This window comes from Bidens hawaiensis, unplaced genomic scaffold (assembly GCF_021521415.1).
Source record: "Bidens hawaiensis isolate Kalapana, Puna unplaced genomic scaffold, B.hawaiensis_p1.1 tig00040745_1, whole genome shotgun sequence".
NCBI lineage: Eukaryota > Viridiplantae > Streptophyta > Magnoliopsida > Asterales > Asteraceae > Bidens > Bidens hawaiensis.
This window is the reverse complement of record NW_027505678.1, coordinates 34,730-106,818: the sequence shown is the minus strand read 5'-3', so window position 1 is coordinate 106,818 and position 72,089 is coordinate 34,730. Positions and strand designations below refer to the sequence as shown.

Below are 72,089 nucleotides of genomic sequence, written 5' to 3'. Positions count from 1 at the left end.
AGTGGGACGAACTTATGACTGCGGCAAAGATATATGCCAACACTGAGAAAACTTTGAGGAGTGGTAACCCGAAGCAGAAATTCAAAGTTGAGTTTCAGAATCCAAGACCTAATAGACAGGCGAAAGGCCTTATCTGGTCAAGGCTTCAGCCAAGTGCGGAAGTATCAAAACCATTCGATGCAAGATCCCTAATAGGCAACAAGAACAAAGTGGGACCAGCAAGTTGGGGTCCCAACAATTAGACTCCTCTTTCAAAAACTCCCGCTGAAATTCTCACGACAGAGAATATAAAATTCAGAAAACCACAGCCGCTAACAAGAAGATCGTTCTTAGACGTTACCAAGCACTGTTCGTATCATGATGATATCGATCACAATACGAATGAATGTAGGTCATTGAAAAATGAAATTGAGTCGGCTGTGAAATCTGGAAAGCTCGGACACTTGGTAATAAATGGAAAACCCGATAACGGAAAAGCACCCGTACGAGACATTCAGGGTCCGAGTAAAAAACAAATCAAAGATTCAAATGTCCATCTGATACAAGGTGGATATAACCCAGGAAGAAAGAGGAAAGAGTCCGATGATGAGGATTGGAAGAATGAACCAGTAATTTTTTCACGAATCAAGGGGGGTCCGAACAACAAAACTCCCCTGATCATCACTGCTCTCTTTGGGCACTATCGTTCGCACTATGTTTTCTTCGATACTGGTAGTACGTCAGACATTATGTACGCACAATGTTTTGACCAATTGGACGAGGAGGATAAAGAAAGATTGAAACCCATTCACGCTCCAGTATCTGGGTTCGGAGGGGAAATAATGCACCCTAGGGGGGTAATTTCGTTTCCAATCACTCTAAGTGATGGAATTCATTCTAGAACCGAGGAGGTTGAATTCCTGGTTTTACTAGCAACATCAAGACATGATATTATCCTCGGACGAGAAGCGATTGATGATTTTAACGCCCATCCGTCCACAGTTCATGGTGCAGTGGGAGTCCCAACTCGCACTGGCATCGCAATAATTCATGTTAATAGACATTGCTTTGCAACCGAAAGCTCAAAACCTAGAAAGATTCCAAAACAGTCTCTGAGGACTGAACCAGAAAAGTGGGTTTTGAACAAAAAGTTTCCTGATCAAACTGTAACAATAGGACATGCTATTTCTGAGATAGTGCGGACTCTTTTAAAACAGTTGTTATCAAAGAATATTGATGTCTTCCCATGGCAACCCGCGGACATGACTAGCGTCCCGCGGAACATCGCGGAGCACAAACTACGGGTAAACTCACTATTCACGCCAATTGTTCAAAAACAACGCAAGATGGGCCCGGAACAAACGAAAGCAATGAATGAGCAAGTCCAGGACTTATTACACGCTGGGATCATCCGTCCAATCCGCTATCAGACATGGGTCGCCAACCCAGTCATTGTTCCAAAGAGCAACGGAGCATGGCGGATGTGCATTGATTTTAAAGACCTCAATAAAGCATGTCCTAAAGATTGTTATCCCCTGCCGGAAATTGACCTCAAAGTTGATGTTGTGGCACCATTCAAATTCAAATGCTTCCTGGATGCCTACAAGGGCTATCATCAGATCCGCATGGTTTCGGGCGATGAGGACAAGACAGCATTCCGCACAGACCAGGGCACCTTTTGTTACAAAATGATGCCCTTCGGACTAAAGAATGCGGGAGCCACATATCAACGATTATTGGACATAGCGTTTAAAGGTCAGATTGGCCGAAATTTGGAAGTTTATATGGATGATCTCGTAATCAAAAGTGTTGAGGAAGATCAGATGCTAAGAGATATCGAAGAGACCTTTGAAACTTTGAAAAGCATCAACATGAAGTTAAATCCAGCCAAGTGTTCGTTTGGAATGGAAGAGGGAAAATTTCAGGGAGTAATCGTTACGGACGCGGGTTTCAAGGCAAATCCCGATAAAGTTCAAGCTATAGCCCGCATGCCTTCCCCATCTTCCCTCAAAGAAGTCCAGACACTTAATGGCCGACTGGTTGCTTTAAATCGTTTCTTGGCAAATCATGCAGCCAAGTCCCATCCTTTCATTTCAACACTAAGAAATTGCCTTAAGAAAGCACATTTCAATTGGACTGCAGAAGCAGAACAAGCTTTTTTGGAGGTTAAAAAATGTTTGATGGAGCTGCCCACGTTAACAGCATCCTATGCGGGAGAACCTTTAACATTATACCTATCAGCGTCGGACATTGCCATCGGGGCCGTCCTCCTGACAGATCGAAAGAATGTCCAAACGCCGATCTATTACGTCAGCAGAACACTGTCGGACCCAGAAACAAGATATTACATGCTGGAAAAACTTGTTTTAGCACTGGTCTATGCTGCCCGACGCCTCCGCAGGTACTTTCGGGGGCACCCCATCAACGTGTTAACTGGTTACAAGCTCAAAAACGTTCTTAGTAAGCCAGAATTGTCTGGACGCCTAGCTAAATGGGCCATCGAGTTAGGTGAACATGACATAGAGTATAAACCTAGGCCAGCAATCAAAGGGCAGGTATTGGCGGACTTTGTAACAGAAGTCCCGCAACACAAAGAACAAGAATGTTTGATAGAGCAACAACCCCAAGCACCTCCGGAACAAGGACAAGTTTGGTCATTGTTCACGGATGGAGCATCAAGCAGTGAAGGGTGTGGCACAGGCTTAAGGCTAGTCAACCGAGGGGCACAAATTTACGTATGCCATCAAGTTGGATTTCAAGAGTACCAACAATGAGGCAGAATACGAAGCCTTCCTTGCAGGACTGCGGATAGCAAAGAAGCTTGGGGTAAAGCATTTGGAAGCTCGGGTGGACTCTATGTTAATTGTGGGGCAGATAAATGGAACGTACGAAGCCAAAAACGACACTATGGCTTCTTATTTTTCGCAGGCAAAAGTCTTGATCCGCCAATTCACCTCCTTCAATATTGTCCACATTAAAAGAAGCGAGAACAAATCGGCGGACGCCCTTAGCAAATTAGCTTTAATGAATTTCGAGCATTTTGCTAAAGATATCCGTGTGGAAATCCTGGAACATCCATCCGTTCCACAAAATCAAGTCTTGGTAATCCAAATGGGCGCTGAATCATGGATGAAGCCTATAAAAGCTTACTTATCCTCCGGAGCACTTCCAGCAGGGAAGGCTGAAGCTCGGAAGATCAAGCACAAAGCTTTGAATTACCAACTGACTGATGGTATCCTGTACCAGAGATCATTTCTTGGCCCGCTCCTGCGTTGTGTGGACGCGGAGGACGCAAACTACCTAATTCGAGAAATTCATGAAGGTATTTGCGGATTACACGCGAGACCAAGAATGACAGTGGCAAAAATTATGAATGCAGGGTATTATTGGCCCGGCATGCACGTGGACGCTATGCAAGAAATCAGAAAATGTGATTCCTGTCAACGTCATGCCCCCAACACCTTGCGTCCAAAAAACGAGTTAGTTCCAGTCACTTCAGCTTGGCCGTTCCAGAAATGGGCAATCGACATAATGGGACCTTTCCCTGAAGCCCCCGGACATGTTAAATTCCTGATAGTAGCCATCGACTACTTTACAAAATGGGTGGAGGCCAAACCAGTTGCTTCTATAATAGAAGCGAGTGTTAAAAAATTCTTGTGAGAATTTGACATATGCCGTTTTGGTCTCCCTCTAGAGCTCGTTAGTGACAACGGAACACAATTTGCGGACAGTGGGCTACAAGATTGGCTAAAAGAATTACATGTTTCTCAAACTTTCACCTCAGTAACCCACCCGCAAGCGAATGGTCAGGTGGAAAGAACCAATCGGACCATCAAAGAAGGAATCAAAGCCAGACTGGGTACTAGAAGGACGGGTTGGGTCGATGAATTGCCCCATGTGATATGGGCGTTCCGCACTCAGAAAAATTCCAGTAATTTCGAAACCCCCTTTAGTTTAACTTATGGCACATAGGCCATGATTCTAGCCGAAATCGGAATCCCATCCGCCAGAGTCCTCATGATCGACGATAACGATCAAGAACTTCGGATGAACCTTAACCTCCTTGAGGAAAGGAGGGAGTTGGCATCGATCCGAGAGTATAACTATAAACGCCAGTTGCAAAAATATTATAACTCTCGGATCCAAAGGTGTGAATTTGACGCGGGAGACTACGTCTTCCGCAGTAATGAAGCCTCAGGGCAAGAGCCTCAGGGAAAGTTGGCTCCTACCTGGGAAGGACCCTATAGAATTCAGAAAGTTTTATCTAAGGGTGCCTATAAACTAGAAAAGTTGGATGGGACAGAGGTCCCTAGAACTTGGAATGGGGACCAACTAAGGAAATGTTACATTTAGTAGGTTTGTCTTTTAGCCTGCGCGACCACCTAGATATTAAGAACCTTTGTAATTTCTTTCCGTGTAATTTGGTTTTTGCCTTAGTTATGAAAATTTTCATTTCAGTCATTTGAGACTTGTATTGTTATGTAACCCTTTATTGGCACTTAAAGAAGATCCTTCAAAACACTTATATTATGATAATGATAAAAAAGTGTGCCGGATACAAAATCAAAACTTCTTTTATATACACAAATGGGGTTACAACAAAAGATCAAGTTACAAGAAAAACAAAAAGTCTATCTATGGCGCGGCATCTTCATGTTCCGCATCATCACCGCCCGCATCCTCTTCTTCTTCCTCTTCTTCACCATCAAGCTCAAGAAGAGTTTTCAGTTGCTGGATACGGTCTTCCTTGTCAGCAAGACCAGCTATCTGATGGGTCAAAGGGAATTTCAACAAATCAAAGTCCTTTGATTTTTGCTTAAGGATGCCAACAGTATCTTGACCAGCTAAGACATACTCTTCAGGAAGCATGGAAGTTGAGCCAAACTCATAACCTTCTTTAAAGCCTAGTTGGCGACCAGCCTGCTTCGAAGCTTTGAGGAGGATGGCAACGCAATTCCCAAGCTTGTCACTTGCTCGACATCAGCAATGACCTGTTCAAACAATCATACACAAGTAACTCTAAACACTTAGATTATTTATAGCATGTAAAAGACACATACCTTGGGAATAGCCTCCGCCAATAACCACTTTTGGTCCGCCTTGGCCCGAACAAGCTCCATCTTATGCTTAGCACATTTCAAGGATTGGTTACGGCTCTTGGCATTAAGATCAGATAAACGCTTGTCCTTCGCTGCTGATTCAGCCTGAAGAACTTCCAATAATTTGGCCTGTTCGTCCAATTGTTTTTGAAGAACAGCCTTGGCTTCCTCAGCAGCGGATCGTGCAGTCTTCTCCGCCTCCAAGGCTTGTCTGGCCTCCCTAGCTTCATTCATAGCTTTAAGAGCTTCTTTTTTAGCATCGGAAGCAGAGGCCGCCAGCTCGTCCCATTGTTCGTTCATAGATAACCAGTCTCTGGTTATCTCATGGGTGGTAGAAAGAGAGTTCTCCAAATAATAAGAGTGAGAGTTCAGCAGTTCTTGGCAAACACTGAGGCGACGCCTCTCCTTCTCACCATGTGGGAGACACTCCCCCAAAAATTCAAAGCATGTGTCTACCTCGCGAAATGTTGAATCCCGGCGAAGAGACCAGTTAGGCTGATGCGGGGTGGGATCCTCCCCCTCAGGAGGAGGAGAAGTTGGGGAAGCATAAGGAAAGGTACTTTTTCCCCCCTGATCCCTGAAGTGGTGAACATGTTGAGGAGACGATTCCTCAACACATTTAAAAACCTCAACCCCCTTCTTCTTCAACGGGGAATCGTCCGCCACAACTACCGGATCTTCAATAGTGTTAGAAGACGGTGGTGGCGGACGAACAGGAGAATCCTTCAACCCAGAAATATTATCCGATAAGTTATCCAGGTTTACTGAAAAATATCAACAAACATTTTGAAAAACATTTCAATTCAATACAGTTGAAAGTGAGAAAAACGGTGCATACCCAGCGAAAGGTCCTCCGCATCAAGTTGTTCCAATCGGGCTTCCAAGGCGGAAGGTTTGGTCTTCTTGGACTTCTTCTTCTTCGAAACATCCTTGACAGGATGAATTTTTCGCTTGCCCGCCGCCTTGGAAATGCCCACATCAACGGCCGGACGTTCACCTTCGACAACAGCATCATCAGGTCCAGGACCCTCAACTTCTGCAGTGGTGCCAACGTCATCGTGGCTCGTTGTTTGAGTAGCCGCAGCTCGTTGACGGGTGAGACCTGCAGTCGAGCCCATAGCTTCATTAGCATCAATTGAGTAAACTTCTCCACAAAGTAATGACTCCTCGCTAGACGAAAAGAGTACAACCACCCTCCTGGAAGTAATAGCAGTTATAGGTTTGGGTTTCAAAAGGCCCTCACCTTTTTGCACGCATTCTTCAACATACTTCTCACCTTTGGAATACATTGGTTCAGAAACCAATGGTTCCGGACGAACGGCAGTAGGGAACAAAAAATTGGTACTGGTACGATCCAAAAAGGGTCCGTCCCTGGGATCAATCGGACGACGAACCATCATTCCCTCTTCCTTGTCTAACAAGGTACTGAAGGCGGAACCTTAACCTACACAAAATAAACAAAGTCAGAAAACATTTCGTATTAAAGAAAAGGCAAAAATTATGAGAAAACTTACTCTTGTCGGCTTTCTCATAGTATGGTTCCAGATCTGGGAACGGCCACAGGCGGCTCATCTTCGCACACACCATCGCCCCTTCGTGAATTGGGCGCATAGGAGTAGGTGTGGAGGTCAACGTCCGATACCATGCTTGACCCTCATGAGCGGAGGCCGCAATCACCGGCATGGGTTCTTCCGCCTTGCGTTACGTCATGGTAAACGGAATAACATCCTCTCGGATCCAAAAAAATTTCGGTTTCCAACCATGAAGACTACGGATCCATTATGTACCTATAGTCTTCTTCTTGTCAACAGAGGCAAAACTGTACCATCCATCACGATAGGTCATTTTGTAGAATATAGCAAACATGCCAACAGAAGGTTCAAAATTGTGAGTTTGGCAACAGAATTCGAAGTGTCAAATTCTCAACATCCCGAAGGGATGGATCTGGTAAAGATGAACCTTGTAGGTTGTTAACACCGATTGAACGAATTTAGTAATTGAAAACCGGAAGTTCCCAGTGGTGAAATGATCCACGTACACAGCCATCTTCTTTGGAGGAGGGTTAGTGGCGATGGAACCACTCACAGGCCGCTCCGGCTCCCACTCTTTTGTTAAATCATATACGTTAACAACGTCGTTATAATCCTCTTCTTTAAGACAGGCCTCAACATCACTGATAGTAGGGGTACCTTTCTTCTCTTTAGCCAGTTTAACTACAAAGGATTAAGAATGTCACAGAAAGAAGAAATCAAAGAGAAAATAGAAAAGCTTCAAACGTTTGAAAGATAAGAAATCCGAAAGCGATAAAGGATAAATAGAAGACACAAGGGTCATATTTATACCCATCGCAATTAATGCGACCCATAAAATGGTAGAGGAGAGAGAAATCGCAGACCAACAGATGACCGACACATTAGACGGGAAGTTCAAGATAATGAAGACAGCCTGTCGAAGGCATCACACACGTCGTATCAGTTGTCCCTAACAGATATCTCTTTCCACCACGTCAGCATGGTTACCCAAGATATTCAAAAATTTCAAAAAGTTGAAGATTTCAGAGATATCTCCTAACAGATATTTTCTTTGAAAAAAGGAATATCCACAAAAAAGACAAAGATTTCTTCCATTAATTATCCAAAAAATAATTGCAAAAAGAGAAAAGGAAAAAATTTACAAGTAACGAGACCTATCAATCTAATCTAAGGGTTTGAGGCGGATGGATCTTCCGGAGCTTTCATAGATGTATCCTCCGAGGAATCGTCCTCGGATTCTTCCCCAAGATAGTCCTTCAAAAGCTGAACGCCGTCATATGCGGAAGCATACCTTGTAAAGAAAAAACTAAGGTATCATGCTCCTTAACCCGGTTGACATGGTCTTGTTTAACGTTCACACCGTAGAGCAGATGATCTTTGAATGTACGATTGCTTTGCGCATAGTTCACCCCTTCGTGGAAACCAGCAACACGCCCAAGTGACGAAGAAGCAGCCATCACATTGGCAAAACTGTCAGTTAACTCCTTGCTTCCTTTGATATGGCGGATAACCTGTTAAGATAAGAACATAAGTCCCCAATATTTAAGGACGTGAATAAAACAACAAAGGTTAAGCATAACTTACAGCATCAATTCCCCGAGTAAGGAACCACTGACGGTCCTGTTCCAAACGCTCTGCCTGCGCCCAGAACTCCTTGGCTTCCGCAACAGCTTCCTCTTGAGCTTGGAGGAGAGAATTATAAGCAGTCTGAATCTCAGCAGCATTCTGATCTTTAAGTCTGGCCTGCTCTTTCTGCAACTCCAACTTTGCTTCAAGATTATGAATTCGTGCACCTTGAAGGGCCACTTGATTCTTCAATGAAGAGTTAGCCTCCTGTGCACGAGTCAACTCATCTCTTTCCCTCTGAGTTTTAGCTCGAGCAGCCTCAAGAACAGAATTTTGCTTTTCGCAAGCTTCCTTCCATCGACGTGCAGCCTCAGCGTTGCGATCTTGCTCACCCTTAAGGGCGATTTCCGCATCAGATTGTTTCTATTTAGCGGTTTGGGTGGAAAGACGATGCTCCTCAGCCTCCTTTTTGGCAGCCTCAGCGGCCCGCCGAGCTTCCCCTACTTTCCCGCCTAAGGTACGCCATTCACTTAGGACTTCTAGGCTACCAGCTAAAGCATTGGCCAGGTGATAGGCCACACTGGTATGAAGATCATGGCGGGAAATATCGCGTTGATACGCCATCTCAGCAGGTGGCATACAATGCTCAACAAAATCCATGCAAGCCCCAGGGTGAGAAAACCGGGACCCATTTGTAAGACCCCACGAAGGGACAAACAACTCATGCTTGTCACCTAGGCCCGTATCTCCGAAGTACCGGGAAGTTGAAGGCCTGAAACGGATCAGGGTTGAGGAAGACTGTTGTACAGGAGGACGGAGAGGAGATTCCTCAGTCCGGAAACCTTCCTCATTAACAACAGGATTGCTTTCCTGCTCGCCAACACCACCCCCAGCCTGAAAAAGATAGTCAAAACTAGTATCAGTGTCAGATTGGATATTGGCTTCCCCTGCTGCAGTATCAGATGGCGGAGTCGGTACCCTATCTTCCGCAATAGTCTCAGTTTGAGGAAGGGTTGATGGACCTTCCACATTCAGACCACTCGGGGGAGTAGCCTGCTCAGTTTCAACATCTTCCTTCTGAGGAGGAGATGGTAGTTTTTCAGCTTGAGGAGTTGGTGTAGATAACTTCTCAGAAATATCCTCACTAAAGATCGACGGGTCTACATAACAAAGTCATACTTAGTCAAACACTTATGAAAGAATGCAGTATTTAATGACGGACACATACCTTCAACAGTATCTAAACGGTCAGCAAGGTTGTACTGAGGTTTCTTGGGACGGTGCACTTTTCGTTTCTTCTTCGATGGCCCCGCCTCAGTATCTGCAACCTTCACATTTGTGTGCTTCGTTCGAGAAGCTACAAAAACTCTCTTTTTCTCCAGTTCTGCTAACAAAGATGAGACGGATGAAAGTTCAGAAGCACCTACGTCAGAATCTTCTTCCTCTCCAGAGGCAGAAAAATCAGAAGTTTCACCATCATCATCGCTCGATGATAGAATGGCGATCATTCTGTTGGAAGTAATGACAGAAAGAGAAGGAGGGTTTAGAACATACGCACCTGTTTCAAAGGTGGCGTCCGCAGTAAAAGGTTCAGCCCTGACCTTCTTCAGAAACAAGAATTGGGACTTAATCTTTTCAAGAATAGCCTGTTCCCCTGCTTCACGGATGCTCTTGCGGACGCATCCCCTGTCCTCAAAGAGAGCGTTGATCATAGAACTCCAACCTAAAAAAAGGATGGGAACTTAACTATAAGAACACTCACAAAAAGCAAAGAGACAATGTAAAGTAACTTACTTTCATTTAAATCTACAAAAATGGGCTCCATAAATTCTGTGGGCCACAAGCGACTCATGCCTGCCCACACTAGAGCTTCCTCTGGCAAAGCCCGCATGGGTGTTGGTTCCATCGTGAGTACACGATACCATTCCTGACCTTCATGATTAGCAGTAACAATATCAGGAAGGGCGGAATTCACCGGACGGCAAACCATGTTTAACGGCACCACGTCCTCAGAAATCCAAAAGAATTTATTCCGCCAATCTTTAGACACTTTCTCAACTTCATAACCGATGCTTCGGTCAGAAAATCCCTGACATGTATACCAACCATTACGCATGGCAAGGCGATAAAAAACTGGAAATCGGTCAATATGTGGCACCATACCATGTGCTATGCATACAAATTCATAATGACGAATTCGCATCATAGCACGGGGATGCAATTGAGATAAATGGATTCCATAGGCAGTTAACACCTTTGGAAGGAATCTCGTTATGGGTAAACGGAAGTTCCCATGAACAAAATAATCGGCATACAAAGCCAATTTCCCAGGTGGTGGGAAACTGGCTATAGAACCGATAGAAGGAAACTATGGTTCCCACTCGGATGGAATACCATACGTTTCCAGTAACTTTTCATATTCCGAATAGTCCCAAGCAATCTCTATCTCGTCAACTTCATTTTGAACGTTAGACATTTTAGGAAGATTTAAGGAAGACATATAAGAAAAATTCGATATCTTATCAGAAGGGTATATGAAAAAGTTCAGAGAATAAGAAGATAATCAGAGGAAAAGAGCGATAAAACTTTGAAACAAAGAAGTCTCTCCTTATTTATACCCATCGCAATTAATGCGATGGGATATGAACAGTAGAAAGAGAAATTCAAGATCCAACCATTGATTGCCACGTCATGCGGGAAATTCGAAAAAAGAGAAAAAGTTATACAGTCGGGTACAGTGACAGCCGTCAAAAACGTCCCATCACCTGTCAACGCGCCTGCGAGTGGTCAACTTGTCCTTTTTTCATGATTATCCATACAGCAGAAGATATTTTCTATCTAACCTCTGAACAGCAAAAATCCCCAACATACATTAAGTCCAGAATTTCACCCGCACAAAGACTTCACGCGGAAGAAACACTGGACTGGGGGGACTTGTAGAGGTAGGGTACCAAAAAGACCCGTATACCCTTAAGTATCACCCGCGGGTCACAGAGAATCCTCTTATAAGCTACCCGCGGGACATATGGATCACCCGCATATCACGATTGAGGAAGAACGTCCTCACAATACGTGCGGAAGCATCCGAGCATCCTCAGAAGACGTCCGCAGGACAAGATTTATGTCCGCATAATAACTTGAGGATAGTGCCAGCGGGACAGCTGTCGATAACTAATTGTCTTCTAGAAGACTTCCCAAGATGCTTTCTTGGGCAATACGTGATCCTTCGGCCAATCAGCCAGTGACATCTGGCAAGGTCGTTACAACCCTGCACATGACTAATATTCCCCAATAGGCCAATGATGAGGAGACACGTATCCAGGTTGTTATGCATGCACATGCAACGTATAGCTCAATCTATCATACGATGACACGCGTCCAGGTGGTTACCAGAAATCTTCTAGAAGAGGACAGCTGCCCCAATCATCTTCCATCATCCTTCGGCTATAAATACCTTGTCAAACGGTATGAGGTATTCATTCATTGACAGATATTCTGACTACACTTAGTCTTTATACTTCAGTACTTTCTTCATTACGAACGTTACTGATTCTCACGCCGGAGGGTGGTTACAGGAAGACCCCCCCCCCCTCTTGTCCTTCCTGTAACGAGACTCACGGTGTTTGTTTTGCAGGTTCCGGTCACTGGACTTTGGGAAGTGTTACTCATATTGTGGTAGTAGTTATCATATTGTACCCTGTGGACTCATCGGATCCAGGACCCATATCCGGGGAACGGATCCGTGTTTCTTCGGTATGCAAAATATATAATGACTTCAAATGTATAATTATAAAGGTAGGCGTTTACGGTTTTTTGTCAAAGCATATTTTATCAAATGTACGTGATGTCAAAAGGAACTTTTTTTTTCTTTCAATTAAAGTTTATTTTTTGAAAACACCAAATCATGCATGGAAAATAAGTTTCAAGAATTGATCAAATGTAAAAGTTGACTGCTTCACTTTCAAAGATCCGAAAATATATTTATCTTTCATATATAAATATATATATATATATATATATATATATATATATATATATTTTCATGAACTATAGAGTTTGGTTAATATATATTTCAAGCAATTTATGTTTTAAAGAAGTCAAATTTGTCATATAAGAAAAAAAAGTGATACTATACACACATGATTTGAAAATTCATAATGGCCGTCCAGGTTAATAAAGGTCGGACGCCTGGGTAGGCTGACAGCTATGACATAAGCCCTGCATTTCAGACAACCTTACTTATAAGCGCTAGTTCACTAGACGGTAGTCAAAAGAATTTATACGTGTGTGTCTGTTACACGCAAGTAAGAGTTACGTTTTTCTAACAACGTGTAAGTAAGAGTTGCGTATATGACCTTTTACATTATACGGGTTTCTGATATGTGTTGTAATTGTAAATGGGATAGGATAGGACGTAGAAATAAGACGTCCGGGTAAAATGTGCAACTCTTGACGTGGACGAAACTCGAAAGCTTGGGTAAATGGCGAAAGTAACTACAACAATCCAATTTATAATTTTTGTTCTATCATGGTGATTTGGTTACCCTTTTAAGTATATCTTAACAATATAGGTAGGTTAGAATTTTCCTTGTTTTGATATTATTTTCTTAAAATAATAACGTTTTAATCGAAAAGAAACGTTTGCAAACACCTAAAAGGTTTATCATTATCCATCTTTCGTGGCAGATAGTTTTGAATTGAATTATTATGTAGGGAGAAAAAATACATCCATTAAATTCTTTAAAATATCAGTACCCAAATTCCATTATTCAAATTAAATATATACTATTTAAAAACATATATATACACACAATTATATTGATATAATGATGTCTTACAATCTCTCATGCCCTTCGTGTGGGAGTGTGTGTTGAATGGTTCGGTGCGGTTTTCGGTTAAAACCAAACTGAAAACCAAAGCTTTGGCTTTTGGATTTTTAGAAATCATTCGGTTTTAGTTTTTCGGTTTTCGTTTTAGTTTCGGTTCGGTTTCGCTTTATTAGGTTTTGCCATTTGAGTTTGAAAATTTTATCACAAAAAAAGGTTGACAAAAAATAATTAATTTAAGTATAAACAATTTTTTAATTGTATTATAGATCTGACCACAAATATTTGAGTTAAATATTTATTAAATTCTTATAATTACTTAATATAAAATATAAAAAACAAATAAATTAGGAATTCGGCCCGGTTTGGTTTTTTCGGGTTTTTTGGTTTTCATTACATGCAAAAACAAAACCGAATTGTTAGTTTGGTTCGATTTTTCCGGTTTGATTTTTCGGTTTTGGATCTATTTTTTCGGTTTCTTGCACACCCGTACCTCCATGTAGGAGAAACCTTTCTTTTCATACTTCTTTTGGTAATACTTCCTCGCTTCTTCATTACATCGGTTCTTCTACTAGCCCGTAGATGTCTATATATATATATTTTTAGAAACAAAAACCAACACCTTTTATAAAAATTCTAATAAATAATAACTTAAAATGATGCAGAATCCGTTGAACGTTGAAGTTACTCATCTAGTCATCTTTAAATTTAAATCCTTTCATTTTGAATATACTTTGTGGACGTTTCGGTTGCTTACACCAACAAGTAGTGTTTTGAAATGTTCAAGAACTCACCAACTAGTGTTTACAAAGCCTTACTTGGATTAGATCTATATTGTTACAATATTTATTCATTTACTTATTGTTTATTCTTGAAGGACACTCTCAACGGCCTTGAGACCGCTTCACAATAGGGCGAACCCGAAATCTCTTCCCCTAGTCGATTGTCAATTAATTTGCGACGGTGTAACAGTTTTACAGTAAATACCCAGTCCAGTTTATTACGTCTTTTCACCCTAACATATTGTCTTAATGAGGCCAGTTGCCATTTGATAAAGCGAATGCAATATTTTTAATTGAGTGGTCAGATACGTCTAGAAATACCTAAAACATGTATTTTAAATAATTTATTGATTATTGATTGTTCAATCTATGGTAACCATACAAGAAAAAGAAAACCAAACATATGTTCTCTTACTTTTCAACTAAGATCTAAAGAATGAGACCACAAAGTCCCCTGTTTAATACCTAAAGAGTACATAATTAGCATCACACTTGCCCTGTTTAATACACAAAGTCCCCTGTTTAATACATAAACATATATTTTTTTAAGAAAGATTATTACAATAGCAAACTGAAAAGTAGTGATTATATCGAACAGATTGCAAGCGAGTAATTCCATGCATCTCTCATTATATAAATAAATAAATTAATAATTAAAATGAATAAAGATGATATAAGTTATAACTAATAGCATGTATATATACACTTGAGAACATATGCATGATGAGTTATTAATACTATTTGCTTTGCAACCTCAAGCCCTCATCATCAATTTCCGGTTTGTAGTCGTTTCAACCAAAACCGTTGAATATGATGACAATGGTGGTGGTGGTGGTGGTGCATGGGGCCAATAGCGTCCTGCGAACGCCTTTCCATTAACAGGTGTTATACAATTGTTCCCACCATTAGGAGTTTCGCTACAACCATTTCCAGGAGTGTTGCCAGGAGAGTGGCCTAGAGACGGTAAGATCAACGCGAGCCTAAGGCTAGGTTGGTTCACGTTCATGGTTGCATTGCATGGGTCAACCATGGCTAATAATACAACCATTGATACCAATATTGTTGCCACTTCAAGAACATTAATCCTTTGCTTTTGCATGGTTAATTCTTCTCTTTAATGTTTTATATTATTTTTTGGAATGAAAATGAGGGTGCATGAGTAGTTATATTTATAGCGTGTGTAGTCTGATGTTACAAACTTGTTACCTGGTATTCAAGTCATGGCTTTGAAGTTTGAATGTTGACTTGTAAAATGTGGGTTTGGTCGTAGGAGATGTAAATATTATAAATTAATTTATTTTTTAAGAACTTAGTTTAGTTTCCACGTACGCATGTTTTGAATAATTGTAAATTTATAATTATAAAAGAACATGTGCATACCAAGAAGGTAACATTAAAGGATCCGTTAACCTTAATTGGTGGCTTAAATTTGTCGTATTTTTTTTATAAGTATTATTAAGAAAAGTATGAATTGGGCTCCTATTTCTCATCTAGTATAGTGGTATTGACTATTGAATACAACTTATTTATGACACCAGGCCAAAAAGCTATGATTCCACTACGTAAATTCTTAATACATAAAAATAATAATAATAAGGTATATATTTGGTGTTTCTTTTTTCTCTAATCAAAATCCGTGAATGTTAATTTTAAACAACTTAATTTTGCTGTCTATTAAGAGCTAGTGATACAGATTGTTGTCCGTTTGCATCCTATATTGATGCAAATAGTACTTTTTTTATAATAAGTGACAAAGCCCTTTGTTTTTAAAAGTTTACTTATCATCCAAATGTAATCGTTGTAGATATCTAAAAGGAACTTTTCTACTTTTAACTCAAAGTTTATTGTAAGAAATGTATGGAAATCTGAATTCAATATATAGCAAATAATATTGAAATATTATATTAACGAGGTTATTAGTTCTATTTTTGTATAGCTGTTGATAATAATATAGTTATGACATATGTGCGTTTGTTTTGTATATTGGATCGAGCCGACTTTAATCTGGGCTAAACATAAGTTGTTGATGGGCTGGAAGCTGGTGTTGCGATTGTGGGCTCTCATGGTTTGGACTTAGACTCGTCATGGGTGTATTCAAAGAAAAGAGAGGGAGAGTTGTACGCTTAGAATCCTCATTTGTCTCTACCATCATAATTGTTCATTTGATATCATAATGGCTCTTTGTATCTCTCTTTGTTCTTGTTCATTTCTTAACATTTGTGATTTGGGATTAATAATAAGAGATTTAGTATCCGTTTGTGACATCTAATTCCTAAAAATAGAAAAGCTAGCTAAAAATATTATTTATTAGTTAAAAAGTTTATGTTTGAGATGTACATAAACCGATAAACACATCATATAGACTATAGTTTATGCTTATCCATTTATAACTTCTAAAAGTGAAACATCAAATGATGCATGGAAAATAAGGCACAAGAATAGGCATGTGAAAGTTGACTGAAACATATTTTTTTCACATAACATATTATTTTATCATAGCTTATGAGTTTTTTATATTATTTCTGACTACATTACTGTATAAAGAAGTCAAATATATATAAACATGTGTAGGTAGAATATATTTTGATCCTCACAAGTCAAATTTAGATATATTAGAGTACCAACAACAATAAACCTCTATATCGTCACAACAACACCATCAGATTCGACACTTTTCTCAAAAACTCCTATTGTTACCACTTAAGTTCCCATATGCAAAAGCAGACTTCAATCTCGAACCTCATCTCCACACAAGGAGGTTTGTTTCCTCCTAGTCTGTTGTTGTGCCAGTTCACCCGAACCTCAGGCATTGCACCTCGTTGTAGGTGCTCTTATAAATAGTTTTGGCCTGGAGGCCTTTTCATCCTAATTGTTTTGACTTGACATCCAGTTTGACCCGACTGACCGACCTCTATACCCAACCAACAACCTATATATTTATAGGATATATATATATAATTAAGTTTATATATGTTTGAGATGGTTATGCAATCATGCATGGAAAATGAGGTACAAGAATGGACATGTAAAAGTTGATTGCTTCACTTTTGAAGATATATTATGGTAATTGGTAACCATACAATTGTACAATTAAGAAATAAACAAATATTAAGATCGAAAAACTGAGGCCACAATGTCCTCTAATTTATATCTAAAGAGTGCATAATTAGCATCACATTTGTCCTATACATAAACAATTAAATTAAAAGAGTTAAGTGTCATTTTAGTACATGTGGTTTGTTCAACTACGTAACTTTAGTACTTTTTTTGAATTTATTGCAAATGGCTACTTCATGTTTATAAAACTTGCCATTTTAGTACATTTTTCTAACCCCGTTTGTTTCTGTCTGTTAAGTCAAGGGTAAAGTAGTAATTTAGATAGTTTTATTTATTTCTTTTTTTCTTTATATAACTAAAACCTATAAAAATTAAAAGAAAAAAAAGAGTAAACAATACAACAAGTGACACCAATATTGTAGCCACTTCAAGTACATTAATCATTTGCTTTTGCATGATTAATTAATTCTTCTCTTTTTTATTTTATATTATTTTTTGAATGAAGATGAGGGTGAATGAGTAGTTATATTTATAGGTGTGTTGTCAAGTTAGAGGTTACTTGGTATTCATGTCATGGGTTGTTAAAGTTTGAATGTGGTTAGAGGTTACTAGTAGAATGTGGTTTTGGTCGTAAGAGATCTTAACTTTGTTTTCATGTACACATGTTTTGAATAATTGTAATTATAAAAGAACATGTGCATACCAATGGGATAAAGGAGTCTTTGTCGTATATTTTTTTTATAAATTGGGCTCCTATTTCTCATCTAGTATATTAGTATTGAATATAACTTAAAAATAACACCTAGAGGAGTATAAAACCGGTTTTTTTTACAAACCAAACCGATTTGGTTTTTAAATATTTCAAACTGGTTTGGGTTAAACCGGTTCGGTTTTTAAACCGGTTTAAGCATATAAGTAGTCAAACTTATTCGAACTGGTTCGGCTCGGTTTTAAAACGGTATAAGACAAAACAAAACCGGTTTAATTGAAAAATACCCAAGCCGATACGCGAACCGACGGTTTTGGAAACCTGTTTTAGAAACGAACCAGTTTAGTTTGATTTCCGATTTACCGGTCCAAATCAGCTTTTTTATACTCCGCTAATAACATCAGCCCAATAAGCTATGGTTCCACCATGTAAATTCTAATACATAAAAAATAAGGTATACAGGTGGTGTTCCCTTTTTTCTTTGATCAAAATTTTAAGAATATAATTTTTAAACAAGTTACCTTTGCTATTTAAAAAATAGATAGCGGCGCAGCTTGTTACCCATTAGCCTTCTGTTTGAATGCAGTCAATACTTTTAATAATGAGTGACAAAACCCTTTGTTTATTTTTAAAACTTGCTTTGAAATTATTACTTATCCAAATATGTTCGTTGTAACTATTTTAAAAGGAGCTTTTCTACTTTTAGTTAGTTTTTTCTTCTAAATAAAATAAAAAAAAGCTAGCTAATTAAATACATTTTTTATTAGTTAGAAAGCTTATATTTGAGATGGGCATAAAGCCATAAACGCATCACATATAGTCTATATTTATAACTTCAAAAAGTGAAACGCCAAAAGAGGCATGAACATTAATTAAGGCACACAATTAATTGGCATGTAAAATCTGACTGCTTCACTTTCAACGATATATTAGCAAAAATACGGTGTTGACGGTGCAGAAACATCTTTTTTTCACATAACATACTATTTTCTATGAGCTTATAAGTTTTTATATTATTAATTTCTGACTACATACTGTATAAATAGGTCGAATATGTGTCAAACATATGTAAACATGTGTGGGTAGATTTTACATCATGACTAAGTCAAATTTACGATATATTATAATAAGTGTATAATAAAAAGAATAGTTGTACATCATCACACATGTCATCGTTATAACTTTTGAAATCCCATAGAAGATTTAATAATCTGTAATGAACAGTGGCAGATCCAGGAATTTTTTTCAGGTGATGCACAACTTTTAGATGATTCAATTTCATAGAATTGGGTATAAAAAATTCCGGGTCGGTTAGATGGTTCGGGCAAAGTTCATTACATAATAAAAATACAATAATAAATTCCGGGTCCGTTTGAGGTTCAGGCCGGTTAGAAACCATATTCACACAATTAACCTTACCTCAACAAAAAACATCCACCAACACCACCACTCTTATCTTTCCAACTATTTTAACACCCAACACCAACACCAACAACCATGATTTGAAATATGTTATTCGGGACCACAAGCCATTAAAACTAAATTTAACAAATAACCTAACAATTAAGTAGTTAGCAATCAAGAACAATTAACAAGTCAAGAACAATTAACATTTAACAAATGAATGCAAACTTACCTTCAAAGTGGGAGGATTCGAGCAATCGAGCTTCGAGGAAGAGTAGAAGACAGGAGGAGAGGAAGGCAGGAGGTTGGAGAACGGCCGGAAAAGCTACGGTGGTGGTCGGGGAATGGCCGACGGGGACGAGGGGACAGGGGAGATAGCAGGCGCCATTGTGTTTAGTGTCGGTGTGTTTTATTTTTTGACTAATAAAACCCTAAATGGGTTGTGCAGTAGTTAGTAAAAAGGAAGAGTTCAAGAAAAAAAGTTCAAAAATTATATGGAAATTCGGAATCGAACTTGTTACCTTCAAGTTACAAAACCAGCACCTTACCAGCTGGCCAAGCGTTTCAAATCTTTTTAAGGTGGTTCCTTTCTAATTTATAAGGTGGTTCCTCTAATGTTTTATATATACAAATACACTATTATTTCGAAACTCGGGTGGTTCCGGGGAACCACCCATTTCTACTATAGATCCGCCCCTGGTAATGATGTCTTTTAACCTGAAATGGTTATAACTTTTTGTAGCCATAAGCCCATAAGTGTTTAAGTTGCAATGTTTTCAGGTTTACCGTTTACATTTGATGACTTAATAAAAACAAGGGTTACGTTAAATGTACCCCTTGTGTATTTGTCATACCCTATTTCCTAGATTTTCAATTCTTTCAACAATTTTATTTGATATATTATTATCCTTTAATATTTTTAGTCATTTTAAGTCTCCATTAAAATATCAAATCAAACACTATAAAGTTTATTTTTTTATTTTCTCCATTATCTATCCTTTTGTGTTTTTTGTTCTTTATCATAATAATATTTATTATCATTATAAAATGTACTTAAAAAATAATGATATGGCGCCTTTATAAAAAACGATAAAACGTTATGTTTATATTTTTCTTATAATATGCATCGCACCCGATAAAAAGATCATTTAAATATTTTTTTGGTAGGTTCGAATGCATTAAATTAATGTCACGTGAGAAAAGAACAAACTTGTTGATTAAGTCTTAAGTTGTTTACTCTGTTTTATTAATGAAAAAAATGTGTTTCTTTTAAAAGTAAGTTATCTTTAAAAATTATTTAAAAAAACACACACTAAAAGTACTAAAACATTTAGAGAAAAAAAATGTTTTTTTCTTTTTTATTTAAAAAAGCGTTTTTTTACATAAACAGTTATATATATAATATGCAAAAGAAAAGGAAAATAAAATCTATTTAAATAATAAAAAATAACTTTCTTTTAAATAATAATGATAATAAAAGATGAAAAAATGACAAAGAATGAACATAAAGGTTTAAATCATATTTATGAAAAATTTGAAGGAGGGGGTACGTTTCATAAAAATAAAGGGGAGAGGTACGTTTAGCAACACCCTAAAAATAAATATAGGAGATGAACTCTTTTGACATTTTTTTAGTAAAGAAACTCAATAATTTCAACCTAAACTAAAATTTTACCTTGCCAAAGAAACACCTTTATAAATTATTTTTGGCCAAATTGTTTGTTTCTTTGGCCCAAGTTTTGGTTTATGGTAACGCTAACTGTTTAACCTATTCATACACACCAATATGTAATTGTAATTATCATTGCTTTCAAAATAATAAAAAAAAAATTTGTTTTGCTAATTACAGCATGAATATAAGTAAGCTTAGACCGAACTACATAAATCATCAACTTTGGTAACGTCATAACCGGCCAGCCGATCTGGCAACCATCATATCGCCATTCAATTAGAGCATTCTCAACTCATTCTCTAAAGTTGTCAAACCCATATAATATAGGGTAAATTTTAAAAAAACCATCAAAATCACAACTCCAATTCATTCCCTATTATATGGATGAGTTATATGGCAACTAAAGTAAATCTCTAAATATAGGGACTCATTTTTTATCCATACCATATAATATATCACATATCTCCCAATCACCATTTACTATATAACAAGACAAAAGAGGAAAAAATAATAAAGAATTAATTTATGGATATGAATAGGGAATAGAATGTGAAATAATTTTGAAAAATGATATATAAATTTATGGAATGGTGTTTTCAGCTAAATTATAAAGAAAAATATATGGAACAGGCTATGAATGCTCTTAGCAGATCATCTCATCTTGGATGCGGACCTCAATAAATTACAAGTATATATGTGTAATTTACCAAAAGTAATTACAAAAGTGTTTATTTATGAAGAGGTGTATCTTTATATTTTTATTGTAATTTCTTCTATACCTTTTGTTGTATGTAACTTGAAAAATATACACGGTATTTTATAAATATATTCACTTTTTAGATTTGAAAGTTTTGCTTCTGTAAGAGTGTGTATGGCATTGTTTTAACACAGTACGTACACATAGTAATATTATTAACAAATACTGTGTTTATATTTGTTGTTACGATACAACAATATACAAACGAAAAGTCAGAAATCTAAATCTAAATCCAAAAAATGAATAAACACAAAAAAACTAATTTATACACAACATTACTTATAAACATTAGTGATCACTTAATGATATAAAAAATAATACAGGAACGACACGGTATTAAAAACTAATGCACCGTTACAACAAACAAACGATCTTCAATGATAATTTACATTTTTTTCTGTATAGTAGTAGAAATCGGAAATGCAAAATTTGTAAGTTCTAGTGGCTTAAGAACCAATTACTATACGTGTAACTTTTTTCGTGTCTTAGCATCTTGGTTCAATGGTTTGTCTTTACATAATTCTGCCTTCAAACAAAATAGAAAATACATGCACTCGTGAAATTAAAAATTGCATACAAAAACATGTTTTTTTGGACCATTAACACTATCATAAATACTTGGCAGAAGTTGTAACGATGGATGACCATCAAACAAAATAATAAAAAATGAAACTAACTAATTTTCACGTTACAAACATGAAATTGTGTACTAGAATTGGCAAATGTTTTATCTGCGTTGGAAGTTGACTTTTAGTGTTCAAAACATGGACAACTTTACCGTGTGTAGAATGCTTCAGTGTTTTTGAATTTTATATAGTTTGACCAATTAACCTATATTTTTTCAAAAAGAAAACACAAAGATAATGATTATAATAAACCTTGCATTTCAACATATTATAAGTCAAAAGTGTATATCCTAATGTGTAAAGAGGGATCATGTAATAACTCTACTTTGTTAGAGAACAAGAAATCTTTATACTACATATATATACGTACGGTATATAATATAATGCAAACTGTTAATTATAGTGCTTGATTGATTGCATTTCGCACACAATATTAACAACAATATTTGTAAGTGAGGTTTGTGTTTTCTTTTTTCTTTTATTTTTGAACGACCAATAAAATATATTATTTTAGTAACCACCGAAATAACACTAGCAAGTACGTAGCTATCGTACTTCTTATACATGTTGGTTTCCTTTCGAAAAACTATGAGTTTCTCGTTCTTCAAATGCACCATATTGTTGTTAAGCATAGCGTTTGTGTTTGGGTATTAATTCTTTATGGTAATCATAGATTAATCTCCTTAAAAAATGAAAAATTATAATATCCGTCGATAATCAACAACGGCTACTTAACCCACAAACGTGACAATTGCCGTCGGATAACTTGCCAACATTGATTATGGTAAAAAAACATTGGTAATCAATTATGGGGGTTGTTTAGAAACAGATTATAACAAGCATATAAGACAATTAGTAAACCTATTATTTGATTCGATAGTTCATTTTTCATTCTTTTGGATATTAACTAGAAACAAAAACAATAGAATATTTTGGAGAGGATGGCTTCAAAACCCTTTGTTATTTTTTATGTAATTTTGATGTGCTGATTTTGGTTAGCTTTTTTTAACCTTCATATCTTTTTATTAAATTTGGCTGTTCAAAAAAGAGAAAAGAAAATATATTCTTTTTTTAAAGGCAAACTTTTAAATAAAATCACTCTGGTTAGAAATTTCTAACCATAAAAAAAACAAAATTACATACTAAGTAACAGGTTTTTAAGCCACGTCACCCAGTTCATACGATATTTAAAGTTACGAGACGAATACCACAAAAAAGAAACAAAAACAATAGAATCAAAGAGGCTTTCTCTGTATTTGATACTCGAACCAAAATTCACTTCGTTCCGAGCACTCCAAATAATCCACCAAGTTGTAAAAATAATCGATAATCTAAGTAATAAACAAGTATAATATATTGTTGATTCACGAAATTTGTGATTTATCCCAGTCGAATGGTTTATAATACATGCAAAAAAATGTTTTTTAAAAAAATGAAGATTTTATTTTGATTGAACCTACAAAAATAGATCTATAGCACCAAAACAAGAAAAACGTTCTCTTATTTTTCAACTATATAAGATTCATACAAGACTAGAAAATTCCCCAAATTATTCCTAATGAATACATAAATATGAATAAAGACCTATAGTACACATACATATGAATAGATTAAATTAAAGACAATAGCATAATTAGTAGTTCACTTGAGATCATTGATGCATGAGTTATTATTTAGTTTGTGATCTTAAACACCATGAGACCACATCATCAACTTCCGGTTTGTTACGCTTGCAACATAAACACGTTGGCTTGCGAAGGCCTTCTCGTTAACATGCAATTTGCATGAATTTCCACCGTTAGGAGTGTTACCGCAACCATTTCCATGAGAGTGGGGAGGGTAGTGGCCAAGAGACGGTAAGAGCACAAGCCGAAGGCTAGGTTGGTTCATGTTCATGGTCATATGGCTTGCATTGCATGACTCCACCATGGTCAATAACACAACTAGTGACACCAATATTGTTGCCACATCAAGAACACTAATGTTTTGCCTTTGCATGGTTGTTAAGTGTTTTATTTTATGTTGTTTAAGGTAATATTTATAGGATTCTTTGTCGGATGTTAGGTTACTTGAAATTAAAGTCATTGGTTTGAAGTTTGAATGTAGACCCGTGGAAAATGATTTTAGTCGATGTAATTTTTCAATAATTATAATTACATGTACAAACTTTTAATATATACTTAAAAAATTCTATAATTGAAAATATGGGTTAAGAGAAGCTATAGTTAACCTTCATATAAACTACGAAGTTTCATCCACATAGAAACACCAGTAACTCTGAATGTTTCATATGTTGAATTTATACAAGCAAAATAGGTCTTAAACTTTGTATTAAACATTAATGCAATGGAAAATGGTCTTTACAAATTATTCTCAAAATTCAAAATTGCAGTTAACTCGTATAACGTAATGCAATAGTCCTCAAGCATGGATAACCCCGTGCACCAGGGCCGCCTCCAAGAATTTGAGTGTCCAAAACAAGTAAAAAAACGTGTCTCATATAAATTTTTTTGATCAATTATTTTGTTTATATTTAGACTTTTGGATAACTTTTAACAACTGACACAATCAGAAAATATTAAGTGGAGGGTCTAAATAAATTTTGTTTTGTATCATAATATTTTAATTTTTATAAAAAAAATCATTACAAAGAATATATCTATACAGTAAAAAATGGTATTCACAAGAAAAACCCATAAAACATTTACAAAAATGTTAAATTATAAAATTAAAAAACGGGTAAACAAACGAATAAAGAATAAGATAAAACAATAAAAGGAAAAAGATAAATCTTAACGTTTCAATATTAAGAATATTAAAACATATATTTTGTTTATCTCATCGGATATTATCATCATATTCAGTGTTAATCCCATCAATACGAGAGCTATGGTAGTTATCTCATGATCCGATATATAAACTTCAAATTCTTCTAAAGTAATTTTAGGTCTTCTACCTTGGTTAGCATTGTTAGCACACATGTGTGCAAACGATCGAAAGTTCTAGCTCTCAGTTTCATTTTCTTTTTATCAGCTCATACTCCCTTCTCTACCAGAAAAGGAAGTTTCATTAAAGATTCTTATTAGAATTAATTTTGCCTGTCGGAGTGTCCCTCACTGGAAAATGGCTATAGACGTCGCTGAAGCCTTGTATGGGGTCTAAGCCGGGCCTGTCGTGCACCAATCATACCATATTAATTTGTATATAGAAAGTAATTACAATAACATTTATATATCTTTTAACATTTTAGTTAAAATATATATTACTTTTGTTAAATTCACTTAAGAAAAATATATTTTCAAGTCTTTTGTTAACCAATCATAACGCTAAGGTAATATGTTATTAACTTTACTTGATAATATATATTTTAAATTAAAAGCATGTAAAATTCACTTAAAAATTGTATTTTACATATAAAAATATTTAAAAGTTGGGACTTTTCATAAACGTATCAATATTTAGTATTTGGAAATGAGAGTTGTATATATATATCATCATCATAGTATATGTTGCCGGGTTCTGTTTTCTAACCCTAGGCGGCGATGGTTTGACTGTGGGCGCCGTGGTGGTTACTAAACAATGCATGGTCTGATGTTTTGAAACCGACCTAAGCATGGACGCTTCAAAGATGTTCAATACCATTATCGGATAGTTTTTTTCATTTTTGATCTATTTTAATTTGTTTGTTCTATGGTGATCGTTTGAAACCGATCTAAGCATGGACGCTTCAATGATGTTCAAAACCATTATTGGAAACATTTTGTTGATTTATTTTAATTTGTTTGTGCTATAATGCAATAATGACAAGAGTACAAGAAAACCTATTCTAAGTTTTTAAACAAATATAATTGATTTAAGATTTTATTGTGATTGAACCTACAAAACCAAACAAGAAAAAAAAACATTTATTCTCCAATGTTATTCCTTATAAATAATACATAAATATGAATAAAGACAATAGCATAAGTAGTTCACTTGAGAATTAACGCATGAGTTATTATTTAGTTTGTGATCTCAAACTCCATGAGACCACATCATCAATTTCCGGTTTGTTGCGGTTCCAATATAAACCGAAACCAATGGTAGTGGTGGTGAAGGTGTTGTATAGGTGGCTCCATGACCACCCGCAAAGGCCTTCTCATTAATGGGCGGTTTGCAGTGGTTGCCACCGTTTGGAGTCCCACCACAACCATTTCCATGAGAGGGTGGGTCTGAATGGTCAAGAGACGGTAATAGTGTGAGCCGAAGGCTAGGTTGGTTCATGTTCATGGTCCCATGGGTTGCATTGCATGACTCCACCATGGTCAATAACACAACTAGTGACACAAATATTGTTGCCACATCAAGAACACAAATGTTTTGCTTTTGCATGGTTGTTAGTGTTGTATTTTATGTTGTTTTGGAATGAGGTTGAGTGAAAGAGGTGTTATATTTATAGGATGCATTGTCGGATGTTAGTGGTAATTACTTGAGATTGAAGTCATTGGTTTGAAGTTTGAATATAGACCCGTGGAAACTAGAAAGTGGTACTTAGTCGTAAGACGTAAGGGTTGTAATTTTTCAGTAATTATAATTGCATGTACACAAATTTTAATTAGGTATATTTTATATAGTTTTATAAAATTAAAAGCCAAGAGTTGAAAAAAAATGGGTGAAGTGAATTAATAGTTGTCTATTGTCTAAAATAACAAGCTTCATCCGAGACGTCCCAGTTAAAAGCAAATATTATATATATAGTTTTTATCATTGTCGGGTAGTTGAAGTCCGTTATTATATTTCTTCATATGAAAATATACTTTACTAGTTTGATCCTCTCGTGTTACGGGGGTTATTCAAGTTTTTTGTTTTAATCGTTTTGCTATTTTATGATGATTTATTTTATTTTTTAACGTAGCTTAGTTTTAATTTAATACATATATATTAGTTTGTTATTATATTTTTTAGCGTTTGAGTTTTTTCAATTGAGATGTGTATGTTTTTTATAAACGGACACAAGCATGTAGATTTTTTTAAAATGAACAAACATGAACACAAATATTTGTCTAATGAAAAAGGGGATGCTAATGTAGTTGACAATGGTTGGTGGTATCGGAAGTTAACCGCCGATGAAGATGATAAACCAGCAACAAAGAACATGTAAATGAGATAAATTAAATTAGGGTTTAATGATAGTGTTTACTAAATGAGATATTATAACCCATTTGAGAGCTATTATGGCTTGGTAAGACCCATAACCCGTGTAAATTATTCTTGGGATTTGATAGTAAGGGTTATTTCACAAATAAATGAGATGTTATAACCTGTTTAGGATTTATCCGGGTTTGGTGAGACCCATAACCCATAAAAATTATTGTTTAATTATGAAAGAGTTCATAAATATATGAGATGTTATAACCCATTTAAAGACTATCCGGGTTTGGTAAGATCCATACCCATGAATTCGGGTTAAATGCATAAGAAGCCTCTATTTAGAAATCAAGCAATCTGGTGGCTCCAGAGAATAGGGGGGACAACCTGAGAGCGACACATAGGATTTCATGGTAGGCAATTATATAAATAGTTAGATTTTGAAAACAAATCCGAGTGCCACTTCCATATTGAAATAGTAAATACCGAAACAGAAAACAAATAAAAATACAAAATGAATATCGTATTGAGTATGGTGTTACAACACGATACCGTTAGTGTAAGAATACCGAAACCAGTTGAATCGAAACTGAAAACCATAGTACTCCCTCCGTTCCACCATAAGTGTCATAGTTTGACTTTTCAAGTCTTTCTTTTGCAACCTTGACCGTAAATATTTTTGTTCGTGTTATATAATACTTGATGAAAATTATATCAATGTAAAATACATTTAAAACCCAATCTATTCATATATTTTACATCAAATATTATATAACACAAACAAAAATATTGTCGGTCAAAGTTAAACAAGAAAGACTTGAAAAATCAAACTAGGACACTTATAATGGGACGGGAGAAGTAATAAATATCGATGTCAGAATGTTGTTCGATCGGCATCGGTACGATACTAGTACACGTTAAAAAATGCTAATCCCTAATTTGCGATATAGAAGTACTTTATTTAGAATAAAATTCAATTTTTAATATAGACATATATTAATATCAGAACGTTGAAAAGAGAAAAACAATGACGAAAAGTTACTAGGAAAAAAGTTAAGTGATAAATAAATGAGTTTAAAGTTGTATTTTTTTATAGATTTGAACTTGAAAAGTGAGACCGAGAAAAATAAAAAACATTGTCCATTCAGGTTAAAAGTTATGTAATTACGTATGTGCGTAATTTATATACGAGTTGAGTGATTATTTAATTTTATGCATAATCATGGCATGGACAAAGTTACCCTTTGTCCCAAGGACACTCAATTATATAAGTGATAATGTACAAAATATTTTTACTTATAATTTAATATTTATACGATTTCAAAGTTATCTAGTTGAAATCGAGTAATTTACGTTACAATATATAAGATGCATAATTTTTGTGAAAAGGTTATACGTACCCTTTCGTACAAAAGCAATCTTTTTAAAAAACTATTGAATAGTCTTATAAACTAAATTGTCATCACTTTTTGTGTAAATGGCATTTCTAAACAAAAACTTAGGTTGTCTAAAATTACATGTTAAACGTTTATTTTACTTAGTTGAACCCATAACGTTAGTTACACGTATATATAACTCCTAGAATGGAACACCAACTCATGCATGGAAAATAAGTGACAAGAAGAATTAACAGATAAAAGTTGACTGACGGTGTTCAAAACTTCAATTTCAAATTTCCATTAGACATACGTGTTTTACATGGCTGGACTATTATTATATAATATTTTAGTTTATGGAATTCAATAAGTAACTTTCACCTGCGAGTTCGTTGCTGAAAAATGTCCATATTAAAAGAACTATTGGTATAAATTTTATCGTGTTCAAAGTGCACAATTATATACAATTAGGGTTTAACCCGGCGCAGGTTGTAAAACCCAAGTGTTGTCGGTCCCAGGCGTTAAGCCGATAAGCCTACACGGGTTCGATTGGTTTCGGTATCGAGCGTTATGATATCGTAACTAAATAAAACAAAAAAGTTAAAAAAATTGAGATGGACTAATGGGTGGCGTCGGTCGGTAAAACACGGACGTTGGGAAGAACCGAGTGTTGTTGATCCCGGGCATTGAGACGGTAAGTGTTTGCATATTTGACCAGTTTCCGTCACGTTCGTCACGGTACCGGAGCTAAAACAAAAAAAACATTGACATTTGGTTGGTTTTCGTTACGTACGTTACGGTACCAGATTTAAAACAAAATGCAGTGAGTCTACGTGAATTCGTTCGGTTAAAGTCACGTTCATTATGATACCGGAACTAAAAAATACAAAATTGGCATTCAGTCAGTTTTCGTTACAGTACCAGAGCGAAAAAAACGGATAACATAAAAATTGATGTGCACGAATGGGGTGGTGTTCGTCGATAACCTCGAGTGTTGATAAAATTCAAGCGTTAATTGTCGGTCCTGGACGTTGAGACGATGAGTCTAGGCAGAATCAATCGGTTTCCATCACGTTTGTTACGGGACCGAAAGTCAATCAGACAAAAAACCACAAAATTGACGTTTGGCCGGCTTCTATTATTTTGTTACGATACTAAAACTAAAACAAAAAACAACAACAAAAAACCACAAAATTGACGTTTGGTCGGCTTCTGTTATTTCGTTACGATACTATAACTAAAACAAAAAAATGTAATTGACAAGTATGGTGCCGCTAACTCGCTAAGTGGCCCAATTAAGGCTTAGCGGCACCAAACTTTCCAATTGTTATATATAATAATTATATTCCACCGATACTTTATTTTGAATGCAATTTCAAGATGGGTTGCATACCGGAAAAACTGAAACCGAATATAAAAATCGACACAAACCGAATATCGCATGGAATATGACGGTAGAACACTAGTTCAGTAGTAGTATTGCATGAACACAAAAATTTACCGAAACGAACTCGCATAGAAATCAAAAACCATAAAAACGAATGTCGGTATCGAAGTTTTGTTCGGTCAGCATCCATACCGTACCATACTCTACGAAATATCAAAGCTTGTTTTGCGATAACAAAACTTATTTAATATTGAATGCAACTTTGTTTTCAATAAAAGTTTATATCATAATGTTTAAAAAAATAAAATTAAAAAATTCACCATGGTCCAGGGATAGAAAGGCTTGGGATTCAGTGAAGACTCATGTTTGATCCTCACTTGTATCACTTTTAATGGATTATGAAAATGAAATATTTGAGTTAGGTCTCAAGAGGTTGTCAGTTCGAATCCCGAGTCCACCCGAGTTTTCGTCCCACCATGTGTTACGCTAGAGAGTTTCACTCTTGTGACGGCACAACGGCTGTCAAGTGTCAGTCGGCAATATGTTTTCCTAGTTAAACGCCATAGTGGTAAATAACAATGGGTCACATATATGCTACATAGCGAATAGCGGTAAATAGCGACCGCTATTTCATATTTAGCGATAAAGGAGTAGAAAATTTTTAAGCAAATAATTAGGCTTTATATTAACAAAATAAGCTTTTACAGTAGAACTTGTAGAAGGTGCGGCTGTTTGGTCAATAAACATGCCTTAAAAATAGGTTTATGCATTTTTTTATTAATTATAAAATTAAATTAAAAAAACCTAAATACCGCTATAATCACGCTAAATGACCGGTGTTCAATACATAGCGGCCTATAGCCGCATCGCTACGTATCGCGTTATAGCGCCTGCTATTGACAACTATGGGAAACGCCCAAGTCAATCTCCGAAGCCAGCGTGAGCCTAATTAAGACAACATAATCTGACAGAAGTGAGGCAACAAAGCTCTTTGATTTAGGAAGTGTGGTGATCTAAACAAAAAAAAAGAAAAAAAAGAAATTCGTTTTTCATTAAAAGAAAAAAAAAAGGCTTTAAGACAGATCAAAATATACCAATTTTCTTTTGAAACAAACTTAAATGAATAAGTTCATGATTGGTTATATTCTTGGTTTCATATAATTTTCACAATTTCCTATCTACCCAAATCCAAATCTACCAAAAAAAGACAACAAAAGTCACCAAAAACAACTAAAATCCAACAATTTCTATAAATTTCTTTAACAGAAAACACATTGATCTACATAACAAGTAGTCAAAACTAAAAAAAACTTGCAAAAAATAAAAAGATACCCATATCAAGATTTAGCAAGATTTTATCTTACAAACAAGTTTAAACGGGCGAATCAGTCCGAAAAAGCCGAATCAAGCTTCTCCTTCAACTGTTCCGCAGCACCCGCACCACCAACGCCTTGAAACAAAAACGTATGTATCACTTTCCCGTTTTCCGTAGTCGAAACATTCGTATCGTTTATCACCATTTCGTGTTCCTTAAACGTCTTCAAAACCCGTGCAACCGGATGATCGTCTATCGGGCAACTAACTCTAACAACCGAGTCGTCTTTCCTAGTCATAAAGTCAACCTCGGGTTGACAGTTGACTTCCTTTTCGGCCTCCAAGATTCTTATCTTGGATTGAAGATCGGTTATGTATGATATCGCGTCACCAAGAAGCGATGCTTTATCCATTTTTGAAATGTTTGGGACCACGGCCCGTAACGCGTAGAATCTTTGGTTTAGTTTCTCGCGTCTTTGTCTCTCGGCTTCTACATGGTTTAACGGTTCTTCTCGCCCATTAGCCGGCTTCCGCCCTCGTTTTCTTGGTTTCCGGTCCAAAAAGTTTGAATCTTGATTCGATTGGTCGAGACCCGATAGTACCAGTTGCGAGTTCAACACTCCACCGATCACGTGGTTCATCCCGCGTCGATTCTATGCCCGTTCGACGAATTCCCGGAAAAAACACGGTTTTGTAACCCGTACGATTCACCACCGAAATCCAAATCCAAATCGTCTTCGACTTTCGGTGAAAAGTTAATACTAATCGGACCGGATTTCGCACCACCACCGCCACCGAGACTTAATTCTTGACCGAAGATTTTCGGTAACGCTTTCGGGTGGCACTCGTTAAACAAAGTTTTGACCGACGTAATAAAACTTTGGTCTTCTGGGATCGACTTAAACGAACCGATCTCCAAAACGCCTCGTTTAACGGGAACGAGAACTAGCGTTTGAAACCGGGATAATTTCGCTAAAAAGGATCTTGACTGGTAATGTTCGTGACAACTTTTCGCATCCGAAACCCAAACGGGTCGGCTCATGTTAAATGCTTGAGACGGGCTAGACGGTTTATCAAATGGGAAAAGATAAAACCTCGAAGTTAAATAAAACATTTCCAAATCGGAAACTAAATCCATTTTCAATTGAAGGTTTCCTTCTTCGGGCCCTTTAAACCACGAATGAATCTTTTGAAGAACCATCTTTTTTCTAATGTTTTCGACTCGTTTTTCATTAACATCCGCCCCCTTTGGCTCTTTATAATGCCCATCGCCCCAAATCAGAGCCGATTTACCGGATTTCGAATTTGAAACTTGCCAGAAAACCGCGTAGTTCCAATCTAACCCCTCGAAAATCTTGTGAAGGCAATCTTGGACCCCTAAATCTCTTGTTTTAGACCTAAATTCATCAGGAACCTTATTTGAGGCTGACCATAATAAGAAGTTTAAGGCTTCATGACCGATAACACTCTCTAGCATACCCTTATCTTCTTCTTCTAACCGAAACCGGTCTCCCATATCTGGTGGAAATTAATTTAGGGCTTAGGGTTTATCTTTGTTGATGATTATCTGAAATTAAAGAAATCAAAAACTGCAACTAATCAGAATCCATTAAACATTAGAACGCAATTTCAGACACGAACTTGTTAACACTATACGACACGGAGTTAAACAAATCGGGGCTCGAGCTTAAAAGGTTCCGTGTCTTAAAACAGGTCAATACGTTTAAGACACAATTAAATTTGTGTCCAAACAAGTTAAACACCTGTTAATGACATGTTTAGCCCTGTTTACATTTTTTTTTATTTTATAAAACAAAATATATGTATTAACTAAAAAATATATAAACATCTGGCAACTTTTGTTTCACTGCATATAAGATATGTATCGTGTCCCTAAACACGTCATTTCGAAACCTGTTTCTAAACAGGTTCACGCTTGTAAAAAAATGAAACGATTAGTTATCGTGTTGTGTTCATGTCTCGAACCAACAATCAACACAGTTCAGTCCGGCTACCAAGTTCATATTCGTGTTTCTATTAACATTCATATTCATATGTTAATTTACATATAAATTAATCGCATAACGCTCACGCGTATTTTTCTTTTATAGTTAATAACATATATGATAAGATTAAAACATCCATTAAAAAATATTAAAAACCATTAATGAACAAACATAAACGAGCACGTACACGAACACAATTGAACAAAACAGTTCGCCAGACGTTCGGTTCGTTTACACCCCTAATTTTAAACCCAATTAAAATCATACCAAACAAATACTTCAAATTTCTAGGGTTTCAACACCTAAGGCAACTTAACCCACAATCAAATCAATCAAATTACAAAACTTTACACATGGGTTCACTCTCAAATCAACTCAATTGCATAACAATCAACTCAATTCGATAGAACCAAAGCCCTAGATCTTAACCTGAACCAAATTCGACGAAATTAGACTTGAAAAACCGCGGGAAAATTGGGGGTTTTGGTGGGTATTGTAAAAGGATTGGAATCGTACCTGAAGATTGAAGAATCGGTGGGATGATCGGTGGAGAAAGATGAAGTGTAGATGCTCGTGAACCATGTGAGTGAAAGTAGAAGAAAGGCGGTTTATAGATCTGATGAGTGTGTTAATTTATTATAACGTGTGGATGGATAGAATAATAAAAACATGGGATGGTGAGTTACATGTTTAGTCCTCTAAGGTTTGTTTTGTTAGTTGACAAAACTCGCCTTAGGGTGTGCGTGGTGTGGTTTTTGGTTAAAATCAAACCGACATAAAAACCTAGATTTTTGAAATTTTGAAACTGTTTGGTTTCGGTTTTTTCGGTTTCGGTAATGAAACGAAAATTCAGGTGGTGTCGGTTTGATTTGTCACTGTATCAACATTAACTATAGCGAATGAAAGAGAAACCCAAAAAATTTAGTAAAGTTGTGATATAGTAAAAGGGTATTGGCACTCGTATAGTTTACAATGCCAAATAATGAAGAAAAAAACCTTTATTTGGGGTATAACTTTGTTTTTCGAGAAAACGTATGTTGAAATGTCAAAATTATCCCGTTCCCGCCAAGGGAATATGATCGATTATGTTTGCTACGGTATTGGTATTTTGTTGTAACATATGAAAGAGATAATCGAAAGTTTCAAGTTGTGATATGGCTACAATGATGTCAGCATGTGTTTTACATCAATCAAAAACTATAAAAAAACATATGATAGTGTTCTTTTTGATAATAGTGATATTGGTATCGATGTTGTTCAGTTGAAATCGGGTTTGTCACGATGCTCTATTTTGAATACAGTTGTGTTTTATACAAAATAAGCCGGAAGTGTCGAAACAAATATAAATAAATAAAAACAATTGTTTGTTCTTTTTTGTTAATAAGTTATCAAAGAAGAATTTGACATCTTGCTAGGGATAAAATTGAAATCTAGAAAAACAAATTGTTTGACATGCAAAACAATAAACCAATAGTTAGAATGTCGAAAAAGCATATTGGCATCTTGCAAACATTTTAATTAGTAATACTCAAATGTTTACTACAAAGGTTGTGTTTTATCATGCATGCTTATAATGTTTGTTTATGGTGAGAACAGGAACAATGAATATGACACGACATAATTACACTACTTATTGTCCCTCATGCCTCGTGATCTTTAATTTAATAATTTAATACAATAAATAAATAAGATGACATATGTGGTATACAATCACTTGAACGACAAAATATTAACTTCCATTTATAGCCTAGCAATGGAAGAGTGAGAAACATGTGATGAGGAATAAGTGTTATGGGCCCTTCTTTACTAGTAAAACCAACACATGTTTATGAGAAAATTGTATAAATGTTTATATACTTGTATTTTTATAAAACTTTCTATATACATGTACTTTTATAAAAGTTTTAAAGAAAAAAATAAAATAAAACTAGTATGAAGTACAGTATTCTAGCCTTTTAAAATTTTGATAATGTTTAGTTTCTTATCAGATTTTGGTATCAATTCTTTTATAAAACTATAAGCATTTTATTTTCTTTTATATGATTTATTTTAGTTCTTTATAAGAATTAATCACTTTTAACTTTGATCGCTTCAATGTATGAATCAAAGATGAAAGATTATGCGTCTACGGCCTACCCACCAAAGGCTATCAAGGAAATTAAGGGTGTCGAATCCATAAAAAGTCCATGACTAATATTGAATATAAGGAAATTTGTTTTTGACAAACAGATATAGTTTAAATTTGTCTTTGAAATGATTGGTTACTTATTATCATAAACACAAAGTAAATGACTTGAATACAAAGAATAAAATATGATCACATCTAGGTTGGAGTTGGTAACACTTTGTATAATCTTACTTAATTCACTTTGCTAACAAGCTACTACATAAATCCATATACGATGTATGGAATGATGGAAAATTATTATTAGACTTAAAAATCAGCATATTGTTACTTAACGACACAAGACCGATGAAAGACATATGATAAAACGAAATCACAAAAATTGCCAACAAATTACTATACCATCATGATGTATGACGATACCATGAATGACACACCCTACACCAATCAGCATAAGTTACAATGGTGTGATGAACTTTGTTGATTCGGGTGATGTGGCTTTTTGCGTAGTTGCTACTCATTGGAGTCATTGTGTGCATGAAACTGACATTAAAACATGGTCTTCCATTGCTATTATGCACGCACATATAATATAACTGTCCCTGAATAATATGTTTCGATATGGTTTAATGCCAAGATAAATGATATTCATGCACCAAAATAACACATATCAACTAATGTTTATAATTAGTTGGTATATATACATACTTTTCTATTAAAGTTATAAAAGATATAAGTGAGACATAATAAGTTAATGATAGAATTCACATCAATTAATTTATATAATTAGTTGGTATATATACATATTAAAGTAATAAAAAATATAAGTGATACATAATAAGTTAATGATAGAATTGTAAGGAGTTAATAATAGATGGGTCTAATTATCCAAATAGCTTGTGGCGTAAACCTTGCTTGATCAAACTTGAAAAATAAAAAACTTGATCAAATTTGGCTCGATATGTAAACGAGTCAAGGTTGGCTCGCTCGTTTGACTCACTCAAATCATCCCGACTTTAAACATCTAGTAGCCAAAGTAGCTATTCAATGTTTAAAGCTTAACTCTCCATTATTATTCGGTTCAATTTACTTCCACTAGTTTTTTATTCTAAGTTCTTATAATCTAACCAAGCACAAACCTATCCAAGCCAAATTTTTTAAAGACGGCTGAGTCTGGCTCGAGCTCAAATTTTCAACTCGGTTTGGATCTATAATAACCCGAACTTTAGTATTATATAACAACAATAATAATAATAATAATAATAATAATAATAAATAGAACCTGGAAGAGTTCAAAGTTCAAACTCAAGATTTAAGCACATGTGTATTATTCTAAATTCATTCATCATCTACTTACCTTCTTCAAATTCAAACTTGCGGATAGATGGAGATGATATGTTCGTTTCTTTATAAACATCTTCAAACTATCTCAATCACATCTCATAAAACCTACTAGCTCCTATTCTCACACGACCTTTGTTCTTCGTTACCACCACCGCATCGCCCCGCCACCATTAAATAAGCCTCATCCTCCGCTGCCGCCGTAGACTGCCTCCGCCACTACAAATCGGACACTACCGGGCCGCTAACAACCAGACATCTATTTTGTTCTCAAGTCAGTTTGATTCATGACAAACATTTAAGATTAGTTGCTTCTTTGATGTTCTAGTTGATCAGAAACTTTGTTGGTTTGTTGGACCGATGCAGTCGTAAGCGTCTCTGGATTACTGTCTCTGACGCCTCTCTTCCTGATCATATCATCTCACAGTGCGGGTAATAATTCCAGACCTTCCTTTGTTTTATTCATCCCGATACGTTGCGACTGTGACGATTGACGGTTCCGGACATTTAAGGCTTTAAATTTCTATGCGTTAATAGATGCATGTTTGCGTTTAAAGATAAGAATCATTCCTCAGAAATAAAGTAAATAAATAAAGAAAGAAAAGGAAGTTGACTAAAAAGCAAATTAATCTGACATTGTTGAATATGCACGGTGAGTTTTGTACTAACTTGTTTCGCACCATACAATTATATAAGAGCATTGGAAATTGTTTTATGAAACCATCATATAACTAAAGGAATAAAGCAACAATTTTGCTATCTATACACATATTCTAAGTAATATATAACATGAACTCTACTGCGTAAATTAGTTTTATACATTATTTTAGTTTAACTAATAGTATTATTCTATTAGTGTTAAATTCAAAACTCTTGCCATCCATTTAACGTTATATATTAATATTAGTAACAATTACTTGACTTTTATGAAATCAAGTGTCGAATTATTATTATTATTTTTATTTATAAAAATCCTTTGTCGCCGGAAGACCGATAGGTTAATCACGCAATATATTTTGAGTTCAATAAATCTTATGTGAACTATATTATAATGTAGATTCTCAATCTAGTTGAAGACAACCTTATCTTTTCTTTTTGCTTTGTTTAAGGTACAGATTCTGGTTTCTGTCACTCATAGTATAAATTATATTGTGTTACTTCATAGTACGGTTTCTGGTTTCTTTCTCTAATAGTATTAATTATATTCCGTTACTTCGTAGTACGGTTTCTGTTCTCGTTTACTAATAGTATTGAATCTATTCTGTTACTTTGTAGTACGGATTTTCGTTACGCGTCAGTTATATTTTAAATTCAGTTATATTATATAATATATTTTTGTAGCATGCAATAGATTATTTATTTTGTACTCTTTATTGCATGTTCCGGTTTTGAATATGTTTAGTTATATGGTGTTATCTTTTGACTCTGTTACGCAAGCAAATTCTGACTTGTCGTTGGGGCATCAACGACATGGCACTTATCGTGACAGTGCGTAATCAAAGTTCACGGTGTCTCTGACAGTACTCATGTAGTACCTTGGCCACTTAGAGGCGTATAGATCGATCTTAGCTCCGACTCCTGACTCCTGACTTCTGTTTGAGATGGAACAATGTGTGCACGCCACCCACACCGTCTCCTTGGTGCATGGACTAGCTAGCTGTGTACCCATTTGTTTACGCTCTGGGTGCTTCCGTATTACACGACCTATTTATTTTAACATCATCGTCGTGAATTTTAGTAATTATATTTTGTTTCGCTATATTTCTGGAACGTTTTGATATGTGTATATGCATTTGGTTAAATTTGAGTATATTCAGATTACGTCCCGATCGTGTATCGGATTATATTTCGCATCTAATTATAGTTCGGTCTAAAACGTGGTTTTATATCCGCAATAGTTTCAGTTTTATTTCAGTATGTGTTTTGTCTTATGTATGCCTTTACCTGTACTATTGTTCTCTCCGTTACTGGGCAATTTTTGGCTCAGCCATATTTTCTTGTTTGTGTATGTCTTATTTGTTAACAGGTAATTCGGGAAATCGGGGAAATCAGTGATGAGAGTAAAATGAAGCTCAAGAATAAGAACTTGATTTAATTTTCTTTTATTTAAGCATTTAATAAATTTGACTTAGAATTTCTTTCAGTTGTTTTTAACTCTTTTGATTGTCATGGGATTCTTTTCATTTCATTTAAATGGATTTTGTTTGGTCTATGATATCTGTAATAGTGACACGTCAGCCTGCTCCGGGTTGGGGTGCTACAGGATCCGAGCCAATCCGGGCTCTAGCCCGTCTGTGCTAAGCTTGACTTGTGAACATCCGTATTATCGCTTGATTTAACGGTACACACTAAAAATAATGAAACTACATGCTTCATTTGTCAATGTCTTAAGGTCAAATATACAATGATAAATGGTTTATATTTTTCGGCTAAGCATTAAACGTATAGTGACACATTGAAAAATCAATTGATCAATGTTTGGTAAAGTAAAATGAGACACGGTTTATTATTGGTCATGCTTTATATCAATGACTGGGTCCTATAATAAATTCATAGGTGTGAACTTGGGGTCTCAAAAGTCAAAACTGAGTTTTCATGGTTAGCCTAAAGGGTGAACACTGACCGAATCGAAATCAACAAAAACGAAAAATTAACCAAGAATCAAATTGACTGAAACGAAAAATTATCGGTTATTTTAACATATGGTTAGCCTAAATTAACTAAACCGAAACATTCATATTTTCATATATTTCTAGGATTTTTTTATCTCTATTTCCTATATTTCATGTTTTATACCATTATTTTATGTATTTATACTTTAATTTCGTGTAAACCTCCACTTTATACCTTCATTTCATATATGTCTAAGCAAAATCTTAGCCCATGATCTGTTTTGGTTATTAACCAAATTAATCAAGCCGAACTAAAAACCGACAAGCTAACCAAATTAACCAAAAACCGACAGGTTAATAAAACCGATTAACCGATGACTTCGGTTTCAGTTTACGCTAATAACCAATCCTCACCGAACCAAACTCAGTAACACATTTTTTCAAAACCAACCCGACCAGTAAACCAATAATAATCATAGCATAAACCTTTTAAAAAGAATCATTTTATAGAACCCTAATCCCACAATAAAACAAACACTTTACACTTCCTTCACTTCTAAACTAAAGATTCAAAATCTTGATTTTCAGTTCATGAATCCACTTCAAATTCAACCAACAAATCAACACCAGTCTCTTCAATAACACACACATATGCAAACCCTAACAACAACAATCCACACCCACAAACCCAATTATGGAATCCCATCATTTTTCACCCAAAACCCTAACTTAAAAACCCCCAAATTGAAACCCAATTACACCGTTAGAACCAACCATGTTCAAATTAATTGCAGGGGTAACGGAGTTGAGGTCTCCGTTACTGGTAACCGGCGTTTAATTCCGTTCAGTTTCTCCGGTGAGAAGGAATTTGACGTGGCGACACTTGGCAACCTGTGTGTTGATGTGGTGCTTAATGTTCCAAAGCTGCCGCCTTTAGGGTTTGATGAGAGGAAAGATTATATGGAACACCTTTCGAATTCGCCTCCGGATAAGGTAGTACATTTTTTTCTTGGGTTTTATTAATTAGGGTTTAGAGCCTTTAGTAGTTATAATTAGTTAATCACTTATTATCTTGTTTTTGTTTTTTTAAACTGTAGTTATTTTAGAAAGCCCTTGTATTTTGTTTTGTTGCAGCTAGGGATGTAAACGAACTGAACGTTTGGCGGGAAGTTCGTTGTTCATTTATTAAATGAACGGATGGAAATTGTACTTTGTTATGCTGGATTTAATTATGGCTAGGGGTGTAAAATTAATAAATGAGCCAAGCTCGAGCCTAGTCTAGTCTAGCTCAGGCTCGTCTTGTTTTGTATATGTTTTTAATTATTTATATATATATATATATATATATTGAGAAAAACCTTAAAAGAGCTTAAGTTTGGGTTGAGCTCGGATGTGCAATGTGAAATTAATACACATAAGTTTGAACGAGGTAAACTTAGAAATACACAAGGCTTGACGAGCCTAAACAAGCTTCCCATACAATGCTCGAGCTCAGGCTCGATAAATAAACAAGCTTTATTAAGGGTTAGCTTTTTATCGATCCGAGCTCGAGTAGCTCGTGAGTAGAAAATAGGTACTCTGTTTTATTGGGATTTTTAATTAGTGTTTTGCAATTAATATTTTGTTTTGTTGCAGCTAGTATTAGAAATATTAATCAAAATTGAATCTTTGATCTCTAAATACTATCTGTTTTAAATTCTAGGCCCTAGGGATTAATTGGGTGAATATTTATATGTAATTGTAAGTTACACACACACACACATTTTTATGTGTAGTTTTTTGAAGCTCGGCTTGTGAGTTGTTTTTTCAAGCTCGGACCCGGCTCATTTATTAACAAATTTGTATATGTTTTTAAATATTTATATATATATGTTTTGAGAAAAACCTTAAAAAGAGCCTAAGGTTGGCTTGAGCTCGGGTGTGCAATATGAAATTAATACATAGAAGTCTAAAAGAGGGAAAAATTAAAAATACACAAGGCTTGATGAGCCTATACGAACTTCCCATACGAGGCTTGGGCTCAATAACCTATACAAGCGTTATTTGAGGCTTGGCTCGAGCTTGAAAAAGCTTGGTTTCCTTTGAGCTTTTTATCTATCCGAGCTCGAGTAGCTCGCGAGCGGCTCGGCTCGTTTGCATCCCTTATTGCACTTTGTTTTCTTAGATTTAATTAGGGTTTGCAGCCTATAACCACTTATTATCTTGTTTCAGAAATATTATTCAAAACTGAATCTTTGATCTCTAATAATTTTGATTTTAAACAAAATTTGATTATATTACGATACCCTTTTGATAAATTCTTTGTTTTGGTTATAGAAATACTGGGAAGCTGGTGGTAACTGCAACATGGCTATAGCAGCAGCAAGATTAGGGCTTCGTTGCAATGCAATCGGTCACATCGGGAACGAAATTTATGGAAAGTTTTTACTTGATGTGCTTCATGACGAGGGGATTAATGTGATTAAAATGAAAGAAGAGGACGATATAGCTAACACATTATCTAGCAGCGAATATGAGACCCTTTTATGTTGGGTGTTGGTTGACCCGTTGCAAAGACACGGGTTTTGCAGGTACACATGAATTATTAAAGGTTCGTTCATGTTTAAGTTAGTTTATATTCGAGAGTGTCAACTTTCGGGGTTGCATTTTAGCTGGTATATGGTATAGGTGGCATATATTGACCCGTTTATTTATACATCTTTAAGAACTTAGTGAAATATCATATATACTCAACCTAAAGTTAACATATTATATATGCTCTTAAAAGCTAGTCAAAATATCCTATTTACCCATTTTGTTAAAAAAATAATCATTTTAGCTTTAATTTATAAAACTTCTTATTTTCACATTTATTCAGTTTAGTCAAGTTTTTATATTTAACCATCAACAGTATTTTTCTCTAAATACGAGATTCACCCATTTCAATATAAACAAGTTATTGCTGATGGTTAAATACAAAATTCTATATAAGATTAGAATGGATATATATGAATTTTATAAGTTTTAGAAAATTCAGGGTAAAATGGTCATTTTTTGATAAAATGGGTATAAATAAAATTTTAAAGCCTCAAAAAATTAAGGGTAAAATGGTCATTTTGGGTTGCCGCGCGTGTGATATTTTAAGTTTGGTTGGGTACATATGATACTTCTCAAAGTTTTCAAGGGTATATGTGGAATTCTCTCTTTAATTATGAACGAGTTAACTAGTATTTGACCATGATTTGTTTATTAGTCGGGCAGATTTTAGCAAGGAGCCTGCATTTGCATGGATGAAAACGTTATCTGATGAAGTGAAGTCAAACATACAAAAGTCAAAGGTTCTGTTTTGTAACGGGTATGGTTTTGATGAGCTACCCGCAGGTCTGATTGCTTCTGCACTCGAGTATGCGGTTGAAGTCAACACGTCTGTCTTTTTTGACCCCGGCCCGAAAGGAAAGTCGCTTGCGGTTGGAACACATGAAGAACAAGATGCGCTTGCAAAGTTGTTGAGGTTTAGTGACGTTCTTCTTTTAACGTCAGAAGAGGTTTGTTTCTTGTTTTTGCACAATTTGTATGGTTTTTTTTTATGATTTATTAATTTTTTTTATTAGGCGGAAGCAATGACGGGCTTGCGGAATCCGGTAGCAGCCGGAAAGGAGTTGCTTGGCAATGGTGTACGCACGAAATGGGTGATAATTAAAATGGGATCAAAGGGGTCTGTTTTAATCACTAGAACGGGTATATCTTGTGCGCCTTCGTTTAAGGTAACATTTATGGTGTTTTGTTGTTTAATCGCATATGGCGCGTGTTTTTCTTTAAGGTTTTAATGATATTTTTATATTGTGTTTTGACTTAAATAGGATGTTTGGATTTAGTTTTAACTGTCAAAAGGCGCGCACATTGTAATTTTTAAGGCAAAAATATCTTCTATCCCTCATTAAAAAAAATCAGATTGTTATTGAAAAATATTATTTTTTGAAATTATAGTTGAACACTAATTATTTGTAAAAAGTTGCAGACTTTTGGGCAAAATGTGTTCTGGGTCAGCCCGACCCGTTTAAGCCCACACCAATATTAATCAATTCTAATGCAATTGCATGGCCAATTCTTACCGTCTATTAAAAAGCTCAGATTATCATCTACAAATATTAATTTTTGAAATCATACGTGACACATTAATTATTTGAAAAAAGTTACATATTTGTAGGCCAAATGTGTTCTGGATCAACCCGACCCGTTTCAACCCATACCAACACACCTAAATCTAGTAGATTTACGTGTAACGTGACAAATAATAACCCTTTTGTTAAAATTTGTTAAAAAGATCAGAAATGTTGTAAAAAGTTGCAGAATTTTAGGCAAAATGTGTTCCCGGTCAGCCCGACCTGTTTCTTCCCATACCAGTATTTCTCAATTCTAATACCAATTCTTTCAACAGGTTACTGTGATGGACACAGTTGGATGTGGGGACAGTTTCGTGGCTGCAATCGCCTACGGTTACATACACAACATGCCATTGGTTCACACGCTAACCATAGCCAACGCAGTCGGTGCAGCAACCGCAACTGGTTGTGGGGCCGGGAGAAACGTTGCAAATTTGCAAGACGTTACAAGACTCATGAAGGAATCAAATCTCAATGAAGACAATAGCTTTTGGAACACGTTACTCGATGAAAATGTAAACAAAGAGGACGTCACGATTCTGTCGAAAACGACAGTTAATGGTGCCAAGAACCAATTTTTAAACGTTGTAAACCTACAAAAGGTGGTTAGTGAGGTTTTGGGTAAACTTGAGGCTTCATTGGCAGATGGGATATTGTTTTCTTGAGATTTATGTGGGGTTTTAATTTTGTATTTTTGATTGTTTAGAGCAGGAAATTAAAGTGTTAGAAACTGAGATTTTGGTTTGGTTGATTGGTTATGGGGTTTGGTTTATAAGCGGTGAGGTTCATGGTTAAGTCTGTAATCAAGGCGTTTATTTTAGAACCAATAATATGTTAGATCGTGAAAACTGGTATAATTTACATAATTTTGCTATATTGCATGTAGATTTTAATATGTTATTGAAAAAAAGTATTTTATTTATAATATTCTGTCTAAATGTATATATGCATGTTCATTACATGTATATTTATATATTTTTTTAGTTTTGTACCTTTTCTTTTTGAATGTACAAGAGAGTTTTATTGAAGATTTTCTTGTTTTCTAAATGGGCCTCTTTAATCTTTTTAGGTTTATGTGGAAGATTTTCTTTTTTTTTATATCTGACCTGGTGAAACTTTTTTTTAATATTAGAGATTTGTCGAGCAAAAAGTCAAAAGGGTTATGTGTTCAACATAAAACTAGTTATGAAATAAGTGTGTTAGTTATGAGTCAATTAAGGTTGTTTTATATGATAATGTATCAAAAAGGATGTGACTTGTTTACCTTAATAGAGCTAAAGTGAGACTCGTTTTTAGTTACATATCTAAATTTCGAGCTTAGCTCGTGAGAATAGAATTGAAATCGACTTGTTTATTATTAACCATTTTGTTTATAAGCTACATATCTAAAGTTTGAGCTTAGCTAATGAGAAAGTTATAGAATATCAATAAATGGTATGAAATGATGGATGCTTATGAAAATCATGTTTGGGAGATCTTAGTTTACCTCCTTATAACTTTTCACATAAGTTAATAAGTTACATTTTAACTTATTAAAAAGTTAATAAGTCATAAGTTCTCATTTTAACGTGCTTTCATATCATTTTGAACCTTTTATAGTTCCTTTCATACGTTATTACCATAGATGTAACTACAAAGAATGTTTCACTTGCATATGGAAATTGTAATTATGACAAATCGTATTCGGTATCAAACTATCAATAACAATCTGTTAACAAATTTAAACGTATAACAATCCAATTGTTTCCATTTACATTGCACACACAAGCATAAAAAGGAAATATCAAAACTAAGTAAAAAAACCCTGATTTTCCATATCGCTTTACGTCTCCAAAACAGTCAGGCTGGCTCTACTCGTGTCCGTACTCGTTTATACAACACTTTTCAAACTCCAAGCAAGTGTATTAATAATAAATTATAAGATTAATAATAATAATAATAATTAGAGAGAAATAAGAATTAAAAATATAATAAAAGAATAATAGTTTTGACAGTAATGAGGAATTAGAAGGGGTAAAATAGTAAACACAGGAAAACAAAAGGCAAAATAACCATCCACATGACGTAATTTTGCATCAGCAAAAATAAAAGCCCTAATGCTTCCATCGCTACCCCTATCTTTTTCCTCCTTCGTTTTCCCCTTGTTACCCTTCCTCTCATTCTTCTTCCATCCAGGTAATAATAATAATAATAATAATAATATCATCACTCTCACTCACCCGCCAATTTTTCAAACTGTTTATATCACGGCAACAATCAATTGTTCATTCATTCCGATTTTGTTACTGTTTGCAGATCTACGAACCTTTTTTATTAACTCAATTGTTGCAGCTGCTGGATTAAACAATTGGTGACTGAGTTTTTTCTATTATGGGTTAAGTATTTTTTTCGGGTCGGGTTGTGTCATATAACCCTTAAATGTACGAATTAAGTTAAATACTGTTCGAATCAGTCTTTGTTCGATTGTTTATGATTATCATTTATGATTTATCAGCATGGGTTTGAATCAAACGCAAATTAAATTAACGTACTTGCTGTGAGAACCAAGTAATGTAATTATATATACAACATTGTGTAATTATATCGTAGTGTAGTTACGATATAATTACATAATTACGCTATTTGTATGTATAATTACATTACTTGGTATATTTTTGGAGTAATCTAAAATAGACATATTTTAAATTCATTGAAAATTTTATTTTTTGTTTCAAATTTATGAAATCAGATAAACCATAAAGAATGAAAAAAAAAGTAAATAAAATGAAACTAATAAACCTTAAAATTGACTTTTGAACTCATTTTTTTATCAATTTGAATCTTTACTAATTGAATCTTTACTAAAAAAACTGATTTGACTAAAAAAACTGATTCGGTTGAATTGACTTGTTCAATTTCGACGATTGAATATAAATAGGCTATTATGAGTTCAAGCAAGCCGCTATGGTGAAATCGATAGACACGCTGCTCTTAGGAAGCAGTGCTAGAGCATCTCGGTTCGAGTCCGAGTGGCGGCATGCCATCTTCTAAAAGATATCAAATAGATCCTATAATAAAAAAAAATCCCATTTCTTTTTATTAATTAATATAGGGGATCCCCCCCGCTTTTTTTCATTTTTATGATATTTTCAACTTTAGAGCACCTATTAACTCATATTTCTTTTTCTATTTCTATTGTTTCAATTGTAATTACACTTCATTTGATAACCTTATTGGGCAATGAAATAATAAAACCATATGATTCATCAGAAAAGGGGATGATAGCTACTTTTTTATGCCTAACACTACGATATAATTACATAATTACGCTATTTGTATATATAATTACATTACTTGGTTCTCACAGCTAGCACGTTAATTTAATTTGTTTTTGATCCAAACCCGTGCTGATAAATTGTAAATGATAATTGTAAACGATCGAACAAAGACTGACCTTGATTCTTGTTACTCATATTGGATTTGAAAATTAATATGAGAATTAAAGATGGATGACTATTGATGATTTAGGAATTAGGAGACTCGTTGTGAGGGATAAAATATGAAAATCAAACAGTTTGGAGTCTAGTAGCAGGCCGTCTCCGAGAATTGTTAAAAAAATTTGGGCCTTAAGTAAAAGAGTTTTTTTTAATAAAAAATGGGCTTATTATTATTATTATTTATTTTTTTTAGAACGGCGACTTTCTTGTATTTAGGCTACCGCACTCTCCAAATTTGGAGAGCCCCGATACCCCACTTTGGCCAGATTATGTTGTCTTAGCTGGGCCCACGCTGGCTTCAGAGTTTAAATATTATGAATACTTATTTTTTTTTTCAATATATATATATATATATAAGTTTTTTTTTAAAAAGTTCAGGCCTACTGGGGTGATCAGGCCAGGGAGGAGGGGACGGTCGACCTTCCCGCCCCCCTTCATAGCCGGCTCTCCTTATGTGGGCCATTCTTTGTTATTGAGGGCTGCCTTGTCGCCTGGTCCGATGGTGCCAGAGTCAACACAATCTTGGAACTCAGAAGGCGCAAATGATTGAAAGTTATGTTTTATTTTAATTGTTTTAAAAATTTCAGATTTTATATCTATATTTTATATTGGTTTTATATGCTAATTGGGTTATTGGACTACTTTTTATTTGAAAATCTGGGCTTCTTTTAATATAGTTTTTTTTAATATAATGTTACTTTTGGTCAATTTCCCAAGTAGTTATTATAGTTTCTTTAAAGATTTTAATATAAAAAGAGTTATTTACTAAAATGCTTTTAACTAAAATTTTTATAATCAGTGGGTTCAAATATTTTTTTTAAAACCATAATTTGTTCGCTCACCGATAAGGAGTGGGTTCGTTCGTTAATACGGTACTATACATATATATAAAACTGAAAATAGATAGGGTAGCCTCCACTCCTGATAATAGTGTGTTTTTTGTAATGAATTTACATATTTAGTGGTTCAAATTTTATGCATACGGTTAGGGTTGGTGAGGGTTTATTTTGTGCTTTTAGCTTCAGTATGAAGAGTTATTGTAGCTCATTAGCTTAATCTGCCTTCTAGATTGAAACTATTCTTCAGATGAGTGCATTTTGTTCTGTACATGTATCTGCATTTCATTATTCATATGAATGTTAAAAATCAAAGCTCAAAATTTCTGAATCACGGGAACAAAACAGTAGCTTGGTATGATTTTTCAAAGTTTTTAGTAGGGTTGTAAACGAACCAAACCAAACAAGGCCTTGTTAATATTCATCCGATCGGACAAATGAAAGGTTAAAGAACATCTAACTGAATGAAATTACTTGTTCATGTTCGTTCATTAAGGTAATGAACTTGTTCGTGAACGGTTCATGAACACAATTGAACACAAACAATGTTGTATTTGATTTGGTTAATCAAGAATGGCCAGTGTCAAAGTTTAGTCCGGCTATCAAGTTTGTGTTTCTTATAATTCATATTCATATTTTTTTTTGACAATTATTTCTTTCAACACCTAAATTCTACTTTTACCTTGCATTTTTAAGGATTTGAACCGACATCCTCACATTTGTGAGAGAGCACACCATACCACTAGAGACTAGACCAATAGGCCATGAGTTAAAACTTTTCCTTAGATCTATTTGATAAATTAGAAAAGTCATTAAAAACCTTTTATGAACAAACATAAACAAGCACACATTAATGAACATAAACGAGCGTGACGAACGTAAACAGGCACAATTGAATGGACATGGCCTCTGTTTGTGTTCGTTCATTTAGTTAAACGAACTTCCCACCGAATAGTTTGCCGAACGTTCGGTTTGTTTACAGCTCTAGTTTCTAGGTCTTCTTAGGTCAAAGAATGTCCATTAATCTTTTATATATAACTGCTCTGTAGTTCATCATTGAAACCTATTTTCATTTTATATATGAGCTAAAATAAATACACATCATTATGGATTTTGATACAGTAAACAAAATATATAGATTTTAAACTTGATTTTGTTGAAACAGGTGATGTTATGGAGAACCACAACTTATTGGTCAACGGTCCGACATACCGTGGCACGCACACGCTTTGGTGCCCAGTCAGAATCATAATTTGGAACCAGGACACAACCGAAAGAACGAAAACGAGTTGTCACGACATCATCACGATCACGAACTGCTTCTGGACCACGAGATACCATCCATGCCACATCATCACGGTAATGGGGAAGTAACCGAGTTTGACGATGATGACGATATGAATCATCACAATATTGGTCAACCATCGGTCAACAATCCCGATTCCCAGTTAGTTCTCGCTGACCAATACAACCCGATATCTTACCTCCAGCCCAAACCCGTGCTCGCAAATCACGTAATCCAAACCCGAACCACACCGCCACCAAACTGTGAACTAACCGTCGGTCAAGAGTTCCCCGACGTCGCCAGCTGTCGCAGGGCGTTACGACACACCACCCATCACGCTTCATTTCGAGATACAAACGGTTAAATCCGACAAAACGCGTTTCACCGCCAAATATGCGAGTGACGGCTGCCCGTGGTGAATACACGCTGCGAAACTGCCAGGTGTCCCGACTTTCACAATCCCGACAGTATCGCGTCGGTTTACGTGAACCCGAACGATAACTGTTTTCAACGCCTTTTTATCTCGTACCAAGCTTCGATCTACGGGTTTTTAAACGCATGTAGACCGCTTATCGGGCTCGATCGGACCGTTTTGAAAAGCAAGTATCTTGGGACATTGCTTTTCGCAACGGGTTTCGACGGTAACGGCGCGTTATTCCCGTTAGCGTTCGGTGTTGTCGATGAAGATAGCGAGGATAACTGGATGTGGTTTCTTTCCGAGCTTCACAATTTATTAGAAATCAACACCGAAAACATGCCGAGACTGACGATATTATCGAACCGTCACAAAAACATCATCGACAGCGTCGAAGTAAATTTCCCGACGGCGTTCCACGGGTTCTGTATGCGCCACCTTAGCGAGAGCTTCCGGAAGGAATTCAACAACACGATGCTCGTCAACCTGCTTTGGGACGCTGCAAGCGCGCTTACGTTAATGGAATTCGAAGCGAAGATTCTCGAGATCGAAGAGATATCGCAAGAAGCTGCGTATTGGATAAGACGGGTCCCACCGCGTTTATGGGCGACCACGTGTTTCGAAGGGACCCGTTTTGGTCACTTGACGGCTAACATAGTCGAATCGCTAAACCCGTGGATTCTAGAAGCTTCCGGACTCCCGATCGTTCAAATGATGGAAAGCATTCGCCGACAGTTAATGATGTGGTTTAACGAGAGGCGGGAAATGAGTATGCAATGGACGTCGATTCTCGTCCAGTCCGCTGAAAGACAAGTTTCGGAAGCGATCGATCGGGCCCGAACGTATCAAGTTCTTAAAGCAAAAGATACCGAATTTGAAGTCATTTCACATGAAGGGACTAACATTGTCGATCTCAGAAACCGACGATGTTTGTGTCGGGGATGGCAGCTTAACGGGATCCCGTGTGCACACGCGGTGGCAGCGCTTTTATCGTTGAGACAACGTGCAGCGGTTTACCGAGAGTTGCTTCACGGTGGCTAATTACAGGAAAGCGTATTCACAAACGATACATCCGGTTCCTGATAAGACAATGTGGACGGATATACCCTCGCAGTGTGACGGGATTGATATTGTTATAAACCCACCAAAGTTGATTAGACCACCAGGGCGACCGAGAAAGAGGAGGGTAAGATCGGATGACCGGGGTCCTGTGAAACGGGTTGTGCATTGCAGTCGGTGTAACCAGTCGGGGCATTTTAGGACTACCTGTTCTGCTCCGATTTGACTTGACCCGTTTACTGTCGAGTGGATCGTGATGGACGTTAGGGTGCTGGCTGACCTGTGGTTTGAGGTTAACACTTGTTTAATGTGGTCTGAAGATTTTAGGTTTGAGTTATGAGTATGGTATTTGCTTATTACTGTTTTGAGTTATAATGCAAACGGTTGAATATAATTACTTTTAATGAGAGGTTTATAACATGTTTTGAAAAGTCATGCTTATATTGTGTTTTTAAGTAGAAAATGATGGTGGTTTGATAAACAGAAAATGGATGCTACAGGTTATATACACAATAGTTAAAACAAAATATCACAGCCTGTATCTAGACGTGTAATTTTTTTCCGAATCCAATCCTTACGTCGTGAAACAAGTTTAGGATCTATTCCTGTCAACTTGCTTGTATCAGTAGGTACGAATCGAAAATCCCTATCCTCTTGTTTCTCAAGTTCTAGGCTCGTGAGCTGAATTATGCTTTCATGAAACCGTCTAAAATCATCATCCTTATCGGGCTGCACTTTTAGACCCGTTCTGAAAATCTAATAATTTCTTTTTGTAATAACGTCTGGTGTACTTTGGATCCGGTTGATGATGATGCAGCCTTTGACTTTCTGTCATCATGGGTTGACTTTTACCATGTGGACATTGAACCTATACTTCATCATCATCGTCATCATCTTCAAGGTTAACCGAACCATGTGCGTGTTAGGAAGATAGAGGGCTGGCTGTGTGAATTAGAAAATCGAAATGCTTCTACGGAAGTAAAAGAAGACTCATCTTTCCATAATTGCAGCCTGGACTTTAAAGTATTGCTTTCGACCGTTTCTTTTTTTTTTTTTTTTTGCAAGGTTAAGAAAACACAACTGACTTACTATCGACACGCCACTTACGTGCCAATGTGCCATAGGTGTCATATGTCTTACGGTGTACCTGTAATAGCACCTGGTCTTTCGCTTTTCCATTAGACAGCAATTACACATGGTGAAATTTTCTACTGTGCAACAAAAACATGTGTTCGCTTCAAAACACCATCAGTAAAAGATATTACTACAGAAAATCATGTTAGATTACATGAATTGTGTGTACCATAAATCAAGCCACGTCTATCTACCATGGTACATTTACAACTTACATATCAAGAAAAGAAAACAATGCAAATGAAAAAACTTGTCTGTATAAATGAATCATGTATTGTAATGTTGTGTGTACCAATATGTATACAAGTATATGAGATACAAATGAATTGGCAACATGAATTTTACCCATTGGGTATGGTTTTATATGTATCCAAAAGAATAAAATAATAAAATAAAATAAAAATAAAAAAATTAACTGCTATATGACCAATATGCTCAAAAACCTTGGGAGCTTGTAAATTTAGCAACCCGTATCATCTCCTCAAAGCGATATGTCAAATCTCACCAATATAAACACTGCAAAAATAAACAAATATTAGGCAAGCTGTTCTATGAAGTCATATACCAATGACCCAAAACAAAAGACACACTTTGACTTTTTAAGGTCAACTCTGAGATTAGGACTTCATGAAAGATTTCTTGATAATTTTTATAATCATATAGAACTGATTATTTGACTCATAAATCATAATAAATAACCAAACATTAAAAGCTGATAATTAGATAATCATTTCTAAAATGCATAAACATTTGTTCTCAAATTTTGGCTAAATTATTTTATTATTTGAAGCAAAAGATTGTAATGAATTTCCATTTAACATAGTGGTGATTAGTATTTTTGAAAAAAGTAAGAAAGTATAGGTCAACCTGACCCATTTCGACTCGAATCTGTTTTTACCTGCTACCCGACCTGACTATTTTGGCATGTAACACGGTTCCTAAAGACTAAAACTACTTAGATAACACTTCTTAGAGCCATTAGGCAATAACTAAGTGATTTGAGCAAACATTAAGTTCTAGCAACCCTAACCATTGGTCAAATTCAATAACTGATACATACACTAAGACAATCAAAATTCATCAATTACATAGTATTAATACCATTGGTCAAACCAACAAGGTCAAATTTTAAAAAATAAATAAATTAGAAATTTCTCACCTTGCCTGCCTCATCGGAATCCGCTTTTAACTGAAACCTTATGAAGCTTGTTGCAGCTCCAGAATTTTTGCTGATAAACGGCAAAAGAATGTCCACAGTAAAGTTTCACACAACCAAATCTGTGAAAAAGAACATCATTGTGCATCGACGTATTAGCTCAAGATGTGGCAATTTTGACACATTTACTTATAAACAAGTTTATGCTTTATCTTTCACAAGTCAAACAGATGAAATTTGAAAAAATGGCTTAGAAACAATTCACATGGGTTGAGAGTCATTCTAAGTGAATTTTATAATGCATTTGCAAATCATTTTTATATAAAAAAAAAAGATTACCTTTTTAAATAAACAAATTCTGTAAACCACAGTAAAGATCTGAATACCTGTTGGATGTGCAGCCTGGCATGAACGATGAACCGATTATCACAGTTATCCCACCATACATTTTGCTCTTTTCCCGTTTCTTGTTAACAAGGGGCATCCGCCGTTTTACAAAACTCACGATATATGATTAAAAAATAACGTTAACTGTTAACCTACTTCAAGAGCCATTATAAGCATATCCAAATATCGCTTATATTTCTCATCTTTGGATAACAAATCCACCATCAACGAGACCGTGGAAGCATCCGGTTTGACTTTACTCTCCACCATTTTCTTAACCAACTCAACCACTTTGGGTCGAATATCCAACCCTTTTCTCATAAACGCATTAAACGTAACCACATTTGGCGCACAGCCGTTCTCAATCATTTCAAGAAACAAAAAATCCGCCTTTTTTAACTGACCCGTTTTGCAAAACCCGTGTATCATGATCGTATACGTCACCACAGTCGGTTTTAACCCTTTTGATGACAATTTTGTGTACACATCCCAAGCGGTCTCCACACGTCCACTTTTACACAATCCATCAATCATCGAGTTATAAACCCTAATCCCTAATTCCACCCCGTTATTTTCCACTGCTTGAAGCAAGTCTAACGCCTGCAAAACATGCTCGTTTTTACAAAGTCCGGTTAATAATACGTTATACGTACAAGAACTTGGAGTGAGATGATAAACCGGCATTTCATCGAAAAACTTCTGTGCACCCAAAACATCACCTTTTTGTAAAAGACCTGTTAATAGCGTGTTATACGTCACAACATTTGGTTTAATATTTTCACGAATCATTTGTTTAAAGATCCATAAAGCTTCTTCTACTCTCCTAATCTTGACATACCCGTTAATAAGCACATTATGAACTTGAACATCGGGTTCAATACCATTATCCACCATCGATACATACACCTCTTTCGCTTCATCAATCTTTCCCTCCAAACAATACGCATGCATTAACGTATTATACGATAAAGCTTCAAGCTTTACACCTTTCCGACCCATCAACTCAAACAACCCGCTCGCCTCGTTCAATCTCCCGTATCTACAAAACAAATTAACCAAAAGATTAACCACGCTCACCCTCGGCCGAACCCCTTCGTCAACCATCTCGAAAAACAAACGCTTCGCCTCGTCTAAATCTCGAAAAGCCAAACCACGAATCAACGAACTAAACGAAACCCCGTCCGGCGAAATCCTTCGCACTCTCATCTCGTGAAAAAGCTCCTTCGCCTTACTCACACGTCCGGTTTCACAAAGACTCTCGATCAACATACTATAACACACAACGTTCGCCTTACAAACAAAACCTAAATCCGCACCCCCCCCCCCCCTCATCACATCTTCATGAAACCTAACCGCAACATCCACCTTACCCGCTCGACACAACCCATTAATCAAAGTCCCATATGTCACCCCATGAGGCCTAACCCCTAAAACAACCATCTTTTTAAAAACCCGAACCGCTTCAAGAATATTATTATTACTACCCTTAACCTTAACTAACCCTTTAATCAAAGAAGTATAAGTGACACAATTAGCAACAAAACCCTTTTTCAAAATAACCCCCAAAATCCCAAATCCAAGACCCACTTCATTAACATTACAATAGCAATCAAGAATAATATTGAAAGTGATCAAATTAGGGCAAATTGGGAGATGGGTGTTGTTCAATTTGCGGTAAAGAATGATGGCGAGGTGGGTATTTGAAACGGAAGCGAGTAATTGGTTGAATTTGGAGATTGGTGGGATGGGTTGTAAGAGGATCAAGTAATTGAAATAGTGGATTATGGTGTTAGGGTTTGATATGTTGGTGGGTAATTGGGGTTTAGGGGTGATTTGGGAAATGGGTTTTGGGTTTTGGATGGATTGGTGAGGTAAAGATGAGAGCTTGGTGGCATTGGTGGAAGAATGTGGGGTTCTTCTGAAGCTCATGGAACCAGAAGGAAGAAGAGTTATGTTGGGGAAGAAGAAGATCCAATCTAAATATTTGTATAAATGTTTTTTTTTATATAAATTTGGAGGTATTTTAAAATTAAAATAGGGGCACAAACTCGGTTCGTCTGGATCCTCATTTTTAAAGCTCAAGTTCAGCTTGTAGCTTGTGAATGGTTTTTTAAGCTCGAGTTTGGTTCGGGTTCAGCTTGTTTATTATTTATTTATAATTAACTGGTTTTTATATTTATAGCTATTATTATAGTATTTTTCGAGTTTTATATATAACAGAATATTTATTGTTTATTAATTATTTTTTAACATTATATATATTACTTAATAGTTATATAATAAAATTTATATAAATGGTTGGCTTGCTCAAGCTCGATACTGAAGCTAGGGCTCGAGCTTGTTTATTAAACGAGCTTACTAGTAGGCTCGAGCTTGGATTCGAGCTTGTTTAAGGCCGACTTGATTGAGATTTTTCAAGAATCTATCTCCAGTAGCTCGCAAGCAGCTCGACTCGTTTGGACATAAATCATTTTATTTTATTTAAAGAAATATTTTATGTTTATCGTATGAGTTTTTAGAAAAATGAACAAAAATAATATAAAAACAGGTATGCAATTATGCTTTCTAAATCATCTAACACGTAATAGTCGAGACTGCTTGTTTCGTATGACTTTCCTCTTTATTCTTTTTGTGTTTGCTTGAATACTCAAGGATTTTTCGAACCAAATCAAATCCGACATGCCTTGGTATCTTTACCCAATCATGTATAATAGACCAAATTACTTTAACAGCTAAGTGATGTACCATCAAATGCATTGCGAATTAAGGTTGTTTTTTACACAATGAGCATCATATACTTTACCTCATTTCACTTCACCTTAAGAAAATTGTTTAACCCCCTTAACCTCTCTTAATTTAATGTACAATTAAAAGTGGTATGCCTCTTAACCCATGAAAGGAATGATATGCCACTCGTTAACCCATGTCAAATCAGTTTAACGCACTGGGCGTGAAGGTATACCCCTAGGCCTAACATTCAGTTAATTTTCAAGAAAGTTACCCTTTTTTTCAAGAAAGTTTACTAGTCATACCTTTTTTTTATTTCTTTTCATATACTCACAATTATATATAAATAATGACAGTAAGGGACGAAGGATAGTTGTGGCCTAGAGTGGTTCTAACCCTCTATTTTTCTTAACAATGTAAACTTACTCGTTTTTGTCCGAAAATCTTAAGCCTACACCCCAACTCTCATCCGTGTTTTATTTCAAGCTTCGCCAGTTATGACTTATGACAACCAACTAATTGTATCATACCCTTTGTGATTAAAGTTAATTAACATTTTAAAATTTCTTACAAAGTTCCTAAATTCCATGAAACTTTACACTCTACACCCCTCCTAACCAACTTCCATCTCCATCTCTCTCGCTTTCCATTTGATTAATTCTTTACACCATTTTAGATCTCAACATTATGCATGCATGCATGCATACCCTAAACAACACATCACTTTCTTGATCTACATTCAAACATTCATCAAAATAACATAAAAAACCAACATCCAAAGTGATCTAAAAGCCATGAAAGAAGGTAATAATAAATATTCTAACTTCTCCTCAAATCATAATAACCTCCATTTGATTTTTAATTTTTTTTTTTTTACTTTTTTTTTTGTAGATTTTGATTATTCCAGCGGCGACAACTCGACATGCAAACACATTATTGTTGCATCTTCCATCGGTCTAGTACTCGCAGCCGGCGTGCATTTTGGCATCAAAAGACGACGAAGGTATCAACTCGTCCCAAGGATAGACGCTTCGGACACAGGCCAACCGTTAAAACTAGAGATTTTCCCTCAGTATGTAGGTAAGATTAATTAATTAATAAAACCGAATGGTTCATAATGTTTTTATGCGTGAAAATACATACGTTTGTGTATAAATAATAAATGTGTGTGTTCATGCAGCTAGACAAATGGGATTTTCGGACGTGAAAGAGTGTCCGAATTTGTTTAAATTTGCGGCTGATTATATTTCGAAAACCGAAGGGTGTGAGGAAGAAATGTATATGTTCTTTGCTGAAGAACCACAAGCAGATTCATTGTTTATAAAGCTGGTTGAGGAGTTTGAGAGATGTATTCTTAGTTATTTTGCATTTCATTGGAGTAATGCTCATTTCATGATTAGTCAGGTAGTATTTGTTAATTTGTAGATCTATTTAAATTAAATTTTGGGTGTGTGTTTTTTTTGGGAACAGTGTAACAAAATTGACATATAAGGATGCAACCAACACGTTTTGGATGCATTGATTGTGGACGGGAGGAAAACTCCATGGTTAAGCGTATGGGTGTGCATGGCCGTCGGTTTTGGGCTCAAACCAAACCAAATTTTAAGAAAAAATCGCTTTTCGAAATGGGTTTATTTCAGTTTTGGTCTTTTGAATTTGCCATTTGGGCTTGAAATTTCTGACCTGAAAAAATGGCCAAGAATAATGAGCTTGGACCTAAAACTTTTTTGTTAATTAATTATTAATTGATTATTATACATTTTGGCCTAAAATTTTGGTTGCACCACTAATTGATGGTTTTCATTAAGTACTTAGCATTTAAAAATAATAAAAATATCCATAAATTCAATAACAAAATTCGGTTCGTTTTTATGGGTTTAATTCGGTTAAAAATGGTCGGTATGATGAGTCAAGTAATTCCAGGATAGGTGACCTCCTTGGAAGTCTCCACTCATGTAACAAAAAATGTGAGCTTCTTGTGAGCAAAACAAGCAGTACCGGTTGGCATAAGGGGTAGTGGCGAAGCTTGGACACGAACGGCCGTGGGGTGGGGGTGGGGGGACCCAAAATGTATTAAAACATCATAAACGAGGATGGTGGGTCAAATTTTTGGTCAAAAATGGATATATTTACATTACGTATAAAAGTTTTCAGGCGAAAAAACAGCTAAATCTACATTATTGCGCGAAAAACTGTGGGGGTGGGCTCAAAGTTTTGATCGAAAACAGGTAAGTTTACACTGCGTATAAAGTTTTTCGGGCGAAAAACGCCTAAAGTTGCACTACCGCGCAAAAAATCGCTATGCTTCGCCCCCTGGTAAGGGGTCGGATGTTACATTAATAATTGGATATTTGATTCACATTTGTTATTCATGAATCTAAAAAGATTATTTTTTGCTCTACAATTTTAGGTATTGGCTGGTCACGAGGCTCACGAGCCAAAAAAGAAGCTCAAGGACATAGTCATGCATGCCACTAGGTTCGTTATCGTGTTTGGAAACAAGTAATAAACAAACGTACCCAGTAAAATCTTACTCATATGATACACTGTTAATACGGTCCGGGGTGAGTGGGATGAGCGCAATTGTTTCCTTTGTCAAAGGAATATATAGGTTGCTCCCCTCAGACCCTCGACTCCAAAAATCATTTTTTTTACACGCAAAGTATAGTAATCCAGATAACATAAAAGTATAGAGCATATGAAAAACAAGGTCAGATGGGTTGAGTAACGGGTCGTTGTCTGTTTGTTGACTAGTAACAAGGTAAACTTTTTTTGTGTGAGGTCGGGTTGGGTTGACTAAAATCACTTTTTGACCAAAATAGTATATACTCTTACATAGTTTAAAACTTTTAATAAATTTAAAACTTGTAAATGATCCATGAGGTTTTGTGAACAAAAAATAAAGACTTTAGGTGACTTTTGACCTGTTTCCTTTTAGCTGATTTTAAATACCTACTAGAGACAATCCAACCCGTTTATAAGTAGACGCGTTTACTTATAAACGGGTTAAACTGATTCAAACATACGAAAATTTTTATCTTAGGGAACAAAGATTTGAGAGGGTGACAAAGAACCTGAAAGTGGCGCGAGTGTTTACAACTTTGGTTGAGGAAATGAAGGTGATCGGGCTCGTGTCTGCAGACGAGTCACAGTGTACTGACGTTATGGTCCCGATGGCCCATAAAGATAGAAGCCCGGTTCTCCTCTTCATGGGTGGCGGCATGGGGGCTGGAAAGAGCACTGCTCTTAAAGACATTCTACAAGAGTAAGTCATAAAATGTTTTATACAAATTACGGGTTGGGTAACAGGTCAAACGGGTTGAGGCTGAAACGGGTCGGGTCGGGTTGATCTACTTACATTTCTTCTTCCATTTCTGGAAATAAGTATATTAACTAAATAATAAGTTTGAAATGTTTATGAAAATAATATTAATATAAATACATGCTTTGAAAGTTATATTAATATTAATACAATAATAATAATCTAAATGTTTTGAATGTGCACAGGCCATTTTGGGCAGGAGCATCAGCAAATGCAGTAGTAATAGAAGCAGATGCCTTTAAAGAGTCTGATGTTATTTACAGAGCTCTTAGCTCTAGAGGCCATCATGACATGCTTCAAACAGCTGAACTGGTACATATATCTATATACATATACATATACATATATATAGGGTGAAAATTCTATGAGAACTTTTTGAAATTAAGAACTTTGAGAACCATTTTAGGCCATAAAAAAACATCTTAAAAATATATTTAAAAAAATTATAAAACGAAAACTTTTAAAAAGTAAAAAAACCAAAAAAAAATATTTTTCATCCCGGTTTCATTAAAAAAGCCCGAATTATACACATATGTATATATTTTTTTAATCTCGATTTACATAATGTACACATATGTGCATTATTATTTATCTCAATTGTGCATATGTGTATCTATACTATATATAATACATGAGACATGGGCAAATTAAGACACCCTATTTTTAAGTAATTTACAATTTTTATTGCTTAAGGTACATCTTACATAGCATCCAAGACAAGGACAAACTTGTCCATTGAAAAATATGTCTTGAAATAGTTACAACATTACCCCCTCAACTTTACTCAACTTTTGTAAATTTAAGAAAATAATTACTACTTTGAACCTTTATCTTTACCCATAGATTCATTTTAATTTTAAATATAAATAACTTCCCACCAATGATTTGCCAACGGCCATAATTTTTTAATACGTTAATATTTTTTATAAAAAATTACACCATAAAAATGAGTATTTTATTGTCTTTAATTTGGGTATGATATTGCTATAACTTTTCAAATAAAAAAATTACATATTACGTATGGGTGTTCACAATTTGGTTTTTAACGGTTTTCCAAGTAATATTGTGAGCCAAACCGTTGGTTCGATTTTTTTGTTATTAAGAACCGAAACTAAACCTTTGAAACTTTAAACTGAATCGTTACTAATGGTTTGTTTACACGCATTGAGTTTCAATAATAAGTCAACCTTTCGGTCCGGTTTTATATGACCAATTTTTTGTATAAACCGTAAACCAAACGTTTGCTATGGTTTGAACATTCGGAAACCGGCTGACCAAAGGTGATGATTGGTTCAAACGTTGTTCGTTAATTGTTACATGATTACTATGATTTTTGTTACCCGTCGCATCGCGCGGGCACCCGTCTAGTAAATAATAACATGTATAAAATCAAAAAATATGTATTACACGTATGTGTATAAATTTGTTGAACCGGTTTTTTTTTATTTTTTTTATGAAACCGCGTTGAAAAATAAAAAATTTTGGTTTTTTTCCTTTGTCTTATTTTTGCATTTTTTTTTGTTTTTTTGTTGTTTTTTATTTTTTTTAAAAAGAGTTTTTTTGTGATTCAAAATGGTTCTCACATGATCTCAATCTCAATCCCATATACATATACAGGGTGAGGTTCATTATACTAAATTATTGCGATAACAAAAGGAATAAATCTAAATTGTTTAATTTTTTATCTACGGTTCATATTTTTAAAATTTTACTACTTATATACAAATATGTTTATGTAAATAAAAAATAAACAAACAAACTAATTTGTTCATATGTTTTTATAAATATTAACAGTACAAGACTTACACATGTGTAGGTTCTATATGCATATAAATGACCTTATTCATATACATTTTTTTCTAAAATTCAGTAGAGATAAATAAACATTGCATTTCAACTATTTTCTTATAAATTAACTTTTTTTAATTTAATACGAATACGCAACAGGTGCATCAATCGTCCACGGACGCAGCATCATCTCTCCTTGTAACCGCATTAAACGAAGGGAGAGATGTGATCATGGATGGAACATTATCATGGGTGCCATTTGTAGTCCAAACAATAACAATGGCAAGAATGGTGCACCGTAAACGTTACCGCATGGGCGCAGGGTACAAGGTGAATGATGATGGAAGTGTTACTGAGAATTATTGGGAACAACTTGAAGAAGAAAGTGAGTCCTTAGATGGTCATACTAAAAGAAGACCATACAGGATAGAGTTGGTTGGAGTTGTTTGTGATGCTTATTTAGCTGTTGTAAGAGGCATAAGGTAATAAAAATATAAAAGTCAAATCTTGGTCAAACGGGTCGGCTCACGGGTCAAAAGGGTTGTTTTGGTGCTAGTCTATATGGGTTCTCTCTTTTTGCCCATTATTTTGTAAAAGTTAATCAACACTAAAAAAAAATTATTTATTTTTTAATAAAAGCGGGCAACTTTTGACTCATTTGACTTGTTTACTTTTCAAGATTTTTTTCAACTTAATTGTTTGACCCGTTACAAATAGCACATAGCCCAAACTGACCCGTTCATAAGTAAATGAGTCAAACTTGCCACAAATACTAAAAATTTCTCATCTGGCTAAAGTTTGCAAATTGGACAAGCCAAAACTGGTGATTTTTTGTCGAGATAATATTTTTTTAAACAACTAGCGTGTCAAATACAATATAAAATTAATATTATTTGAAGCAAATCTTGATATTTTATAATAAAAAATTATTTAAAAGGTTTTATCACTTATGCATTAAAAATACACTTCGGCTATTTTCTACTTTTATTTTTTCAGTTTGACCCGTCAGAGATAAAATATAACATGTATATAACATGTATACATTTGACAAAACTTGATTAATTGTTAACAGGAGAGCAATAATGTGTAGAAGGGCAGTGAGAGTGAGGTCACAATTAACATCACACAAGAGATTTGCAAGGGCATTTATGACATATTGCCAAATTGTAGACAGTGCAAGGCTATATCAAACCAATGATCTAGATGGACCACCAAAGGTATATTTTTAACATGTTCTTGTTTTTTAAATAGAATTATAAATTTTGTCCGTTAAACATATCTAATTTATGGATCGGGTCCTTTAAAAAGTTTATTTACAGGCGGTGTCATTTATATGACATGTTTGTTTGATTTTCGTCCCTTTGACTAACTGGTATCCAAAAACCCTGTTAAGGCTTGACATGTAATGGCATTTAAGTCTTTTTACGCATACTATTTAAGTGTTTATAATTACAAAAGCATATTAAATGTATTATAGAAAAAGAAACTAAGTAAAATATGTTAAACAAAAACCCCGTAAGTCTTGACATGTTTGGATTTAACTGAGTTTTTGGATGACAGTTAGTGTAAAGGACAAAAAGCGAATGTATTTTGTCATATAAAGGACGCCGCCCGCAAATAAACTTTTTAAAGGACATGATCCATAAATCGCTTATATTTAAAAGACAAAATTTGTAATTTTGTCTGTTTTTTAATCTAAGACTCGCGGTTATGTTAATTCAGTTAAAAATGTATACTTTATGTCACAAAAGTTGATAGGATGGAAAGAGAAAGAAAAGACGTTATTGGTTGATCCAGACGAGATATCATGCTTAAAAATGATAGAAAACTTGAACGAGAAAGCAGACTCAATATATGAACTTTATCGTAACCCGAACCCGACACATAAAAGAGGGTCGGTTTGGCATGATATTGTTATGTCGCCTTCGAGAAAGGATATTCAGAAAGAGCTAAAGTATTTCATTCAGAAAATCGAAAGCAAGAAAGGATAATCGAGTATTGAAAAGATCACGCGATGCTACAAGTTCTAGTCGGGAAACTATATCTAATGTGTTTTGTATTGAGAGTTTATTCGGATGAAAGATTTATAAATGTAAAACTGATTTTTTAGATTGTTAAGTGAATGTTGAGTACAAATTCATTTATCCGTAGAATACAACGAATCGCATCAAATGTTAAATGAGCTTAGCATAAGGAATCAAAAGCTATATTTAATATTGGTAATGTTCTCATAAAATGTTTCATGATGTAAAGTAATAAACCTTTTAAAATGTGTTTGGGATTGATTATTATTTATTTAATTAAGAATAGGATATGTCATCCATATGGGGTATATTTGAAAGTGACAAGCCCGCTCTATGCTCTATATGTGTTATATACATCACAAGTTTATGATTATATTCTTCACGTATGACATTTATATCAAAACATCACATGTTGGACAGTTGGAGTATTAAATTGTCAATTTGGATTTTGGAAGGGGCCAACGGTCCCAAATCATGAGGAGTGGCTAAAGGGGGAGTAATAAAGCAATTGTTTTAGGTTCACTTCTTTAGTATTTTCAAGCTCTAAAAACTAACAAATCATACGTTGTTAGTTTTGGTTTTGAGATCATTTGACGTTAGGGTTTATAGTCTATGCATATACAAATGCATTATGACATGGGAGTCATTATAACAAAAACAAATTTTGTTATGAGAAGACTCCAATTTTTTTTAATGCGTTTTAGGCCCTTAAAAAAATTGAGATGGCCATAGGTTCTAATTTATTTGTAGGCGTGTTTATAAAGTATCATCAAGATCGTGCATAAGTACAAATTTAAAAATTGATTTCATTTCAATCTTTCAATCAGAATTTGTAACCATCCAACACCTAAACAAGCTACATTATACTAAAAAACATCCATCAAACTCTATAAACTCCCATGAACATGATTCATCATCAATAATCCAACAATCAAACATACAAACTAAACACCTACAACCGAACGCTCATCATCCTCATCACTTCTTTGCCTTCCTTGTAGTCGCTCCACCTCTCTTCGCAGCCGCCGCTGGAGCCACCTTCTTAACCGATGTCTTCTTCACTGGAACAGCCTTCTTCCCTGGTGAGGTTCTTGTAGACGTCCTTGCAGCCTTAGCCGCCGGCTTTGCTTTTGGAGCCGCCTTTTTCTTGGCGGGAGTTGCAGCTTTCGGCTTAGCAGCCGGTTTGGCTTTAGGAGCTGCCTTAGTTTTAGCAGCAGGCTTGGCTTTAGCAGTTGGATTGGCTTTCGCAACCGGCTTGGTCTTTGCAGCCGGCTTGGCTTTCGGCTTAGCTGCGGCTTTAGGTTTTGAAGCAGTGGGTGTTTTCTTCTTGGCCGGTACTTTTTTGGTGGCCGGCTTGGCTTTTGCAGCGGGCTTCTTCTTAGCAGGAGCCGAATCAGATTTCGCAGGCAGCTTGTACGAGGCTTTGACTTTGACAAGCTTACCAGCAGTGACAAACTTCTTGAGCTGAGTCAGCAGTATCTTCTTGAAATTGGCTGGAAGGTTCTTGTGCTTCTCTTCGATGAACTTTGCGATTGTGAACTGACTCGAACCGGTTCTTTCCTTCAATGTCACAATTGCTTCCTTAATCATCTGCACATTCAATCAGTTAACAAAATTAGCTCAAAAAAAAGTCAAATTCATCAAACAGTTACAAAATTAGGTCAAATAACAAGTTAATTTCATCAATTAGTAACAAAATTAGGTCAAATAACAAGTCAATTTCATTAATCAGTTTCAAATCTAGGTCAAAATACAAGTTAATTTCATCAATTAGTTACAAAATTAGGTCAAATAACAAGTCAATTTTAATAATCAGTTTCAAATTTAGGTCAAATAACGATTTAATTTCATTATACAGACACAATTAGGTCAAATAACGAGTTAATTTCATCAAACAGTAACAAAATTAGGTCAAATAACGTGCTAATTTCATCAATTAATAACAAAATTAGGTCAAATAACAAGTCAATTTCATTAATCAGTTTCAAATCTAGGTCAAATTACAAGTTAATTTCATCAATTAGTAACAAAATTAGGTCAAATAACAAGTCAATTTAATTAATCAGTTTCAAATTTAGGTCAAATAACGATTTAATTTCATTATACAGACACAATTAGTTCAAATAACGAGTTAATTTCATCAAACAGTAACAAAATTAGGTCAAATAACGTGCTAATTTCTCAATTAATAACAAAATTAGGTCAAATAACGAGTCAATTACATCATACAGGCACAAAATTAGGTCAAATACGAGTCAATTTCATCTTATAGACACAATTACGTCAAATACGAGCCAACTTCATCAATTAGTAACAAAATTAGGTCAAAAAACGAGTCAATTTCATCATACAGAAACAACATTAGGTCAAATCACGAATTAATTTCAATCAGTAACAAAACTAGGTCAAATAACGAGTCAATTTCATCATACAGACACAAAATTAGGTCTAATAACGAGTCAATTTCAATCTATTAGCAACAAAATTAGGTCAAATTCAGCTCAGTCATCCAGTCAATTTCATCAACCAGTAACACATTCAGGTCAAACAACAAGCCAATTTCATAAACCAGTAACAAAATTAGGTCAAGCAACGAGTCAATTTCATAAATCAGTAACAAAATTAGGTCAAACATCAAGTCAATTTCATAAACCAGTAACAAAATTAGGTCAAAATCAGCTCAATAATCAAATCAAGTTCACAAATAACAAAATGCAATCAAATACCTCAAAGTACGGAGGATGCTGAGCAGGCTTCCTAGGCTTCTTCGTAGCAACCGCCGCTTTCTTCGTCTTCTTACCTTTCGTCTCCTTCTCCGCCGTCTCAACCGGAGCATCCTCCGCCGCGGCAACCTCAGGATCCGCCGGAGCAACCTCCGTCGCCACCAATGGTTCTTCAGTCGCCATTACTTAACCTAGGGTTTGATAATAGATTGATAAGTTGCAGGTGATTTAGAATTAGAAGATGATGTTATGATATTAATGATGAAAATGATGAATATTGTGGATTTAAATAAAGTGGATTTATTGAGAGATACTGGAATCTGATTGGTTGATAGGTTTACTACACGGATGGTGTTGTTTTAAATATTATCCGTTTGATTGTTTTTAATCTACGGTTGTATTACAAGATGGATGTAGCATTGGATCAAAGTTGTAATCAATATTTTATATCAATGTGTTTCTATGCTTGATTCATTTTAACATAACTTAACCTACACTTGATGAAAATTTATAAAGTTTTTTTATTCATGTAAGAAATTAAGTTAGCTTTATAATGAGTATTTACATTACGGTTAACGTTAGGTAAGTTAGGAGATAATTGAGTTTAAATCGGTGATGGTCAAAACGTATGTTTGGAAACGTATGTTGCCACATTTTGAAGAGGTTTAAGTAGCAATTGAAGGTTTTTTTGAGATATTATTAGCTTGTGTTATGCTATATTGAATGAGTGACGAGTGGATACAAGAATTTTTTAAAACGGATGAGAATTGAGTGTGATAAGTTGGTCGTAAAGTCATTAAAGATGAACATTTTAAAAATGTCTGACTAGACTAACTAGTGGTAACATTTAGTTTTGGGGAGATTGTTAAGTTACTATTTTTACAAAAGTTATGTTAGACATCTATTAAATTGGTAATATGTATTCGAGGAAGAAGGGTACCGAGCCCTAATAATACTCGAGGAAAGAGGGTACCGAGCCCTAATAATACTCGAGGAAAGAGGGTACCGAGCCCTAATAATACTCGAGGAAAGAGGGTACCGAGCCCTAATAATACTCGAGGAATGTAGGGCGTAATGCTCTTTATAACATAAGATATGAAAGTAGGTTAATACAAAAAGAAAGTAAGAAAGTATGAAAGTAAGAAAGTATGAAAGTAAGAAAGTATGAATGTAAGAAAGTATGAAAGTATGAAAGTATAAAAGTATGAATGAAAGAATATAATGTTATGTGAATGGTATGATTATGTGATTAACTAGAACTCACTCAGCGTAGCTGACTTTTAGTATGCACGCAGGTGAGTAGGATGAGGCAGCTCGCTTGAGGAGACACATGGCACTGAACAAGAATCTGGCATCTGAAGACTTACGATGTTTTAATTTAATGCTTTAATGTTGAAAGACAAAGGATGTTTTGAGACAAGTTATGAATTATGTAAAGTTTTGTGAAAGTTTTATATTCTGCGTAAATGTTTTAATTAACTCTGATATTTAGAACTGTGTTTATGAGTAAATCCAACACGAAAGTAGGGTTACCGGTAACGGGGCCTTACAAGTTGGTATCAGAGCAAAGTTCGAGAGATTTAAGCATCCTACATGCTTAGACTCGAACAGAGTATGGGATATAAGTAAGAAAGGAAAGAAGATGCCAGTTCAAGAATGCCATGTGTTGCTCAAGCAAGAACAGTAAAGGTAAGGTGTATGATTAAATGATATATGTTAATGAAAAAAAGGAAAGATATGTGAACGGCAGGGATAGGAATAAATGATTGTTTACTTTGACAAACTGCTTAAGTAGAACCAGCACAAATAGACTCATAAAGGGAAGTGTATAGGACACGGAAAGTAACGTGATCAGCTAGTCACAACTGGCCACTGTTATTACCTGTTAGCCTTACTATCCTTGTACTAAATAGTTCCTTGAGTGACGATGTTTGTGTTTTCCCCTTTAGAATACAAATGGCGGGAGCTGGAGAACTTGTTGAAACTGGGGGTCGCACTGGGCGTCGTGGCAGGCCTCGTATTGTCCGGCAACCCTCGGTAGAAGAAGCTTCCCACACCGAAGATGAAGGAAGCGCAGCTGGAGGAGACCAGAACAACAACGAGGAGGTTCAACTTAGCCCTGCAGTTCAAGCAGCCATTGTTCAGGCTGTAGTTGCTGCTGTGAAGAACCTGAATCCCGAAGGATCTGCTGGAAGCCGTGAACGAACTGCTGAAGGGGCGGGTGGTGATGGTAGGAAGGATGGGGAAGGTGAAAGAGGGGCCTCGAGTGGGGATAAGTCTGTGAAAGTCGATGATAGGAGAAGAGGACAAGGTGGGTGCAACTATAAGTCCTTCAAAGGATGCGACCCGCCAAAGCTGACCGGGTTGGGAGACGCAATCGCTACTCTCCAATGGATAACCGCTATGTACAAGGTTATCCGCATTAGCGAATGCCGTCCCGACCAAGCTGTGGGTTATGCTACTCAGTCATTCGTAGATGAGGCTATGTATTGGTGGGAGAGTGTGGAGCAGAGGAAGACCCGTGAAGAGATCAAAGAGATGAAGTGGGATGATCTGAAGGAGTTAGTGATGATGAAGTTCTGTGCTGACGCCGAGGTTGAAAGGGCGGAGATGAAATTCTTAAACTTGAAAGCTGGGACAATGACACACCGTGAGTACACCACCGAGTTCAATCGAATGTCCAGGTTGGTGCCCGATATGGTCAACACTGAGGCAAAAAGGATCAAGTGTTATGTGAGGGGATTACCACAGAGAGTTCGCATGTTAGTCAGAACAAGTAAACCTACTACTTTCGATTCTGCTGTCGAACTCGCAGAAATGGTTTATGCAGACTTGGTTGCGGATGATGTGGTGGTGGGAGATGAGAAGAAAGAGAAGAAATGGGTCGCTCCTGCTAAACGACCCGGTACCCAGATATGGAACCCTAAGAACAAACAGCCGAGAGTTTGGGAGAACAAGTCGTGAAAGACTTGTGGCAAGGCGCACAGTGGTGCGTGTAGGTGGGGAAAGGGTTCGGATACATGTTATAAGTGTGGAAAGATACATGCCGGGGAATGTAAATTTGGGTCGAATGTTTGCTACAAGTGTGGGAAGGCAGGTCATTATGCTCATGAGTGCAGTTCTAAGCCTGCATGCTACAAGTGTGGTAAGACAGGTCACTTTGCTAGGGAGTGTACCGAGAGTGAAGCTGGAGGTAGTGGAAGGAAAGATGCTGATCAAGCCAGGCCAAGAACTAGAGCCTACATGCTGACTCAAGAACAAGCCAAGCAGATTCCGGATGTTGTCACAGGTACGTTTCTCGTGAACGGTGTTTCCGCTACTGTATTATTTGATTCGGGAGCAAAAAAAAGTTTCGTAGCCACAGCATTTAGTAAACTAGCTAAAATGAAATGTTGCCGAGTGTCTGAGACCCTTATAGTAGAAACCGCTAGTGACACTTCGGTTAAAATAACAAAGATGGTTAAGAACTGTAAGATAGAATTGGAAGGACATGAGTTCCCGATTACCTTGTATGTTATGACCTTGGGAGGGTTCGATGTGGTTTTGGGTATGGATTGGTTGTCTGAGTTTGAGGCTCAGATAGTATGTAAGAGTAGGATTATAAGGTTAAAGTCATTGGATGGTAGCGCGGTAACGGTCTATGGTGATAAGGAAAGTTCCGGGCTTAATGTCATTTCGATGATAAAAGCTGAGGGTTTACTAAGGCGAGGGTGTGGTGCCTACCTGGCGTATGTTGTCAACGCTACGGCCGAGACGAAAGAAATGAAAGATGTTCCTATTGTGCGCGACTACCCAGAAGTATTCCCTGAGGATCTTCCGGGGTTGCCACCGGAGCGAGAAATAGAATTTCAGATAGATTTAATACCAGGAGCCCAACCAGTCGCGAAAGCGCCTTACCGTCTAGCACCGTCTGAGATGAGAGAATTGATGTCCCAACTGCAAGAACTCCTAGACAAGGGTTTTATCAGACCGAGTGTTTCTCCGTGGGGCGCACCGGTTTTGTTTGTGAAAAAGAAGGATGGAAGTATGAGAATGTGCATAGACTATCGTGAGTTGAATAAGCTTACGATAAAGAATAGATATCCTTTGCCAAGGATTGATGATCTGTTTGACCAACTGCAAGGTTCAAGTTGGTTCTCACGAATAGATCTCAGATCAGGCTACCATCAGCTGAAGGTGAAGGAGGCAGACATCCCTAAGACAGCGTTTCGAACGCGGTATGGACACTACGAGTTCCTCGTAATGTCATTCGGTCTGACAAATGCTCCTGCAGCATTTATGGACATGATGAATAGGGTGTGTCGGCCGATGTTGGATAAGTCGGTTATCGTCTTCATTGACGATATATTGATTTATTCAAAGAACGAATCTGAACATACTGAGCATCTGAGAGAGGTATTGGAGACTCTGAAGAAAGAGAAGTTGTACGCCAAGTTTTCGAAGTGCGCGTTCTGGTTAAGAGAAGTGCAATTTTTAGGTCATGTGGTTAATCCGGAGGGGATTACCGTGGACCCAGCTAAGATTGAAGCGATAACGAATTGGAAGACTCCGCATAATCCGACTGATATACGAAGCTTCCTAGGGTTAGCTGGCTACTATAGGAGATTCATCGAAGGTTTCTCCAAGATAGCCGCACCGCTGACCGGTATGACCCGAAAGACGATAGTATTCAATTGGGGAAAGTTTCAGGAAGAAGCCTTTGAAGACTTGAAGAAGAGGCTCACGCAAGCTCCAATCCTTACTTTGCCCGATGGAGACGAGGATTTCGTTGTTTGTGCTGATGCCTCGCATCAAGGGTTAGGTTGCGTGTTGATGCAACGGGGGAAGGTGATAGCTTACGCGTCTAGACAGTTGAAGGTCCATGAGAGTACTTATCCGACGCATGATTTGGAGTTAGCAGCTGTAGTACATGCTCTTAAGATATGGAGGCATTACCTGTACGGTACTAAGTGCACTATCTATACAGATCATAAGAGTTTAAAGTACTTCTTCGAGCAGAAAGAATTGAACATGAGGCAGAGAAGATGGTTATAATTGATAAAGGATTACGACTGTGAGATTAAGTATTACCCCGGTAAAGCTAACGTGGTCGCTGATGCGCTAAGTCGTAAGAATGAGGAAGTCCTTGCAACCGTGAAGTCATACAAGTTGATCATGAACTCAAGTCTTTTTGAAGAAATCATCAAAGTGCAGTCAGAAGTGTTAGTAGACGAAGGGTTAGTAAAGAAAGAAAGGATTTATGGCCAGCAAGATGAGTTGATGGAAAACACTCATGGAGTTAAAACTAGATTTGACCGTATGTGGATTCCACGCCATGGTGATCTTAGAAGTCGAATCTTAGATGAAGCTCATAGGTCAAGGTACTCAATCCATCCTGGAGCTACAAAGATGTACCAAGACTTGAAAAGAGATTACTGGTGGCCAGGAATGAAGAATGATGTAGTGGATTATGTTAGTAAGTGCTTAACTTGCTTACAAGTCAAGGCCGAGCACCAAAAGCCTTATGGGAAGATGCAACCGCTAGAGATACCTGAGTGGAAATGGGAACACATCACCATGGATTTCATAACTAAGCTACCTCGTACAGCTAAGCAACATGATACCATCTGGGTGATTGTGGACCGTTTGACCAATTGTTTCTATACTGTAACACCCCGACCGATGGCGGATTATACATCGGGGCGCCACATATTGTTTCATTACTCGTGACACTATTTGGTGTCAATATTTATTAATACACATTTATCGCGCACAGCGCAACGAAATCACAAGATAACATAAATCAACATATTATAATTCAAAATATTCAATAACATAAACTTGTCTTGTTACATTTTAAACTAGGTCAAAAAGGAAAGAAAACATCCTATGTGTCCTCAAGCTTCCAGAAACAGCTACAGCAAACCTGAACATGTGTTAAAATAAAACGTCAACACTTGCGTGTCGGTGAGAAATCAAGTTTAATACATATAAATAGATAATAATAGATCTGCGCGCACCATGTGTAAATCTGGTGTTTAACAAGGGTGTAATCAGATTGTGATCAAGCCTAAATAGATCATAGCTCATAGTTCAATCCGTGCTCCCAATTGAGCACAAAAACAAGAAATCATCTGTGCACGTGTAAACAAAAGAAAACCGTAAACGATAGGTCTCCCGTGTTCATCTAATGGATCCATGAAAACTTCGGAATAGGCCGAACAAAGCGGTTAATGATTCACACATACAAATAAACAGCCAAGTAAACGTCCCTACACATGGGATACTGCGCGACTAAAGTTCATAAACAAGTTTAAGACTCAAGTTTGTACGAACACA

At 35.9% G+C, this 72,089-nt stretch overlaps 4 protein-coding genes and 2 pseudogenes across 5 annotated transcripts; 3 read left to right on the top strand and 3 right to left on the bottom strand.

The window, feature by feature from the left end:
• Positions 1-31,125: 31,125 nt before the first annotated feature.
• On the bottom strand, positions 31,126-33,939 carry LOC143614698 (transcription factor MTB3-like; annotated as a pseudogene). The gene is made up of 2 exons (XR_013150335.1): positions 33,736-33,939; positions 31,126-32,780 (listed from the first exon to the last, which is right to left on the bottom strand). The product of XR_013150335.1 is annotated as a transcription factor MTB3-like (transcript).
• Positions 33,940-39,852: 5,913 nt separating this feature from the next.
• On the top strand, positions 39,853-44,292 carry LOC143614701 (uncharacterized). The gene is made up of 5 exons (XM_077088058.1): positions 39,853-40,290; positions 41,614-41,867; positions 42,530-42,821; positions 42,888-43,040; positions 43,715-44,292. The coding sequence occupies exons 1-5, from the start codon at positions 39,949-39,951 to the stop codon at positions 44,102-44,104; spliced, it is 1,431 nt and encodes a 476-aa protein (XP_076944173.1). The 5' UTR covers positions 39,853-39,948; the 3' UTR covers positions 44,105-44,292.
• Positions 44,293-49,496: 5,204 nt separating this feature from the next.
• LOC143614693 (uncharacterized) lies at positions 49,497-50,935 on the top strand (annotated as a pseudogene).
• Positions 50,936-53,323: 2,388 nt separating this feature from the next.
• LOC143614699 (uncharacterized) lies at positions 53,324-55,210 on the bottom strand. The gene has a single exon (XM_077088056.1). It carries the CDS (start codon positions 55,114-55,116, stop codon positions 53,335-53,337), a length of 1,782 nt encoding a protein of 593 aa, XP_076944171.1. The 5' UTR covers positions 55,117-55,210; the 3' UTR covers positions 53,324-53,334.
• A 1,498-nt stretch (positions 55,211-56,708) lies between these two features.
• LOC143614692 (calmodulin calcium-dependent NAD kinase-like) lies at positions 56,709-63,175 on the top strand. Its single transcript, XM_077088051.1, has 9 exons — positions 56,709-56,718; positions 56,806-56,994; positions 57,095-57,318; positions 58,325-58,392; positions 58,958-59,179; positions 59,422-59,548; positions 61,184-61,506; positions 62,097-62,241; positions 62,776-63,175. Exons 1-9 carry the CDS (start codon positions 56,709-56,711, stop codon positions 63,013-63,015), a joined length of 1,548 nt encoding a protein of 515 aa, XP_076944166.1. The 3' UTR covers positions 63,016-63,175.
• Positions 63,176-64,026: 851 nt separating this feature from the next.
• Positions 64,027-66,240, bottom strand: LOC143614694 (uncharacterized). The gene is made up of 2 exons (XM_077088052.1): positions 65,775-66,240; positions 64,027-64,638 (listed from the first exon to the last, which is right to left on the bottom strand). The coding sequence occupies exons 1-2, from the start codon at positions 65,952-65,954 to the stop codon at positions 64,027-64,029; spliced, it is 792 nt and encodes a 263-aa protein (XP_076944167.1). The 5' UTR covers positions 65,955-66,240.
• Positions 66,241-72,089: the final 5,849 nt, after the last annotated feature.

What these genes read in the sequence shown, in the direction of transcription:
- LOC143614699 (XM_077088056.1), bottom strand. Translation starts at nt 55,116, where the DNA reads ATGAGCTTCAGAAGAACCCCACATTCTTCCACCAATGCCACCAAGCTC.
- LOC143614701 (XM_077088058.1), top strand. Translation starts at nt 39,949, where the DNA reads ATGCAAACCCTAACAACAACAATCCACACCCACAAACCCAATTATGGA. An exon ending in TTCTTTTAACGTCAGAAGAG is followed by an intron (nt 42,822 to 42,887) that starts GTTTGTTTCTTG and finishes TTTTTTTATTAG; the next exon opens with GCGGAAGCAATGACGGGCTT. An exon ending in CTTGTGCGCCTTCGTTTAAG is followed by an intron (nt 43,041 to 43,714) that starts GTAACATTTATG and finishes TTCTTTCAACAG; the next exon opens with GTTACTGTGATGGACACAGT.
- LOC143614694 (XM_077088052.1), bottom strand. Translation starts at nt 65,954, where the DNA reads ATGGCGACTGAAGAACCATTGGTGGCGACGGAGGTTGCTCCGGCGGAT. An exon ending in AGCATCCTCCGTACTTTGAG is followed by an intron (nt 64,639 to 65,774) that starts GTATTTGATTGC and finishes TTGAATGTGCAG; the next exon opens with ATGATTAAGGAAGCAATTGT.
- LOC143614692 (XM_077088051.1), top strand. An exon ending in ATAGTCATGCATGCCACTAG is followed by an intron (nt 58,393 to 58,957) that starts GTTCGTTATCGT and finishes TTTTTATCTTAG; the next exon opens with GGAACAAAGATTTGAGAGGG. An exon ending in ATCTAGATGGACCACCAAAG is followed by an intron (nt 62,242 to 62,775) that starts GTATATTTTTAA and finishes ATGTCACAAAAG; the next exon opens with TTGATAGGATGGAAAGAGAA.